At 36.5% G+C, this 72,089-nt stretch overlaps 2 protein-coding genes and 2 long non-coding RNA genes across 7 annotated transcripts; 3 read left to right on the forward strand and 1 right to left on the reverse strand.

The window, feature by feature from the left end:
* The first annotated feature begins 14,327 nt into the window (after positions 1–14,327).
* Positions 14,328–14,964, forward strand: LOC149631023 (uncharacterized). Its single transcript, XM_089851241.1, has 2 exons — positions 14,328–14,572; positions 14,766–14,964. The coding sequence occupies exons 1-2, from the start codon at positions 14,362–14,364 to the stop codon at positions 14,942–14,944; spliced, it is 390 nt and encodes a 129-aa protein (XP_089707367.1). The 5' UTR covers positions 14,328–14,361; the 3' UTR covers positions 14,945–14,964.
* Positions 14,965–26,065: 11,101 nt separating this feature from the next.
* On the forward strand, positions 26,066–27,529 carry LOC149631024 (uncharacterized). The gene has a single exon (XM_089851218.1). The coding sequence runs from the start codon at positions 26,066–26,068 to the stop codon at positions 27,527–27,529; it is 1,464 nt and encodes a 487-aa protein (XP_089707344.1).
* Positions 27,530–33,085: 5,556 nt separating this feature from the next.
* Positions 33,086–36,164, forward strand: LOC149631025 (uncharacterized). Of its 4 annotated transcripts, XR_016374038.1 has the most exons (6): positions 33,086–34,717; positions 34,948–35,009; positions 35,079–35,346; positions 35,408–35,671; positions 35,756–35,844; positions 35,902–36,164. It is a non-coding gene; the product is annotated as an uncharacterized LOC149631025 (long non-coding RNA). The 4 variants fall into 4 exon arrangements; XR_016374036.1 differs by having other exon boundaries at positions 35,075–35,671; XR_016374035.1 differs by having other exon boundaries at positions 35,079–35,671.
* A 13,581-nt stretch (positions 36,165–49,745) lies between these two features.
* On the reverse strand, positions 49,746–50,367 carry LOC149631026 (uncharacterized). Its single transcript, XR_016374001.1, has 3 exons — positions 50,320–50,367; positions 50,000–50,200; positions 49,746–49,775 (listed from the first exon to the last, which is right to left on the reverse strand). It is a non-coding gene; the product is annotated as an uncharacterized LOC149631026 (long non-coding RNA).
* Positions 50,368–72,089: the final 21,722 nt, after the last annotated feature.

A 72,089-nucleotide genomic window follows, 5' to 3' on the forward strand; every position in this document is an offset into this window, starting at 1 on the left:
AATATTTTGGAAAAGGTGGCAACGAATTATTGGAACCATTGTTTTGGAAAAGGTGGCAGCTAACTATTAGGAGAATATTTTGGAAAAGGTGGGAGCTAACTAATAGGAGAATATTTTGGAAAAGGTGGCAGCTAATTAGTAGGAGAATATTTTGGAAAAGGTGGCAACGAATTGTTGGAACCATTGTTTTGGAAAAGGTGGCAGCTAACTATTAGGAGAATATTCTGGAAAAGGTGGCAGCTAATTAGTAGGAGAATGTTTGGGAAAAGGTGGCAGCTAATTAGTAGGAGAATGTTTTGGAAAAGGTGGCAGCTAATTAATAGGAGAATATTTAGGAAATGGTGGCAACTAATTAATAGGAGAATATTTTGGAAAAGGTGGCAACTAATTAATAGGAGAAGATTTTGGTAAAGGTGGCAACGAATTATTGAAACCATTGTTTTGGAAAAGGTGGCAGCTAACTATTAGGAGAATATTTTGGAAAAGGTGGCAGCTAACTATTAGGAGAATATTTTGGAAAAGGTGGCAGCTAATTAGTAGGAGAATGTTTTGGAAAAGGTGGCAGTTAATTAGTAGGAGAATGTTTTGGAAAAGGTGGCAGCTAATTAATAGGAGAATATTTAGGAAATGGTGGCAACTAATTAATAGGAGAATATTATGGAAAAGGTGGCAACTAATTAATAGGAGAATATTTTGGAAAAGGTGGCAACGAATTATTGAAACCATTGTTTTGGAAAAGGTGGCAGCTAACTATTAGGAGAATATTTTGGAAAAGGTGGCAACGAATTATTGAAACAATTGATTTGGAAAAGGTGGCAGCTAAGTAATAGGAGAATATTTTGGATAAGGTGGCAGCTAATTATTCGGAGAATATTTTGGAAAAGGTGGCAGCTAACTATTGGGAGAATATTTTGGAAAAGGTGGCAGCTAACTATTAGGAGAATATTTTGGAAAAGGTGGCAGCTAACTATTAGGAGAATATTTTGGAAAAGGTGGCAGCTAACTATTAGGAGAATATTTTGGAAAAGGTGGCAACGAATTGTTGGAACCATTGTTTTGGAAAAGGTGGCAGGTAACTATTAGGAGAATATTTTGGAAAAGGTGGCAGCTAATTAGTAGGAGAATGTTTGGGAAAAGGTGGCAGCTAATTAGTAGGAGAATGTTTTGGAAAAGGTGGCAGCTAATTAATAGGAGAATATTTAGGAAATGGTGGCAACTAATTAATAGGAGAATATTTTGGAAAAGGTAGCAACTAATTAATAGGAGAAGATTTTTTAAAAGGTGGCAACGAATTATTGAAACCATTGTTTTGGAATAGGTGGCAGCTAACTATCAGGAGAATATATTGGAATAGGTGGCAGCTAACTATCAGGAGAATATATTGGAATAGGTGGCAGCTAACTATCAGGAGAATATATTGGAATAGGTGGCAGCTAATTATTAGGAGAATATTTTGGAAAAGGTGGCAGCAAACTATTAGGAGAATATTTTGGAAAAGGTGGCAGCTAATTAGTAGGAGAATGTTTTGGAAAAGGTGGCAGTTAATTAGTAGGAGAATGTTTTGGAAAAGGTGGCAGCTAATTAATAGGAGAATATTTAGGAAATGGTGGCAACTAATTAATAGGAGAATATTATGGAAAAGGTGGCAACTAATTAATAGGAGAATATTTTGGAAAAGGTGGCAACGAATTATTGAAACCATTGTTTTGGAAAAGGTGGCAGCTAACTATTAGGAGAATATTTTGGAAAAGGTGGCAACGAATTATTGAAACCATTGTTTTGGAAAAGGTGGCAGCTAAGTATTAGGAGAATATCTTGGATAAGGTGGCAGCTAATTATTCGGAGAATATTTTGGAAAAGGTGGCAGCTAACTATTGGGAGAATATTTTGGAAAAGGTGGCAGCTAATTAATAGGAGAATATTTAGGAAATGATGGCAACTAATTAATAGGAGAATATTTTGGAAAAGGTGGCAACTAATTAATAGGAGAAGATTTTGGAAACGGTGGCAACGAATTATTGAAACCATTGTTTTGGAAAAGGTGGCAGCTAACTATTAGGAGAATATTTTGGAAAAGGTGGCAGCTAACTATTAGGAGAATATTTTGGAAAAGGTGGCAGCTAACTATTAGGAGAATATTTTGGAAAAGGTGGCAGCTAACTATTAGGAGAATATTTTGGAAAAGGTGGCAACGAATTGTTGGAACCATTGTTTTGGAAAAGGTGGCAGGTAACTATTAGGAGAATATTTTGGAAAAGGTGGCAGCTAATTAGTAGGAGAATGTTTGGGAAAAGGTGGCAGCTAATTAGTAGGAGAATGTTTTGGAAAAGGTGGCAGCTAACTATTGGGAGAATATTTTGGAAAAGGTGGCAGCTAATTAATAGGAGAATATTTAGGAAATGATGGCAACTAATTAATAGGAGAATATTTTGGAAAAGGTGGCAACTAATTAATAGGAGAAGATTTTGGAAACGGTGGCAACGAATTATTGAAACCATTGTTTTGGAAAAGGTGGCAGCTAACTATTAGGAGAATATTTTGGAAAAGGTGGCAGCTAACTATTAGGAGAATATTTTGGAAAAGGTGGCAGCAAATTATTAGGAGAATATTTTGGAAAAGGTGGCAGCTAATTAGTAGGAGAATGTTTTGGAAAAGGTGGCAGCTAATTAATAGGAGAATATTATGGAAAAGGTGGCAACTAATTAATAGGAGAATATTTTGGAAAAGGTGGCAACGAATTATTGAAACCATTGTTTTGGAAAAGGTGGCAGCTAACTATTAGGAGAATATTTTGGAAAAGGTGGCAACGAATTATTGAAACCATTGTTTTGGAAAAGGTGGCAGCTAAGTATTAGGAGAATATTTTGGATAAGGTGGCAGCTAATTATTCGGAGAATATTTTGGAAAAGGTGGCAGCTAACTATTAGAAGAATATTTTGGAAAAGGTGGCCTCTAACTATTAGGAGAATATTTTGGAAAAGGTGGCAACGAATTGTTGGAACCATTGTTTTGGAAAAGGTGGCAGGTAACTATTAGGAGAATATTTTGGAAAAGGTGGCAGCTAAATAGTAGGAGAATGTTTGGGAAAAGGTTGCAGCTAATTAGTAGGAGAATGTTTTGAAAAGGTGGCAGCTAATTAATAGGAGAATATTTAGGAAATGGTGGCAACTAATTAATAGGAGAATATTTTGGAAAAGGTAGCAACTAATTAATAGGAGAAGATTTTGGAAAAGGTGGCAACGAATTATTGAAACCATTGTTTTGGAAAAGGTGGCAGCTAACTATCAGGAGAATATTTTGGAAAACGTGGCAGCTAACTATTAGTAGAATATTTTGGAAAAGGTGGCAGTAAACTATTAGGAGAATATTTTGAAAAAGGTGGCAGCTAATTAGTAGGAGAATGTTTTGGAAAAGTGGCAGTTAATTAGTAGGAGAATGTTTTGGAAAAGGTGGCAGCTAATTAATAGAATATTTAGGAAGTGGTGGCAACTAATTAATAGGAGAATATTATGGAAAAGGTGGCAACTAATTAATAGGACAATATTTTGGAAAAGGTGGCAACGAATTATTGAAACCATTGTTTTGAAAAAGGTGGCAGCTAACTATTAGGAGAATATTTTGGAAAAGGTGGCAACGAATTATTGAAACCATTGTTTTGGAAAAGGTGGCAGCTAACTATTGGGAGAATATTTTGGAAAAGGTGGCAGCTAACTATTGGGAGAATATTTTGGAAAAGGTGGCAGCTAACTATTGGGAGAATATTTTGGAAAAGGTGGCAGCTAACTATTAGGAGAATATTTTGGAAAAGGTGGCAGCTAATTAGTAGGAGAATGTTTAGGAAAAGGTGGCAGCTAATTAGTAGGAGAATGTTTTAGAAAAGGTGGGAGCTAATTAGTATGATAATAACCTAACCAAACTTACAATTTCCTTCTCTGGGTTTGAACCCGAGCCTCTGAATTAAAAGCCTCATATTCTACCATGCTGCTGCGGTGATTCGAAATCCTCTCAGACGTTTAATTTACTAATTCTTTAAAATAAATTCCCATTCAGCAGAAACCCGCCATTGGGCTGGAAATTTAAATATATTCTCCATAAAAAACAAAAAGCGGTTTCGGTCCAATGGGACTATACCAAACATTCGGAAAAGATACACGTTCAAAATTTCAAAATTTTGAACCTGGATATGTTTCAAATCATTTTAGACTACATTCGATTCTATTATCATCGTTATGGTTGAGATGCAGGCGGCGATCAAGGTACTCTAACAAATAAAGACTCGCGGCAACCCTCAAATTTTTGTTTAAATTGACGGACAATGGTATCGAAGCCAATCTGCTACCATGGAGCTGTATTTTGCACCACCGGCTTGGGTTTAAAATGACGGTTACCGGTGGCCATTCCTAAAATTACGTCACGATTCAAACGATGTACATTTAAATTTAAATATTAGTTGATATATTTTTCAGTAGATAATTGGTCGACATTGATATTTCGATTTCATTGAGTTAAAAAAAGTTGGTATTGATATCTGCTAATTAACGATATTGGCCAATCGGTTTTTAATAAAACGGTTCAAAACCTTTAGGAAAAGATTAGTTTTGAAATGAGTTAAATTCTAATTTTACATATATGACCTATTTCTAATTTCACATATATGATGCTAATTAATTTATTGTACATAATTAATTTTTTGCCTTAGCAAAATTTATACTGAATTTTATATACATTAAATCCATTTCGGTTTTAAAAACTATATTGCGTGCATCATTTTCCAATAAAAAAGCTAAAATTATCAAATTAATACAAAAGTTAAATTTGAAAATTTATTACAACTTAATTTGTAAAAATCCAATGCTTTAAAACATATTACATATATAAACCAATACCATAGTTATATGGAAGATCATTACGCTTTTTTCAGAATTTTACAGAAAAGCTAGGTGTAATACAAAGACATACTTATTACCCTTTCTGGCTTATAAGTGTTCAGAATATTAGTAGATAACTGAAATATAATAGCCAATGTTTTTGTTATAAGCAACACCTGGAGAAACTGAATAATTAAAGTGTTGTGAAGCGAGACTTAATTATGTTGTTTTTTAGGCCTCACGTTTCTTACTTTGTCGATTAACAGTGAAAAAAAATATATGACTAATCCGATGATCTTTCTTAATGATTTTTCATATGTGGATCGCTCGGGAGAAATGAGCAAAAATGGCAGGAAAGCAAGGGTATAACATAATTTTAATAACAGTATACGAAATGGGCTCGGTGTTCCTTACTATTGGAAACCAATTTGTCCACGCCCTACTCGTTGTGTGGTGGATGTCTTTGGGAAATGAAAACCATTTTTTTTTCAAGTCTTTTAGCAAACGCTTTTGATAAAATCGAGAATAAACTGTATGAAATTAATAGTAATTTTACATTAGTAAAACCATAGCTAGGGTAATATGGGGAGACTAGGAAGCAGCTTGAAGCAATGAAGCTTCTGAAAATAGAATTTAGTGCACTTGCGTTTGGTTTGTGTGAAACAATAGACAAGCTGTGACGTTTACGTTTATACGTTCAAGATGGCAGTTTTGCTAATATGAGTAATGGCATCTGAAACGAATTATGAGTATGATATTTAATGTAAGAAGGATTAAAAGTGATAATGAATTATACCCAAATTCGTCACAATTCGTGGAAGGTGACCCCTCGGCATCCGGGGAAGGGAAACCCCATTTCCGTACCTAGTTGGACTACACTGATAAAAATGAGCGGGCTTTCGGCATTCAAAAATGATGGCGAGTGTTCAATTTTGAACAAGCCTCTATTGACGAATTCAGATTTAACCAGAAACATTCAATTTTGAACAAGAAATGTTTCAGGCGTTCAAAACTATTCACGTACACTGTAAAAAAGTGATGTTCATCTTTGAATGCTTAGGTGTGCATAGCCCCGACACTGTGGTGGTACGCTTTAACGTTCTAATTTGAACAGAAAACTATTGTTCAAAATTAAACGCTCACGCATTCATATTTGAACGGTGCGTAAGAGGTTAGTATATCGTGTAAATTTAAGCACGAAACCGCTCAAATTTAATTGGAAAATTAAACGTTTAATATTGTATCTTTATGCATTCATTTTTGAGCAAAATCAGAGAGTTTGATCAAGCGTTCATATTCAATTGCTTACGTTCAAAATTGAGTAGTTCGCCATTTAATAATACATGGTGGAAGAGCGTTTGATGAAGCATTGAAATTTGACAGTTATAGCGTTGAATTTTGAATAGAGAAATTTGATTTCAAAATTCATCGCTGAATGCCTTATGGTAGGGCATACTATATTAAATATAAGCACTGATGAGGAAGAAATCTAATGTGTTTATCGCTTGTACGAATTTTGAATAGAGAAATTTGATTTCAAAATTCATCGCTGAATGCCTTATGGTAGGGCATACTATATTAAATATAAGCACTGATGAGGAAGAAATCTAATGTGTTTAACGCTTGTACATCATATGAAGGCGGGTGAATTTGAAACACATAAATTATAATCGTTAATTGTGTTAAATAATAATTCAGTTATATGAAGAAAGTCTGCACTAAAAGAAAGTGTTCATTATCAAGTTCTCTCCGATTATAGCGTTGTAGCAATAAATAACATTATCAAACTCTTTGAAGGCCTATGTAAATATAAGGGAAAGGTGAAATACGCAATAACCCGTAACATTTCCTTTGATATTATTGTATAATGATGTTTATACGGACAAAGATATATTTAATTCACGGTAAATAAGCAAGTTATAGTAAATGGTTAAGAAGTTATTGTATTTCTAATGAATGCTTTGTTTGTAGTACAAATTTACAGGAGCGGAATCAAGTAATTTTAGGGTAGAATTAATTTTGTTTTGCGATTGAACAATTTCGTTCACGTTTGAAAACCCATTAAACGCTTTTTTTCTTGTTTTAAAGTCAAAAACACTTTCATTTTAACGCCCATAGCGCTCTCGTGTGAACGCCCTTACCGCTCTCGTTTGAACGCCCTTACCGCTCTCGTTTGAACGCCCTTACCGCTCTCGTTTGAACGCCCTTACCGCTCTCGTTTGAACGCCCTTACCGCTCTCGTTTGAACGCCCTTACCGCTCTCGTTTGAACGCCCTTACCGCTCTCGTTTGAACGCCCTTACCGCTCTCGTTTGAACGCCCTTACCGCTCTCGTTTGAACGCCCTTACCGCTCTCGTTTGAACGCCCTTACCGCTCTCGTTTGAACGCCCTTACCGCTCTCGTTTGAACGCCCTTACCGCTCTCGTTTGAACGCCCTTACCGCTCTCGTTTGAACGCCCTTACCGCTCTCGTTTGAACGCCCTTACCGCTCTCGTTTGAACGCCCATATCGCACTCGTTTGAACGCCCATATCGTTCTCGTTTGAACTTTGAACGCCCATATCGCACCCGTTTGAACGCCCATAATCCCCACGTTTGAACGTCAAAAACACGTTTGAAAGTCCAAAAAGTTCTTATTTGAACGTCAAAAGCAATCTCGTTTGAAAGCTTCGAAGTTCTTATTTGAACTCCTAAAACGCTCTTGTTTTAATACTAATACTAATACAATCCTATTATAACGCCAAAACGACCATATCTGAACGCTTCATTAGCGCAAGGCGGTTATTCAAAATTGAATGGGATAAGGATTCATTTTTGAATGGTAATATATAAGCTTTTGAAAAAAGAATGCTAGAGTTAAGTTTTGATCGATATGACGGTAGTTTGTTCAAAAATGAATGTTCAATGTTGGTTCTGAACGCCTTACACACTCCTTGTTCAAAACTGAACGGTCACTATCAATTTTGAATGCCAAAAGCACGCTTATTTTTTACAGTGTATTCTATTGTAGATCCTGAAAAGATTGGCTTAGGCTAGGTTATTCTTGTTGTATAGGCGGAAGAATTTGACCCTGCACAGGATATTTAAATCACCTGCCCAGAGTGATATATGTACGACGCGTTTTTTATAGAGATATCGTCAGTAGCCCTAATTCTCTGTTGTCGTGAAAAAATTATATTTTTTAAACGATCATTCCATTTTCGGTTTTTAAGTTCTTGCAAAGAGAACTTAAATGTTCATTCCATTGTTCATGTCTGCGATCGGTAAACAAACCATACTTTTCTGCGAAACGTAAACGTTGACAGAGTTCTGTGAACGCGAAGACGGGTGTATTAAAATAGTCCTGATTGACAAAATAGTATTTGTGGCATTCTTGTCCCTTCATAATATAATGTTCGTGACAATACCAGAATGTGGTCATTTTTGGCAATAAAATTTAGCATAAATTTAAACGCCGCATTTTCTAGCGAATCGCGGAGTAATTTGGCGTATATACGATTGAATTTTTAGAAAATATTTACGATATAATCGATTAAACGATTATAAAAATAAAGGATTTGTAAAAAAACTGATGATTAATAATGTCCATTTTATGATTCGAAGAGAAATATTTATATAAACGCCGTATATTAAGAATAAGGTATATTTGAAGAAATCTGATGGCATTTTATATCTTCCTAATGTAAAACGATTCTTATCTAAACTATTTGATTAATTAAGTTTCATTCCGTATTTACTGATGCACTTAAATATTAAGAAAAACCACCAACAAAAAAATTCGAAATTAAAAATTGTCTTCGATTGACCTCTTCAGGGGACGTCTTTGGAGGGGAATTTACATCTCGAGTAGATAAACACAAAATTAAGTGGACAAACAACAATGGTCAGATCAATTCGTTCTGCAGGCCTAAAGACCACAAAACAAAAATCAAAAAGAGCCAACCGAACCAATTATTCATCTTTTTGACGTCCTACCAAACCTGAGCCTTTCCGCAGTTTGCGAGCCTATTTATCTCAGATTTCGCACCCACCTCCCCTCATCATCCTTGCTAGCGCGATAGTTGCTCTAGTATATAAGGCTTGGGGTTAGCCTCAAGAAAGCATCGCTTTGATCTCGACTTTAAATAGTACAAATAGTAGTTTCTTGAAAATCTGACGTATACAGTTCTAGCGAAATACTTTATTCAAAATGTAAGTATTATTTCTTTTGATATATTAATATTCGTATGTATTTTGTTACAAAATTTGCGCAAAATAACTTAGGGCCTGTATCGTGAGTTTTACGGCGAGCCTGAAGCAGCTCCATTGCCCTCACTGTGACGGTCCAAAAAAAAGGTACCTGCCCTTGGACAACTAAATTATTTATGTACTACGCGCAGCTGCGACACTATTAGGAGGTGCGTTTTAGTACACTCTAAAAACATTGTCGGATTATCCACCCATAGGGAACGTCGGTATTTGCTTGATGCGCGCAACTTTTGTACTCTTTCCAATGATTTTAACAGGGATGGCAAAAATTTCGTTTTTTTAAAAAAAACATAAGTTGTGTTTTTTACTGTTTACACGATTTGTTGTTTTAAACTGTTTTATAAACAAGTAGAAAAAACAGTAAAAAAACCACAAAAAACCTAGTTTTAAACGTGTTTAAAATCACTTTTCCAGATCTAGCACTCTATATATTATATATCGCGGCTCTCCATTTAAGCCACTACTCCCGCTAGCGCAAAGCGCTTATTTTCACTGCGTATTTATTAAAAAAGGTCTTGGTTTGGACCAAGACAGAAAAAACATATCATGAGATTGACGTTTATCAATTGATTGCAGTTCCGATATTGCAATTTTTCTTTATTTATATTTATTTTATTAACTGCTAATCGATTTATTCCCTCCAAATTAATTGAAGAAATGAGATATTTACGCTTTTTCAAGAACAAATTAGATTTTCCGAATTTATTTTATGATATTAAATATTTTGAAGGGAATACGTGTTGAGACATAATATTGAATAAGGGAAAGGGTATAGTCCCATTGGATCGAATCCCATTGGACCGAAACCGCTATTTCGTTTTTTATGGAGAATATATTTAAATTTCCAGTCCAATGGCAGGTTTCCGCTGAATGGGAATTTATTTGAAAGAATAAGTTAATAAAATGTCTGTGAGGATTTCGAATCACCGCAGCAGCATGGTAATATCAGGCTTTTAATTCAGAGGCTCGGGTTCAAACCCAGAGAAGGAAATTGTAGGTTTGGTTAGATTTGGTCAGGTTCGGTTAGGTTAGGTTATTATCCTATTAATTAGCTGCCACCTTTTCCTAAACATTCTGCTACTAATTAGCTGCTACCTTTTCCAAAATATTCTCCTAATAGTTAGCTGCCACCTTTTCGTAAAAATTCTCCTATTAATTACTTGCCACCTTTTCCAAAACATTCTCCTATTAATTAGCTGCCACCTTTTTCAAAACATTCTTATACTAATTAGCTGCTACCTTTTCCAAAATATTCTCATAATAGTTAGCTGCCACTTTTCCTAAATATTCTCCTATTAACTAGCTTGCACCTTTTTCAAAACATTCTTATACTAATTAGCTGTCACATTTTCCAAAATATTCTCCTAATTGTTAGCTGCCACTTTTTCCTAAAAATTCTCCTATTAATTACTTGCCACCTTTTCCAAAACATTCTCCTATTAATCAGTTGCCACCTTTTCCAAAATATTCTCCTATTAATTAGCTGCCACCTTTTCCAAAATATTCTCCTAATAATTCGTTGCCACCTTTTCCAAAAGAATGGTTCAAATAATTCGTTGCCAACTTTTCCAAAATAATCTCCTATTGATCTCCTATTGATTAGTTGCCACCTTTTCCTAAACATTCTTATACTAATTAGCTGCCACCTTTTCCTAAACCTTCTCCTACAAATTAGCTGCCACCTTTTCCAAAATATTCTCCTAATAGTTAGATGCCAACTTTTCAAAAGGATGTTTCCAATAATTCGATGCCACCTTTTCCAAAATATTCTCCTAATAGTTAGCTGCCACCTTTTCAAAAAGAATGGTTCGAATAATTAGATGCTACCTTTCCAAAATATTCTCCTAATAGTTAGCTGCCACTTTTCCAAAATATTCTCCTATTAATTTGTTGCCACTTTTTCCAAAATATTCTCCTAATAGTTAGCTGCAACCTTTTCCAAAACACTCTCCTACTAATTAGCCGCCACCTTTTCCAAAATATTCTCCTACTAATTAGCTGCTACGTTTTCCAAAACATTCTCCTTTTTATTAGCTGCTACGTTTTCCAAAACATTCTCCTACTAATTAGCTGCTACCTTTTCCATAATAGTCTCCTATTAGTTAGATGCCATCTTTTCCAAAACAATGGCTCCAATAATTCGTTGCCACCTTTTCCAAAATATTCTCCTATTAATTAGTTGCCACCTTTTCCAAAATATTCTCTTATAAATTAGCTGCCACCTTTTCCAAAATATTCTCCTAATAGTTAGCTGCCACATTTTCCAAAACAATGCAATTCTCTCCATTATCAATCACTCTTAAAATTAAATTTTGCATTTCAAACTTCAATATATATATACAACGAAAACTCTGGTGTAAAAAAAATTCCTTAAAAAAATTAAAACGTTTGCTTTTTAAATTTTAATATATATTTTCCCAAAACCGCACATTTGGGCTGTTTTCGGTTGAATGGGAAACGCGTTCGGTCGAATGGGATTCGGTCGAATGGGACACAAGGTGTGAAATATTCTACTGACTGTTTTAAAAGAGCAACAACTCCTTAAATTTTCAATTTCAAGGTATAAGAAATTGTCCGTGTGGAATTAGAACCAGGGAGCACTTGAGCCCAAAGCGAGTATCATACACCTTGACCAACGGACCACGAAAACCTTATGAGAAGAAAAATACTAAAATCAAAAACTCTCTGAGATTTGAACGCGGTACCACTCGAATCCAGTGCGAGTACCATACCCCTAGACCAACAGACCACTAACATGTACTACGAAAATCAAAAGCTCCTAAAGTTTAGAAGTTCAAGGTGTAAGAAACGGTTCTTGCCAGGGTTGGGAAAAATTTTGTGATTTTTATTGTTTAAAACACGATTTAAAATTAGATTTTCCGAAAACATTTTATCATGAAATTAATTATTAAGAAGGGAATACGTTTTGAGAGATAAATATTGAATATTTGAAATATTCTACTGACTGTTTAAAAAGATCAAGCGATCTTTTCAAAAGGAAAATGTAATTTTTTAATAGGGATAGAAAATGAGGGTGATGCGTGAATTTATACATTTAACCTCTAATGTCTAAATGCTTTCTTTTGTCGCCACTATTAAGGAATTTCCGCTTCCGTACTTTAGAGTTTCTTGGTCAGAATTCATCATACGTTTGAAACGTCACCACCCCTTACTATTTTGTAGGTGCTTCATGTTTTCCGTTTAAGCGTATTAATTTTAGCACTATCAAGGGCCTGGCTTTAAGGATTATGCGTAGTCACTTTAAAACAGTAAAATGTACCAACAGTGTAGAGAAACCACATTGGAGAAACGTTGTAGCTTTGTTTTAAGTAGACGACAAAAGCCTTAATCATATTTTTGGAATATCATTCTTCAATACAGATTAGTAACGGATAAATCAACTGGTAGGGTTTCCAAACAATTAAACACACATATGTAACAGTCGAATTGTTGGAAGGTTTTGACTGAAGCTTATTATTTCTGTTATTTATTCTCTTCGCTCATTTTCAAATAAAAAGAGTTAAAATATTCGAAATTTCTCTCCATAAAAAACACAAATTGGTGTTTTTAATGGCTGTTTAGAACAATTTGTTTAAAACTTGCCAACCCTGCTCATTGTATATTCTTTCTAACTTAAAGAAATATAGAAAATTGGTTAAAAAGCGTTATGAAAATTAATGAAAATTAACGACTCCTTATCTCTATAGAATATCTATCCGCACTTGTAGTAGCCAGTGTAGTAGTAGTTTTAGCGACGGCAATGTCAGTCGTTTAATAACCATTTTCGTCATTAAAGCGATAACGTACATGAAGGAGGAATTTTATGAAACTTAATGTTGAAAAAAATGAAGCGCTACGCATTATGACCGCGTAACTTTGAAAATTATCTTGTTGAAAGTGACAATTTGATTTTCGAAACTTAATATTCTAGTTGAAATATTAAATGGTCCACCACCATCTTTGTAATAACCTCGGAGAATATAGGATCGCTTATTATTTATGTTATTCATTCTCTTCGCTCATTTTCAAATGAAAAAGAGTTAAAATTTCTCTCCATAAAAAACAAGTTTTAAACTTTTTTCAAAGGTTTTAAACAAATTATTGTTTTTAATGGCTGTTTAAAACAAATTTTAAACCAAAGTTTGAAACAATTTGTTTAAAACTTGCTAACCTTGCTCATTATATATTCTTTCTAATTCAAAGAAGTATAGAAAATTGGTTAAAATACGTTATGAAAATGAATGAAAATAAAACGGAAATTAACAACTCCTTATCTCTATATAGATATCTGCACTTGTTTAGACATAGATATGAATAATGTAATCAATAAAATATTTTCTCAAGTAGTAATTAACATTTAATAATCAGAGACATGTGTTTTGACTACGAGAATTAAAGTATTTATTATTTGGAAATATTGTTATTATATAAATTGTAATAGTGAGATGCATTCTTTTATATATAATCAAAAACATGCTTTTATCAGATACATGCTTTTATATATAATCGGATACATGCTTTTATATATAATCGGATACATGCTTTTATATATAATCGGATACATGCTTTTATATATAATCGGATACATGCTTTTATATATAACCGGATACATGCTTTTATATATAACCGGATACATGCTTTTATATATAATCGGATACATGATTTTATATATAATCAGATACATGCTTTCATATGTAATCAGATACATGCTTTTATATATAATCAGATGCGTGCCTTTATATATAATCAGATACATGCTTTTATATATAATCAGATTCGTGCCTTTATATATAATCAGATACATGCGTTTATATAAAATTTAATAATAATTTTTAAGGCAAGGCAAGGCTATTTTTTGGCTTTCTATAAGTTAAGGCCCGTTTTCAATCAAGATTTTTTTGAACAAAAATTAAGCTTTTTCTTCAAAATTAGAAGCCGAAAGCCGAAGTAAAAAATCTTAGTGTTTTCAAACAAGCTTCAAATTAAGCTTTTCGTCTTTTCAGGCTTTAAACCTTCGAGAAGCAGATATCTAAATGAGTTTGATATTTGCTTCTCATTTTCTTTAAGCTTTTGCCGCTCAAACAGTTTTAAAGTGACGTCAATCTAGATTCACCAATTAGATTACTGTATACAGTATCCATGGTTACGGCTATCGTCTGCAATTTTTTTTACGTTAAAGGCAGCTAGTGTTTCGGCGCGTACGGTTCAGTTTTGCTACCGGTTTAGGACTTTTTTTCGAAAAGAAAATGACGTCTAAAAACGAACTGAAGGAAATACGAGAAAAATTAAAACTAGAACTGGAAATTAAGAAAAAAGAAGCAATGGAAGAAAGAGAAAAATTAATACAAGTTGTGTTTGAAAGACCAGCGTTGTGGGACAGAAGGTCCGAGGCTTACCGGAACAGGGATCATAAACAAGTTGCATGGAAAGAGGCAGCCAAAGAAATGAATCAGACCAGTAAGTACCAGCTCAGTCTTAAAATTAAATACACTTTATCCAATGCAAAAACTATGTACTAAGTCAAAAGCTCGAAATCTATCTATTTTTAGTGAATCGCTGTTTGTTTTTGCTAGTTAATTAACGTTGTACACCGTGTACTCACACTTATTCATGCACACTTTATTTTCTTATGACTGATGGTCGTTTCTAGAGCAACAGTGTGTGGCAAAATGGAAGACTATTTACGAACAATTTCGTAAACATAACAACATTATTATTAATTCAAAAAGTGGCCAAGAACTTGATGAAGTAAAGACGTTTGGCGCAGTGGAATGGCCATACTTTAAGTCCATTTTATTTTTAAAAGATGTTTTAGCTAGAAGAGAGTGAGTGTAGTGGAGATTTAATAATAGTCTGACATGGAGAGAGAATATGCGGCCACTCAAGGGGGAGGAGCCGGGTTTTCCCGATCTCCTCACTTTACCTGTCAATATTTGATTGATTGATTGTATAGGCTTATAAAAAAAGATGGTTTTGTAGGAATAAAGACCATAATATAAAGTAAAAAACTATTTATTTTCTTTAAAGTATAGGTTCTAACATTAAAGATATTTTTTCAATTTTCATTTTAAAATGCATTTGATTTATTCTAAAATAATTCCTTCTATCTTCGTAAGGAAGAGATAAATTTTAATATTATTTTTAAATCTTACGTAAGTCATTAAGTTTTTCTTTGATATACAACGCGTTAAGTTGTTTTCTAACGTAGAGTTCCAAAACTAATCTTTCGAGATCTTTAGTTTTGACTTTAAAGGTGTGATAAAGTTCTTCCGGGTTTTCTTGAGGTTTTTCCGGTGGATTTTCCTCAGTCTTGACTTTTATATTTTTGGTGTACGTCTCTGTTTCATCAATGGTAAAGGGTATGTTTTTACTAGGCCCACCTCTGATAAAATTACATTTAGGGAAATGTTTTAAATGTTCTTCGTAAGGATTATCGGTCAGTTTCCAGGCTAGCAAAATTCCGTTGCATTCGAAACATTGTACTAGATCATCGGTATGTAACGAATAAAAACCTGCTCTGCTTAAAGCTTTTTTATAGTTTTCATCTTGTGGCCAGGAGTAAAAAGAGTGATATCTTTGCAGCTCGGAGTTCATGATGCTGAATGAATATGATGATAGCATTATCTGAGTTATATCCCCCTAAATTTACTACCCCCCTTTTTTACCTTCCCCCGTTCCTTAATACACGAAGTAAAGCGAGGAACACACATGCGTAAAAATTTCACGGAATCGAACTAAAAACTCGTAACCGTAAACTATTTTCTATTCCGTTTACGTTTAAGTTTCTGGATCTGAATCGCACTTGAACACGTAAACGCAAACGAAAAACTTAACTTGCGGTGTTGAAATTCGAAAACAGTGACATCTATCATAAGTCTCTTTCGGTTAAAAAGGATTATATGCTCATAGAGTAGACCGAGGCTTAGGGTTGAGATCAGTGCTACGAACCTAATGAACTGTACCGTGCCGTAATGGTTTGTTCAAAAATCGTCATATTAAAATAAAAAAAAAAACTTGTCAAAAAGATATGGAAAGCTTCTAACCTTCCCTAAAATTGCCACAAATCAGCGCTCTTCTACGATCTGCTTTTTTTTCTCTGCCATTTTTGCCCAAAACCTCGTACGGATACGAGCATCTGATTGGCTGGAGCTTAGCGTAAAATGTTTTACGACGGAAAAAGTTGAGACAATTTCAACTCTCTTTTCTAGTACGTTTACGTCGAAGTTTTTTGTACGTTTACGTTTCAGTTTACGTTTATGTCGAACTTTTACGCATGTGTGTTCCTCGCTTTAAAGAAAACAGTATTAAAAAAGGGTGACACATTTATTTTTTAAAAATACAAAAGAGATTACAAAGAGTATTTTCTAACAAAAGGAGTAAGTTAATCTTTACGGGCGCGCTTCAACATGTTTGTAACAATGACGTTATTTTTCAAGCAATCTCGTCCAAACTGGTTCATGAATGATTTGTGGCTCTTTCTTTTTGTTCTTTGTATTATATACATAATACAATATAGTCCGCATGTCGAACTTGACAAGGTTTGAAGTCTTCTTTTGTTAAAGGACCATTTTCTTGAATTTCTTTTAACGAATTCTTTAATCGAGGGGAGAAAGTTCCCTAAAGCCAAGGACCCAGTGGGACCCGTCTTTATAGTGATTGTCTAAATTTATTATAATGGACGAAGGAAACTTGTCAATTTTTTTGGGTAATAAATCACTTTGGTAAACTCCAAGGAAATGTGGGGTGAATCGTAGAAATCGTGTTATCTGATCGGCGTTCATTATTTGTTTAACAAACGATTGACACGTTTCTATTTTTATCTATTTGTAACAAAGCCTGGAATTCGGCTAATACGATACAACTAAGAGTAGTGGGTGTGGGTTTTTCAAATCCCAATTCTAATCTTAATTGTCCTTGTTTCGTGGGACTCCAATGATCTGAATGACTCGCGTAACCGTCAGGTGTTAAGTCTAAACAGTAAATGGCGTAACCCGAGGCAAAGTCATCCATAGAGATATTGTTCCCCTTGTCATTGTAGTGGGAGTTTGACCGCGAAAATAAAGTGTAATAGCTTCGGACAAATTGCTTTTTACTGTAGTTGGGTCTTAAGGCTCTGGATGGGTATTGTTCGGAATTGATGAATGCTGCTAGATGATTGGCATTCCAATGTCCAAAGTCGAAAGGATTACTATCCAATGTTCCATTGTAAGCAGTATGCTTTACAATAGCTACTGTAATCCTTGAGGGCTGGGTACCCAGGTAGATGTTTCCGATTGATGTGTTTAAGATATTAGGCGAGATTGTAAATATTTTAGTTTCCGTTCTTGTGTAACTATATTGGGCTGGTTTAATACTTAAAGCTTGTTCATGAGCAATTAGAAGTTTAGGAGCTAATTGCAACTTTAAGACGTATAATACGGCTTCCACGATGACTGGTTTATAACCAGTGCCTGCCGCGGGAAGTTTACCCATAAGACAAAAATTAGGCTTGCTTCTGTGTAATTTTAATTTCATAGAAACGCCGTTTATCAGATATCGAGGGATATTAAACATGTCTACGTAAGGCTGGAATACATCTCAACTTCCTCTCTGATAATGCTGTGAGTTTCTGTCGTTTACCAAAACCCATATTTTCTGTAAGCGAATCCATACTTCCGCTTGTATCTTTGTAAAACAAAGAAGCCCCCAAATTAGATTCTTTAGCCGCCGGACCGTATGACGTCAGAGCCGAAAGCAAAGCCGTGTACGCTTAGTTACTAGCAGCGGGTGTTGTTGCGCAATCACCCAGCTCCAAATCGACACGCTCAAATTGACTGTGTTGGAAATTATTTACGGGTCCAACCTCGTCAGTGGCTGTTAAAGCGGTTCCATCTTCATTTACAATTTTAGTTCTGGTGTACAGCATTGTTAAGGCTGTATCCACGTATTCGCTGCCGCTAGATGTTACTTCAAATTCAATAGGTTGGTCCCCTTTCAAGGAAGTCGAAGGTTGATACGGAACCCATTTGGAATTTTCGATGGCCGTTTGAAGGGGAGGGGTGGCGAAAATATCGAAACCAGTACTGCAAGCTTCGGTCATTTTTTAGGGAGACAAAATATCGCGAACCGTTTTGAATGAAAGTTTACGTTTATCTGATTTAAATTTGTTTGTGTTGCTTTGTTTTATAGATTTCTTTCTCTTTGGTATTTTTTTCTTTTTAGCTAGTCTTTTGTTTTGTTTGGCACCCCCTCTACCGTATTGTTGTTGTACATCATCCAGCGTTTCGGCGAACCTTCTTTTAGCGGAAGTTTTCAGATCCTTTCCAGCGGCGACATCGTTTATAATCTCTGAAGATGTGCCCAGAAGCTGTTTACCAAGGAACTTTGCCCCTTTAATTAAGAAAGGTGATACGTATCTTCCGAAAGATTTCAAGAAGGACCCTATCCCGTGTCCATTTTGGCCGTGGCCGTGTTGTCCTTGTTTGCCGACGTAAAAACTCAGACCACCACCACCTGACATCGCTTGTTGGGTATAATAATCCGTGTAGACACATCTTTTGTTATCTAACGCGTTTGACTTGCGCATCTTAAATGAACTTTACAGTGCAATAGTCCAAACTGAAATAAAGCCGGTTCACCCATGGGATCCTTTATATAAATGCCAACCTCGCTAATATAATGTTTTGACAAAGGGACGTAATGGGGTGAGACAAATGTAAGGCACGCGGTATCCCCGTGTTTCTTGTCTTCGATGGGTATAATGCGTAAGAGGGGGGCGTGGATGTTACCGACAATTTCCCCTTCTACCAGGTCGCAATAAATATATAATTGAGATGGTACGTGGTAGTTTAGCCTGGCTGGTCTATCGCTCAAACCTTGTTTATTGAGATGGTCTTTGTACCCCAAGATGTCGGCTAATGATTTGTGGGTCTTGAAGATAATTTTTGTATCACCAGAAGCATCGGTTTTTAGTTTTACATGTCCCGTCGTTTCATTAATATGAAATAAAGAAGCTGTTTTTTCGCATACTTTGGAAGTATTGATAGTTTCCACAACGTGGTTTAGTGATTTGTAATGACCAGCCGGTATATTACGCAGCTGATAGATTTCGTATCTGGTCAGTTTTGCATCTTTTCGTTCAACCTGGTATGTTAAGTCGCATGACTTGGTGTTTTTAGGTTTTTTAAAGTTACCTTCATCCAATGAATCTTCAGGTGTTTTTCTCTTATTGGTTTTGTATATTACATTGTAGAAGCTGTTTGTATATATTATCTCTACTAACGAAATTTCCCATTGTCCTTGTAAATTAATAGGATCCGGTAGTTTAGTGATGTAACTACCCATAGTGTTATTAGGGTAGATGTCCATGGTAGCGTTAAATAGAATTCAGATTTTCTCGACATTTTTGGCTGTTACCCAAGAGTTCTGTGATGTAGGTAAACCGATAAACGATACAAAATATTCCAATTTCCCTTTACGTTTACGTTTCTTGAGTATGGAGTCTATCTTAAACAGTTTGGAATCCACTGTTCGAATGAGTTGATCAGAGTAAAACAACCCGCTTATATGCTTGTCGTCCAAATCTTTCAGACGATATAACACTGGTTTTCTGAAACTCAGAATAGATGAAATGACAAATACTTCCGTCGAGAAATTAGGTTCATAACCTTTAGAAAATTCTGGTTTAAGCTTACTTATTCTTACAAAATCACCAACACGAAATTTGACATCTTTTTTAGTAGGCTTATTACTCAATTCAGGCTTGTAAATGTTTTTGTAGACTTCCAGAACGTTAGATGGGGAAACATTATCGGGTGCCATTTTTATTACGGAGTGATAAGAGTCATTGTAGCCTTTAACTATGTCTGGCAAATGATCGATATATCTATGAGAATTGAAATGAGTCAACATTTTGAATATTCGATGTTTTAAAGTTTTAATTAATCTTTCTACAAAAGGACAGTGGAATTTTTCTGACGTCATAGAACCGTATTTGATTTTATTTTTCTTAAGAAGTTTTTGCGTACGTGAATTAATAAATTCTTTACCTAAATCGGACCAGATGGCTTTAGGTTTGCTTTGTTCGATGATTATTTCGAGAGCTTTCGTAGCCTCGGCAGCGTGTTTTCTTTTCATGGGTACTACAAAAGCTTTTCGGGAAAAGCAGTCAATTCCTACCATAAGGTATCTGTAGTCATCGTTGTATTTGGCGATTGACCCCAAATCAGCAAGATCTACTTCGACCCTATCCGAGATATTAAAGACGGGGATTTTACGTCTTTTGAATTTATTTATAGCAGTTTTATGTAATGTGTATACGTCCGTAGATTCTAGAAAAGATTTAACTTCGTTTCTCGAAATGTCAAGATCTCGGACTGCTTGGTACAAAGGGTTTAATCCAGTGAAGGAGGCTTGGTGTTTACTATTGAGATAAGTGTTCTTTAAGGTTTCCTCTTTTTGGAGCCGCGATAGACCTCCCATAACGTCTTATTATAAGGTTGTTTCTTCAAAATTAAAGGGCTCGTTTTATTGTCAAAGGTTAATCTTTTCTTCGCTTTTAAATAAGTTCGTGGTCGAAGTTTATTCTTCTGAGGTACAGAGCGGGGTGACGTCTTTATATACACAGGTGCTACTGGTGGCGACGGTTTAACTGGTGGCGGGACGATAAAGTTTTGGACAAAGGGTTGGAATTCCGTCCATCCCGTAGGGGGAATGGCAATGAGTGACGGGGGTACGCCTTTGTTATTGAACAATGTAGGATGTATAGTAAAATATACTAGTTGCACTATATCGGAATCTGGGATCTTAAAGTTATTTACAAAAAGAGCCCCGTGTCGTCCCAACGTATACTATGGGCGTTATCTGCCAAATGATCGAATATTTTTCTCGCAGCTCCCCTATATTTCAGTGGAAACATATTAATCCATTTGTCGTTTTTATTCGATGGGCGGGGTTTCAAGATGTTCTGGTACCTTTTCAAGGCTTCCTCGTAAAAACCCCATTTGGTTCTTTCATCTAAAGTGGGATTTGAGATAATTAGGTTCATCTCTTTATCCAACTCTGATAACACTGCATTGTTTTTTGAAATATCATTGTTTGTTGCTATTAATTGACGGGGTGGTGGGTTAGGACTTTGTTCGTGTTGTTGTTGCTGTTGTTCCAAAGGCACTAAGGTCATTTTATTAGCGTAAACTAACTGTTTATTCATTTTGCAAATAATCCGCGTAAAGGCTCGAAATTACTGGAAAAAGGACGCTAAAAAAACCACTTCCGGTTTGTTTAGATAAAATAGCTCTTTTGTCTTTCCAATGAGTATTTTTGCAAGCAATTTTACGAATATGTTTCTTATGCTTACACAGTTTATTATAAACGTCTGGTTTCAAATTGATGGCGCCTTGTAAAGCGTTATGACAACACTCGCTAATTGAATCAATAATTTCTCTATTAGAATTTTTAAGAATAGCTAATCTTTGCGGTTTTTTTAATTGCCCCAAAACGGCTATTAAATTGATATTTTTAGCGGCTAAACTTTTTTTCTTTTTATTCAACGATGTTTTCTTGACATTTCTCGGTGGTGACATCGTAAAGAATGATTGAATTTAGGAAATGTTATTTAATTATATAGTTTTCTTTTTGGGAGTATAGATGACGATTTGTTCTCCCGGTAAAATATTTGTTCTAAACCTTAAATCGGAATGACATTATTGGGTTAAATCACAAAGTAAATACCCGTGTGGTTTTTCTGTCGCGTCCAAATAACATTCTACTATAAATTTAGAGTTGTTGGGTGCCAATTGTTTAGAAAGGGCCACTAATTGCATAAGATCTCTTACGGTTTTCATAAGAATCATGTAATGAGCGTTTAAGGAAGCTGTTCTCAAGTTTTTTTCAATATATTTTGTAAAAGGGTAATTACGAATAATTTCCTATGATGTGATTGTTTAGTAAATATTTCGGATAAAATATTATTTTTATTTTCTAACATGAGATCATCTAATACGATTAATGTTGTTTGAGTACCATCGTATATAGTAACGTCGGGTAAACCTTGACGCATAATTACACCCATTTCTTTCAATTCATCGTAACCATTCTGATATATACTATAATGCCAAACAACTAAATCAACTTTAGGTTGAAACATTTTATCCTTATTTTCTATTATTCTTTTACATAAAACTGTTTTACCTGATCCCGAAGGACCAAAAATAATTAAGTTTCCAGGTGTTGTGAATGGTATCATATTCAATACTTGAATGAAACTAAATTATAATAGATATTCATATTTAAACGCTTATAATTAACACGCGGTCGCGCGCGCGGTTCGCTAAACGGGGGAACGCGTTGTTGCCATCCCCCACACCGGCTCGCGCGCCACCCCCCCTATCCTATAAAAAAATAAATATTTTTTTATAGGATTTCCCCAAATAGTAAAAGAAAAAAAGATATGCTTAGTATTAGTTAAAATGGAACAGTTTTTAGTTCGATTCAATTTATTGTAAACTCAAAATTTATAAAATTAAAGACAAATAAAATTAAAAATGACTTAACATATGCTTTCTATTTTTTAAATAAGTTATTTGACCCGAGATTACAGAAAATAAATTATAATTGTAAAATGAATTTTCAAGATTTTCTTCTTGAAGCACGTTGTTGAATTTCGTTACAACCTGGTAGGATGTCACAAAGTTGGTGAAGTACCCCACCACTGCGTCGAATTTCTCGGGTTGGTCATCTAAGCAAGATATACGATCGGGGTCCCCGTATAAATTATCATAAATATCATTATAAAACTCTATAATGATATCGGCCATGTGTGTAAACACAATTTCATGGTTACTTAGCTTAATAAGATGTTCCTTTACAGCGCCCGAAACGCGATTCAGGGCTGCTGTTTCCATACTGTTCAAAACAATAGAGTCCTCCTTTATTAAGTCTTTAATATGGCATGTGTTATGGTATGCCACAACTGTTGTCTTTTCATTGGGGGTGTCGTTTAACACTATTTCAAAATTGTTGGCTTCATGGGCAGCGGTCCAACCTGCTAAAACGGGTAAGCGCGGCATCAGCTTTTCCCAGGTTTCCGTAGAAATGGCGAAGCTTTTTACCGATTGTTTCCGGCATAGACGAACCTCAGGATCCAAGGTTCCGTTCACGAATCCAGTTGATAAGAACAACTTTAGATATATGGAATCTCCCGTTAATATTACGTTCGTTAGTTACACATTTCTTCCTTTTGGGAGCTTCTTGATTTTCCATCTTGCAGGTTTAAGATCTTCTCGAATAATGATACTCTACTCTATTGGGTCAGGGGGTTTTTATACCAAATTTCTTACGTAGCTATTGCGAAATATCTATTGTCCTTGACTGTTCCATTGTTAGACTGTAGGCGTATTTTTATGTCAAAGTTCTGAAACCACAGATTAAGGAATTCCAGTACCCCCAAAATCAATAAAATCAATAATACAATAAGTAGTTTTTGGGGATTAATCTCCAAGATCTGACGAATTCTCGACATCCTTTGTGTACTTGACTCCATAACAACTTACGAGTAAATAAGTTATAATATGGTAAACTTGACCTATTTATCCTTAAATAGACCTGTCAATATTTGATTGAAGAAATACTTTTCTTACATCTTCATGTAATGTCGTAAAAACCCAAGAAATGACGCATCATCTCTTTTGTTACAATCCTTTTGTTGAGTTAAAAAATGTATTGACGATTCATCCTTTTGTTACCATCTACCACCTGGATTTCAATCTTAGGTCACCTATTGTTGACTGACTAACAATATTAGACGTGTTTAAGCACGGGTTTATAAGGGTGTGTACTTGAGTTCGTAACAACTTACGAGTAAATAAATTATACAATAGTAAACTTGACCTATTTATCTAGTATTAGATACAACCCTAACCTGTCAATATTTGATTGATTGTAGAAATACTTTCTTAACAATACATCTTCACGTAATGCCGTAAAAACCCAGCTAATGGAATGACGCATCATCTCTTTTGTTACAATCCTTTTGTTGAATTACCAAATCTATTGATGGCTCATCTCTTTTGTTACCATCTGACACCTTTTAAAATCACTCGGCTGTCAATCTTATATCACCTATTGTTGCTCGACAAACAATATTAGACGTGTTTAAACACGTCCGGAAGGTCAACGTACCATTGGTCAATAGAAGCTTAGGTAACCCTCCACCCCTTTAACCCCCCTATTAATAAGCCTAGGGAAATTTAGTATAAAATAACGCGAGAAAAAAACAGAATATCGCATTCGAACTTTAGATCTCGTAACATCAAGATGGATCCCGAATCACTTCGCTGGAATTTGGATGAATTAGCTGTAAATAGGCCTTGGACCCTAACTTCATTATACAAGTTTTATTTTTCCTATGTGCCTATTTAAACATCGACCCTGCTAATGTACCCTCAAGTTTACCCACTTTTATTACGAACGGGGTTTAAATATAATTCAGACATTCCTTGATGTCATTGAGTACATGAGAACCGTCCCTACAACACCGGAAGACTGCGATATAATAGACGAATTGGACCACCTAAGTAACTTAATTCCTAGACCTCTAAATATTTCTTACGCCGAACGCATCGAAAGACGCCGGAATGAATTACTACCCACTAACCAGGAAGAAACCTTAATCGCCGATTTCAACAACCCTCAATACGATATAGAGATGGCGGAATTTTTGAATCAGGAATGTCAACAAAACGACCCTTTTGAGTACCTGTCTCTGAACTTCTCCGACTACCTACCCAGTGAACAGGAGTCTCTCGTGGACTCGGAAGAAGCCGAGGCCAATATCTACGATCAATGGGGTGGTGGGTGCCCACCTTCACCTATTCAGGACGTCCCACATTGCGAGATTTTAGAACAAAGCGAAAAATTCTATGACCAATTTAATATGTACGGTAGAGAATTAGTTCTAAACATCACTGACGACCCCGTAGATAGTATACGTACTATTACGGATCGCGTATTAAACGAATATCGACCCACTGATTATGTCCAAATAACATTGAGGAGTCTAGGTATAAATTGCAGGCCTGAATTAGAATTATCCTTTAAAAGACTAGACCAAGTAGATCCCTCTATTCTCTTTGACCAGCTAGCCGATCTACTTTATAACGATGAAATTGAGCATTTTTTTCAAGGTCCCGTAAAAATTATTTTCCATATAGTTAGAATCCCCGAAGGATACGGTCGATCTAATCGTCGTCAGCTTAAACCCTTCAATATTTTTTTCTCTAAAGATAGGCGTGGGATACGTCGGATTACAAGTACCGATAATCTGTGCCTAGCTCGAAGTCTCTGTGTAGCTATTTCTCATCGTGACTACATGAACAACAAAAACAACGAAGAGGTCAAAACCCATTACAAATCCATAACCAGAATAGGCCCCCACAACAAAATGCTAAAAACAGCCGCTTTAGAGCTATGTCGTAAGGCGGGAGTCGCCCTAGACGAATGTGGAACACCCAATTCGTTCCAGAAATTTAAACTATATTTATCGGCCTACTCCATCTTTGTCTATAAATTCGAAAATAGGGTACCCATTTTAATATTAGGCGAAAATGACCCTGCAGACACCAGACGGCGACTCTTTCTACTTTACGAAAATAATCACTACAATGTAATAACCAATTTAAAACCATTGTTTAGTCACGAGTACTTTTGCGAGAAGTGTCTTACCCCCTACTGGCGTATTCAATCTCATAAATGCAATGACTTTTGTTTCAAATGTATGCGTCCAACGGTTTGTCACGGTAGCGAAAAAACATGTGGGTCATGCTTGCGAAAATTCTGGGGCGACGACTGTTAAAACAGTCACTTGGTTCCAACTGGTAACACAAAAAACCTCTTTGTGAGAGGCTCTACCTTTGTAAAAACTGTTTTAAAACAATTGATTTCGGAAACCGCAAGACTAACCACACTTGTGGGGAGATGTACTGTCAAGTATGTGGAAAACATCAACCCAGCGATCATTTATGCTACATTCAAGTGATAAAGGATAAAAACCCCGTACTTATCCCATCGAAAAAACCTCGTCGTAATATACCAGAACTAATGTATGTTTTCTTTGATGTGGAATGCATACAGACGAAAATATGTCAGGAAAAGTTGGGGGCGTATGAACATCAAGCCATCTTATGCGTCAGCATCTCAGTTTGCGAAGATTGTATAGAAGAAAAATCCCTAGATTTTAATTGTATCAAATGCAACCAATTTGGACCTCGCAAACAACGTTTCTCAGGAGGCAAACCCATAGCTGCGTTCCTAGACTACTTAGTCAGTTTATTCGACGTGAAGAAAGTCATTGTATTATCGCATTTTGGCAGCAATTATGACAACCAGCTATTAGTTAGGGAAATAATTAACCGAGACGAGAAATTTGTCCCCGAAACTCTGAAAATTAACGGTACGCGCATTTTAGAGATGAAACTCTCTAATCTTTTATTCCTCGACTCGTACAATTTTATCCCTGTAGCTTTATCTAAGTTCCCCGCCACTTTTGGGTTACCTAATGCCGCCAAGGGGTACTTTCCCCATTTTCTTTTCAACGTAGTCGAACATGAGTTCGATATTGACAGACAGGAGGAGACAAACTATGTGTTAGAAAATACTTTACCCCCCACAGAGGCTTACGGGTGCCAGTATTTCACAAGGAAAAACTTGGACGCTTTTATGAAATGGCATGCCTCAGAAGTCAGTAAGGGTAAAGGCTTTAATTTTTTAAATGAGCTTTATTATTATTGCGAAAACGACACTCTACTTCTCTATCTAGGTTGTTTAACCTTTCGGTCGCTCCTACTTAAAGTTACCAGCGTAGACCCATTTAATTGCGGTTCTGTTACTCTCCCTGGCGTTTGTTCCTATGTGTATCGAAAAAATTATCTCAAATCGAACACCATTAGCATCATCCCAACAAACTATTACAGACTTGGTGAAAATCAATCTTTAGGCGCCATTGAATGGCTTGAATGGACTTCGCATGACAGAAATATCCCCATTCAATCCTCTTTTAGGGGTAAAGAGGTTAAAATCCAAACCCTAAAGGTAGATGGGTATTGTTCAAACAACAAAGAAGTGTTCGAATACATGGGATGCTATTATCATGGATGTAAAATACACTTCCCCACCAATAGAAACAAGATGTTACACGGTGACCCTACTGAAACGTTAAACACAAGATACACGAGAACCGAGAAGAAAATTAGCAAACTAGAAGCCCTTGGATATACAGTCAATGTCAAATGGGAATGTGAATGGCAACAAGACAAAACAAATAACACCGAAATTAATGACTTTTTAAAACGAAATGATATTCGCGTTAAAACATCCAAAAGATTAAACCCCCGATACGCTTTCTTCGGCGGACGCTGCTGTGCTAACAAGCTATACCATTAAACGACGGGGACAGAGAAAATGCACTACGTGGATTTCACTAGCTTGTACCCTTTCGTCAACAAAACGGTAAAAATTCCTATTGGTCATCCCAAAATTATTTTGGATAATTTCCCCGATATCTTCTCATTCGATGGGCTTCTCAAATGTGACGTACTTCCGGCTCAAAACCTGATCCATCCTGTTCTGCCTGCCCGTATAAACGGTAAGCTCACCTTTCCCCTCTGTTACACCTGTTGTAAAACTCAATTTCAAGGTGACTGCACACACACACCTGATCATAGAGAACTGAGGGGGACTTGGGTTACCGATGAGTTGAGGTACGCCGTAGAACGAGGGTACAAAATCACGCGGATGTATGAAGCCTGGTCATATCAAATAACCCAATACGATCCCAATGCTAAACAAGGCGGTCTTTTTAAGGACAATGTAAACGCCTTCCTCGAATATAAAACTCTGGCTAGCGGATTCCCTGCCGAATGTGTCACTCAGGAAGACAAAGAAAACTACGTCAAAAATTACAAAGTAGTCGAGGGGATCGATTTAGACATCGATAAAATTGAAAAGAATGAAGGCTTAAGATGCCTGAGTAAACTCATGTTGAACTCTTTTTGGGGGAAGTTTGGACAAAACACCCGACACGCCTCAACAAACATCATAAAAGACGCCAAAACCCTATATGAACTACTTCTTAACCCAGACAAAGAGGTCAAAACGCTATTGACCTTAAATGACAACACTATTCTAGTCAAATCAGAAGATATTGCAGAAAACGAGATAGCTCACAAGCATACGAATGTAGTTATAGCGTGCTATACAACCACTATGGCACGCCTTCACCTTTTAAAACATCTCGAAATGGTGGGAGACCTATGTTTTTATATGGATACGGACAGCCTGATCTACCTCTCGCCAGATGGCGCTCCTATACTCCCCACAGGAGATTATCTTGGTGAGCTAAAGAATGAGCTAGAGCCATACGGCAAAGACGCTTACATTTGTGAGTTTGGAAGCGCAGGAGCAAAAAATTATTCCATGAACATTTATGATCCCGCAACAGAAAAAATCACTAACATAATTAAAGTTAAAGGTTTCTATTTAAATTCATCAACAGAAAACCACGTAAACTTTGATATTATGAAGAAACTATTAGGTGTAAACAACAACGGCAAACCAGAAATGAACTCTGTGCAAGTACCCATTGGTCCCCAAATTCGACGATTACCTAATCATACTTTAATTACAATTGATCAAACTAAAACGTATCAAGTAGTCGTCGACAAAGTCAGAGTTTTCCCAGACTACACCACGACCCCTTACGGGTATCTTAAGTAAATTTAAATTTGTAAAGTTGTATATAATTGTATAATTTTTGTATTTTTAATTAATTGGGGGTTTTGTCTGCAGACATTTTTTTTCCAAATATATGTTTTTTTGTTTAATTTTTAATGTTTCTTATATATGTTAATTACAATTAGTTTTAATACGATTAGAATAAATTTGTCAATAATAATTTTCGCTTTATGTTTTGGTCTTTATTCCTACAAAACCTCCTTTTGTTATAAGCCTATACAATCAATCAATCAAATATTGACAGGTAAAGTGAGGAGATCGGGAAAACCCGGCTCCTCCCCCTTGAGTGGCCGCCATCTTGAATTACCGTATACTGGCTGCATATTCTCTCTATGGAGTACAATTTAAAAAATTATTTTAGAACATCATCGAATGTCACTTATGAATTAGCTGAAACGCAAAACCAAGAACAACCATCTGAGAAGAAAAGAGAGGCTGGCACATTCACTTGCTCATTTATGGGAAAACAATATGAACTACAAGAAGAAATAGTGAGCCCTAGTGGGGAAGAAATATCAGACGATGAAAACGATTTCATAGAATCGAAGGCCGGGCCTTCAGGAAAACAAGAAACCAATATTGCGGAGAAAAAAATACCTAATAAAGCGTCAGTTGTCGCACCTCAAAAAAGGAAGTTCCTGTATGAAAGTGGACCTAAACTTAAATCTTCAAAAGGCTCGCAAAAAGAAAACCCTATCGCTCCATCCACAATTTTAGAAGCCCTGGCGCAGTGTAACGAGTAAGTAAAATACATTATTTTGATACAACAAAACTAAATGAATACATTTTTCTAATAATATAGAGAACTAAAGAAACCTGATGATGCTTCAGCGGCATTTGGAGACTATGTTGCTGCTCTTACTCGACAAATGAAAAAACCAATGAGGCTGAAATGTGAACAAGAAGTTATTCGCTTTGATTATGTCACACATGAACGGAGAAAATGAGATTTAAAAAACCGTTTACAAAACAAGAAAGCCTTTCACAATTTGATGAACTACAAATATAAAATGTGATATTATCATAGTGGAGCGCTCGCAATAACATTTGTGATATTTTATATTCCCTATTCTATGTAAAAATGTTTTACACTTAAAATGACAAATATTCTGAAAACATTATATTCTCCCAGAATTTATCCTTAAAATATTTAAATCATTGCCCCCAGGGTAGTTTTGTCTTAACGTATTATTGTTTGTAAATATAAGAACTAAGTTGAAATATAAAACACTGTTGTTCGAAAAGTTGAAATAATAATTTATTTAGTTAACTAACTAAACCTTTTATAAAATGCGGATTTTGAACACCTTTTAGGTTCCATTGCCAGGGTACACTTCCTTCTTCACTTATAAAATAGTTCGCAAAGGTTTCGCGTACATCAAAAGCTTTTAAACCATAGTTCCGGGAATTTGTTGGTTTTAACTTTTCAAGTGCTAAAGCTGGGTTCTCTCTTAAGAATGTCTTCCATTTCTCTTCAATAATATTTCCATTTTCATCTAAATTATCTGCAAAATCTGTTAGGCAGTACAATTTCTGTTCCGCAGCCTCCTTTTCTCCTTCCAACAATAAAAAATTGTGCAATGCCACCGTGGCCTTTATAACTTTATCTACATTCTCTGGTTTTAGCATCAGAGCTTTTTAAAATACTCTCCACCTAGCTGCGAGAATTCCAAAAGCGTTCTCGCTTGTTCTTCTTGCCCTGCTCAGTCGGTAGTTGAAAATAGCTTCTTTGTTTTCTAAATTATCTCTGGCATAAGGTTTCATGAAACATGGTAAAAGTTGAAACGCATCATCGCCCAGGAGTACATAAGGCGCGTATTTGTCGCTGTTGGGCAACAGTTTGGCTGGTGGAAATCCAACTTTCCCTTTTTCAACAGCTATTCCGAAATTCGAGGCCTTAAAAATGCCTCCATCTGAGTGAGATCCATATCCACCTACATCCACTATCAGAAACTCGTACTTGGGTCCAACCAAAGCCATAATAACAGTCGAGTTGTAGCCCTGTCAGTAAATGGTCATTGCTTTTTGCGCATACATTTTTTATCCACAAAATTGTGCAGATATTTTACTTTGTAATTGAAGAACATTGTTCCACTATTGATAGGCTGCTGAATTCTGACATGCTTGCCATCGACGGCCCCGCAGCATAAAGGATAATTCCATCTCTTTTCAAACTCATCCGCAATCTTTTCTCACATCTTTTCATCTGGTTGCTATTTATAACAATTAAACTATTTTAAAATATCTGAAAAAATTGTTTGGCCATTTTATATAACTTACTGGCAAATAGATAGGATGTAATATCTCCCAAATGGCTTCACACGTCTCTTTAATTATATTGTGTGCAGTTGTTTTGCCCAATCGAAATGCGTATGCCATAGAATCATATCCATCTCCTGTAGCCAAAAATCTGTATACATGAAAATTAGCTATTAAATTGCTTTACTAAAGATAAACTTGGTGTGCATGTTACCGCAACGTTAACGCAAGTCTTTCACCCGGAGGTATGGGTTTTCTCCCTGGTGGGTTTTTTCTCAATTTATGAGCAATCAGCAAGAGCAATTTGTCAAAAAGCTTGGGAGACATCCTTGTGAAATTTGAAAATTTCCTATGATCTGTTCTTCTCATCGTTTTAAGCTAGAAAATATGTAATGAATCCAACAATGAGTGACGACTAGCCAAGGGTTAGATTTTGTATACTTACTAATGTCCTGTAATGACCTTCTCTTCTTCGATTGTGCCAGATAGGATGAACCCACCACCTTTTTTTCCTATATTTTCGTTTTTGTCCCGAAAGAACATGATAATACAATTGTATGAGTAATAATTTCTTTTTCAGCAGCAACAAAACTCTCCTTCGCCTAAAAACCGACATTTTGAATGAGGTAGAACACTGTGCAGACGACGCATGAAAATGCATTTTATAAGTCACGTCCACTTGTAACTTTTATTCATTTGAAGCTTGTTTGAAAACGATCCGAGTTTCAGCTTCTCCGTTTTAATTTTTTTGAAGATTTTTCATCTTCTAACAGTAACAAATATCCCGCTTGGTTCTCTCGCGAACTTAGGAAAGCCCTCTCTCGGAAACGATACTTTCATCGCAAATTCAAGAAACGCGGAAGTAAAAATAAAGCCGACTTGGACAATTTTAAAAATCTACGTAAACAATGCCAGAAGCTGCTTGAGCGCGATCGAAGAGTCTACGGGGAAACAATAATTTCAGACCTCGGTCAAAATCCGGTGAAATTATGGGAGTACACGAAATCTCGTCTCAAACCCAGAGAATCACAAATTATCATTGACAACAATAATACGCTAATTACGGATACATTAGAGATAGCCAAACTGTTCAAAGATAAATTTACTGCACCCTTAGTTGCTAATGGCATTGACTATGGCCTAGAAGACTTCCCGTGGGATAGCACCGATAGTATGTCTCAGTTAGAAGATTCGGAAGCGATGGTGATGAAAGCCATAAAACTAATTAAACCAAAGAAATAGGCCGGTATTGACTTTGTTCCGCCGTATGTTATTAAGGGCTGTAGCGGCATCTTTGCGCCTGTCTTGTGTAGAATTTACAACTTAGCTCTTAGAAATGGGGTTTTCCCATCATCATGGAAAACCTCCATTGTTTTACCGGTTTATAAGAAAGGATACAGGGGAGATATCAGCAACTACAGGCCAATCTCATTAATAAATACATACTCAAAGATCTTTGAAACAATTTTGAATGAGGTCTTATATAGCTGGTTCAGGCCATTTCTGGTCGATAGTCAACATGGGTTCTGTAAAGGCAGATCAACCGTTACGGCTTTGGCTTCCTTTATGGATTATACAGCCCCAGTTGTCGCCACTCAGGGGCAGGTAGACGCAATTATGCTGGATTACTCGAAGGCGTTCGATCGTATGGATCATGGATTACTATTGGCCAAGCTAAAACGTTATGGTCTAGGTGGCTCAATGCTTCAACTATTGGCAAGCTATTTATGCAACAGATTAAATGTGGTCAAGGTTAACAGAAAAATCACATAGGTTTGTTATAGAACAAACGTAGGTGTCCCCCAAGGCTCGGCGCTAGGGCCATTATTATTCACTATTTCTATCAATGACTTACCGAGATGTTTGATAAGAAATTCGGAGATATGTACATATGCCGACGATAATAAACTCTATCCACTAATTAGGAACACCGCTGACTGTGCATTACTACACTGAGAGAAATTTCTGTAGTTTGAACAGAAGTATTTTACAATATTGAAATGTAAAAAATATTAACGGAGTTTTTCTGCAGAAATAGAAACACAGTAAAATCGTTTTTACTATTTTACGGAAAACATCTGTATATTTCACTGATTGAACTGGTATTTCTAATTCTAACTGTAAAAATTACACATTCGTTTCTGTAATTTTGGATCCTCAGTTTTGATCGGTGAATTCCACAGAAATGTTTTACAGGGTGACTGCTCGATAGGCATTGCAGGCATTTACTGTATATTTTACAAAAAATATTTTATAGAAGTATCTGTTAATTTTAGCACGAAACTGTGAAAAATACAGCTTTACTTATTTGATTGGTAAAACAGATGCATTCTGTAAATTTTGCAAAAAAATTACACAGAATGACTGTTTTGTAGGTATTGCAGATATTTTCTGTACCTTCATGGTATTATCTGTTAGTTTAAGTCCGAAATTGTGAATATGACAGATTTGCGTATTTGATTGGTAAAACAGATGCCGTTTGTAAATTTTACAGATATTGTGCTACCATGACTTTGTTAACGTTACTAGCAAACTGTGAAAACTACAGTTTATTGGCGATTAAACAAGCAAAGTATGTTCTATGTATAATTTTCAGATACGTGTGTTACCGGAAACCTTTAATAATGCTTCAAAACTGCAAAAACTAAAAGATTTGATTCTTTAATGTTTCATTCACTTTTTCCCCCAACTTTTACGGTACCTATTTTGGGAAAATTACAGGTAAACCCATATAATTTCTACATTAATTTTGACAGACTATTTTCTGTAATTTTTAATTGCTCGCACTTCTTTAACCAATGGTAAACTCAAAAATAATCGACCTCTGTTTGACAGTAAAAATACTAGACCTAATTTTAAAAAGCTCCTATCATTTATGGTTTAACTAATATATAATTTTCGAGTTGCAAATCTTCAAATTCCACCTTGTCGGTTTATGTGTAATAAATATAGCTTTGTGAACGGGTATAGCTTTTAAATATATAGTCTAAACCCAAAGTTTCGACGAGATGCAAATCAATGCATATAATTGAAGTAACAGGTGAAAAATGCATCATTTTTTAGTCAATTTAATTTTTTAACTCATCGTGTAGGGGACTAGACTATACATTTTTGGTTCATGAGATGTTTATATTTAGAGTGCATTTTCTATAAGATTTAGTAAATATTCTACAAATTAGTTAATATTTATATTAGCCCATTTGGTGCCGCGAGATAAAATGTAAGAACTTAATAATGCTAAAAAACGAGTGCACGTGGATTCGAGAGAGTTCACCGGCCCCCACCTTTAGAATGGAAAATAACCGCAACCCCAGGAGGGGGAAATTCTTTGGAAAAAACTAGGAGGCTCCGCTGGGTCAAGAGAGAGACTTGAACCCTTTTTTGTCACTTCCCTCTGGGCTAGAAAGTTTCCATTGTGCGCGGTCGAGTTCGGGTTTTTTTGGACAGGTTCGATATCTACGGTCTCCACGCGGGTAATGCAGGTGTGGTTTTTAGAGCTAGAAATGAAACGCGACTTACTGAGTATTATATAACCTCGTTTACCAGCGCCCATTAAGTGAGATTCCACAATTTGAACAAGTAAGTTAAATACATTTCAGCATTCTGTATGATAAATGATCTAGTTATAAAAGGTGAATTTTGCTGTTTATTTTTAATAGAAGACAATTGAAAATCCATAAATCGGTTACTTATATTTGGAGTTAATTAAACAGTTTTTCTTTAAAAATAAGGAGATAAAGCCTAGATCATTTATATATTGAATTTATTATAGAACCAAAACGCAAATTTATGTTTATGTTTGTTTACAGACTATAATTAATATAGAAATACCACCTTGATTATTGCGTCATAACGAGTGCCAACTAAACAAGTAAGTTATACATATTTGCATTGTTTATATTAAAATAGACCCTAATATTGCAACCCCTTGGCCAGATAGGTTTTTCTTTACTTTTTACGGAAATTCAAATGCCGCTTAAAAAATATCAGCCATTATTGCTTTACATTGGCCCTTAAAGGGAGAATGAAATAGTCAGAACAGGTCAAGTGAAAGTCTAGGAAGCTGAAACCAAAATTTTTTGTCCGTCTTCAAAATGTCGTGAATGATTACACCTAACAACGAGAATTTTACCGTTCTTTGGATTGTATTTCGTTTTAAATATCGAGTATCCAGAAAAAGCGAGCACAGATAAGGAATTAATCCAAAGGTATAAAATCGTCTTTCTCATATTTTCCCCTTATTGTGTATTGAAATCCATGTTAATATAGTTTTTAAAAAGGTAGAAAACCAAAAATCTCACATTGAAAACCTGTTTTTCTGCAAGATTTCTCTTTTTTGGCACTCAGAGTTTGTAGTTAAAAGCTGTTGTTAATTTAATATTAATCATTTAATTATTTTTCCTTTAGATGCACCGCGAAGATTAACCCAGAAAATCGCAAAGGGTGTAAGTCCAAAAATTATGTTTTTGATTAAAAAATATTTTCGAGTTTGGCTGGCTTTGAAGGATTTTAAAGTCATTGTAATTTTTAAAGGTTTGGCCTTTACTTTTATTAAAATTTTGCATATATTAAAAAAAATTTTTTTTTAATTTTTAAAATAATGAATCGTTATCAAAGGGAACTCGTTTTCAAAAATGACTTTTACCGAAATTCACGGAATCAATGAATAAGTTCCCACATCACAGGATATAATCAGGCTACAATCGGTATGTCTTTAATTCTTTGGGTGTAATGTTCTTAGATAAAATTTTTGAATTTTATAGCCCTACAAGTAATAAAAACAATGTTTCTGCAAATATTGGAGACATTAATTTTGCATAGAATGATGCAAATTGAGTTAACGTGCAAAACAGTGATTTTGATCTGACATTTCTGTGAAATTTACAGGTTCAACACTGAATAATTCTGTTAAATATATCATATCATCTGTTTAAAGTACTGATATTGAACGCACCCCAAAAAAGTAATATACAAATGTTTCTGTTTAATCATCAGATTTTTAACACCAATAAAACGATGGACTTTACACGGGTTTCTGTAATTATTACACATTTTAAAAGCTGACATATACTGTTATTTCTGAAAAAACCACAGGCATTAGTTTTAGATCAGAACAGTTATTTCTGAGAATTTTACAGATTTTGAAAGCAGATCTATACAGTTATTTCTGTAAAAACCACAGTACTTAATTCCACATAAAAACAGTTATATCTGTAAATAATGCAGATTTTCAAAACCGATTTACACAGTTATTTCTGTAAAAACCACAGACCATTATATCAGATCAAAACAGTTTTTCTGTAAGAATTACAGATTTTCAATACAGATCAAAACTGTTGTATTCATAGTTATTTCTGTAAAAACTACAGAATATGGTTACAGTTTTAACTTGTAAAATTGACATAAAAACTTCTGTTTTGGAGAAAAACGAATAACCTATAATTTTTACAGAACCGTTCTGAAAATCGAGAAAACCGTAGTTGCTGTTATTTTTACTGATATTTTCTGGCATCACGTGCTGCCAGAAGTTTTCTGTTTTTTTCACTGAACATATTTTTCTCAGTGTACTGGATGATCTACATTGATGGTCGATACTTTACTTAGGCTACTTCGAGCCGACAGAGAACTTGAAAACACAGCACCAGATTTGTACGAACATTTTCAATGTGGTGGATTTTCTGTTTAGCTTCGAGACGAGAATCCTTTTGGTAGAATTGCTGTTGACCAAACGACTTAGGAAACCGGCAACAAAGATACTCAGACGGCGGGTGGAACACGTGGTTTCAGTCTTAAAGCCGGCACAGTGTCCAAGTACTATCTAACCTCGGAACACAGAGCATGGTCTTTAAGACAGTTAAGAGAGCAAATTTCAGGTCAAAGAGCTAATTTCTCTCATCGTGATTTGCATAAAACAATGATTAAGAGGGATGAAGAAGACGCTCGATCAATTTGCGAACTATTAGAGAACAGCTGTACCTACCCTTTTCACCAAGACCCTTCCGATATCGTAAGTTTATCCACCGGAGCACTCGCGTCTCCAGCTGTAAGCCAAGACCTTCTGAATGCTCATGATAAAGGTGAAGAGTCGTACAAAAACTTTCAAGAAAATCGAATCCAACATGGCAGGGATTTTCATGACCCAATCAAAAAGCTTCAACTTAAAACATTCTCAAATATGAAGACTCATTCAATGAAAGGCAAGAACAAGGAAGTAATTTTGAAAGCTGATCAAAGGCTCTTTGCCAACATGATATTAGTAGCAGAAAACCGTAAGCTAGACATGCATGAGGTATTTTGTCAGCCACTTGGTCCTATACCTTGGACGCTTGCTAACGCTGATGGGTCGCTTAAAAAAACTAACAAAGCGGCTTTTGCAAAATTTCTGGAGAACAAAGTGGCCCCAACGGAAATTATTCGTGGCTCAAGTGCCACTTTGATCGATGCGATTGCGATGGCAATAATTCAGAGATTGCACGGCGAAAACAACATTTTGAAGAACTTTCTACGCAAATTTTTGGACAGATGCTCAAAGTTGCCACAGACAGTGATCGTATTGATGTGGTGTTTGATGTTTTCAAAGAAACTTCAATAAAATCTGCAGAGCGTGCAAATCGAGGCTCTGGTGATGGAGTTATTTTTCATGAAATAAGACCTGGTCACAAAATTAAAAACTGGAGAAGATTTTTAACGTGCGGTGAAAGCAAGACTAATCTAATATCCTTCCTTGAAAAATATTGGAAAACACAAGAAGTGAGAGATAAACTTGGAGCCAAAACTATGATGGTGTCATGCAACGTTATATGTACGAAACTTAAGAAAGATAGTTGTGAAGAACTTCGCGAATTGGAGTCAAACCAAGAAGAAGCAGACACAAGATTAATTTTTCACGCAAAACACGCAGAGAAGAACTACCCGACCATTATAATAGCATCAGACGACAATGACGTCCTCATTTTATGCCTAGCGTTTAGTTCCAAAATTTCACGTAACATTTATGTTAGGAGAGGCATGAAGGATAAAGTAAGAATCATTGTCGTAGGAAAACTTGCTGCAGCTTTAGGATCAGATACGTGGGACGCACTTATAGGGTTTCATAGCCGGACTGGTTGCGACACAGTGAGCGCCCTCTCAGGTCAAGGAAACCTCAAAGCGTTCAAGTGCATATCTCAAGATGCAAGTATCAGGCAAGAAGTATCGGATCTAGGTTTAAAGTGGGAGCTTACTGAAACACCCATGGCCTCAATTGAAGCGTTAACTTGCCAAATTTACTGCTCCAAAACCAAGTTCGTTCATGCTAACGCTTTACGACATCAAATGTTCCGCGCCAAGAAATTAAACATTGAATCGGGACAAATACCTCTTTGCAAAGACACCCTTCACCAGCTCACGTTACGCGCTAATTATCAAGCTGCAATTTGGCAGCGAAGTTTAATTGGCTCTCCTGATATACCAGACCCGGCTGCAGGCCATGGATGGAAACTTAGCGACAAGGGACAACTAGAAATAAATTGGATGGTTGGCCTCCCAGCTCCGGAAGCTGTATCAAATTTAATGTCGTCCCCTAGACTGCGCTTGCATTTTAAACAAGCTGAAATGCACAGCCGCATGCAAACTTCAAGAATGCTCTAATATGGAGATAGAAGAACCTTTGTGTACTCTACCTAATGAAGACTCTGATGAAAGCGATGACGATTAATTTTTATTATGCACATATGTATAGAGAATAAAGTGACTTAAAAGTTTTTAATACTTGAACTAATTTATATGCACGTATAAGGACCTATATTTCCATTCAGTACGAAATAGAATTCCATTTCAATGCAACAACTGATTACTAATTTAAGTATGTTTGAGACCTCCCATGTTGAATTATAGGTTATTTTGCTGATTTCTGAAGAATTTGTGGAAAAAACAATTTGCCCCTGTATTAAATTGCTGATAAATTATTACGTATCTTTAATAAACGTTCAAAATTTAGATCATGTGAAAGCTAGAAGACCATTGAAACACACCGTACTCCAGAAAAAAATTAATAGTGAATATTAAGCACGTCGCGTTGCAGAAATCGACTCAAATAATGATGCAAAATGTCTATTTTTCAATTTGATGGCAAACCGCTGGTTTTACATAAATTACTCTCAAACCAAGATATTTAGCCATATATATAATCTATCGAATAAAATTAGTTTCATTGTAATCGGATCCATAGGTCAAACGTAATAGCCGTTTAAAGAAAGGCGCGCGACGCCATCTTGGATCGGCCGCCATCTTGTATAGCTGGGCGACCGAGATTGCTATCACGCGTTTTCACCATCCCCACGTGACCCCCTAACTAAAAATCATAAACATTTCTGGTCCCCCGATTGATACTCGAATTTCCTCTGTCTCTCTTGGAACAGGCCCAAGGGTGTATAGATTCGGGACTAGTCGATGTCGATCAACTACTCAGGCAAGTGGCGTTTAATTTAAGAGGTTCCGCGATTGATTGGTGGAGCCTTTGTAAGACTCACGTCCACACCTGGGACGAATTTAAAAGCCGGTTCATTGGCATGTTCGGCGAAACGCGAAACAAGGAAGAACTTAAAGCACCGAGAACAGAAGGAAGTAGAATCGGTTAGGGGCTTCGCCTTGATCATCGCCGGAATGTGCCGAATGATTGACCCCAAAGTTGCGGAATGGAAGGTTGCTGAGAGAGTTCGCAAAGCTCTAAATCCTTATATACGGGAAAAGATGAAATTACCGGAGGATTCGCGAGATATAACGGTCGAACTATTAGTCTCGGAAGTTTCGCGGGTGGAAGCAATTATAGCGGAACAAAAACTATACTCCAAAAGAATGGGAAAAGGACATACTCCACCTTCTTATGTTAATTTCCCGCCTATACCGGCAGCACCCACGATTAACCAGTCGACTTCGTTATCGCGTGCCGTGCCTTCAAACGGAGCATCTTCGCAACCCGAAAGTAACAATAACACTCAGAATCCTTCACAAAAGCCATTCCGCCAAAGGCCCAAGTGTGCGTACTGCCGCTTTTTCGGGCATACCGAAGACCAATGCCAGAAGAAAATGCGCCGCGAGGAACAGGGGGGTAACAACCACCAACCGTCGAGAGACGTGCATCAGCGAAACCACCAGGCAAACGAGAGACCATTTTCGGGAAACGGCATGAGAAGCCGACCATAAAGGGGAGGCCGCCTTCCAGAATACGACTCCCTACTTAACCACAACATTGCTTGTTGCGACTGTAAGTCAACCTTCTTTCTGTAATTTGCCTGGCACGGATACGTATGTAAAAATTAAACTCGGTAGCGCGTGGAGTGGTATAGCGCTGGTCGACAGTGGCGCCCTCCGAATTTCGTTAATGGTAACGTCCGTGTGGGACAAATTATCGCAGGAAGGTTATTACTCTGAACCATATGTCGGAACTTTAAAATTAGGGGACTTTTCCATTACCAATCACGGAGCAATTATTCGTGTTAAGGTACCTGTATATATTGAAAATAATATTTTTGTGCATGAATTTCTTGTTGTACCATATTTGTGTGTTGCGGTTATTCTCGGGTCCGATTTTATAAGAATGCATAGAATAGCTCTTTCTGCCCACATGGGAGAATGCGGAATATCTAAACCCGATGAAAGAATACGTTCTGTGTGGTTACCCTTCTCCCCAGGCCTGGCCGCTTATTTTAAAGATTTACTTACCGATAACGAGATACCGGCCGATAGTTCGAAATACGCGATACCCCCCACCGGTCAGACAACCCTTTCGAGTGACGGTTCCCCGCGCTCGCCTCTGACTCGAGCTTTCCTTACCGCGTTTCACCCGTGCGTGCGAAAGTCATACAAACAAAAGTACGCGAAATGTTAGAGGCGAAGGTCATTGAACCCTCTAACTCGGATTGGCGCTCATCAAGCGTTCTTATCCCCAAGAAAGAAGTTTAAAAGCCTGATCTAACGGACCAAGCCTGCCTAAAATTGACCCCGACTTCAGCTTTTGCGTCGACTTTAGGGGAGTAAATGCCAAAACCAAAAAAGACGCCTATCCAATGCCGACGGTAAATCTGGTGCTAGAGAAATTGCAGGGCGCTAGCGTTTTCACCACTTTGGATATGAAGAGCGGCTTTTGGCAAATTCCGTTGGCTGAAAAGGATTAGGAAAAAACGGCTTTTGCCTGTTCCGAAGGATTTTACCACTTCAACGTAGTGCCCTTCGGTTTAACCAATGCACCTGCCACGTTTTAACGATGCATGAAGTTAGTTCTCGGTCAAACGATAGGTCAAAATCTCACAAAAACGGCGGGGAACTTTTTCGATGACCTCGTGGTTTTTTCAAAAGACCCAGAGAGCCACATCAGCGACCTTAGCAACGTTCTTGAGAGATTCCGTGCCGCTGGACTCACGGTCAATCCGGAGAAAAGCAAATTTGCTCGCCGCGAAATTAAATTCCTGGGTCACGTGGTTTCGGCAAAGGGTGTGTCTATGGACCCTGAGAAAATTCGTACGGTGACCGATTACCCCGTTCCAAAAAACGACAAGGATCTGGCTAGATTCCTTGGTATCTCGAGCTGGTACAGGCGATTTATCCAGTCTTTCTCTAAGATCGCTGAGCCGCTAAATCGCTTGCGTCGTCAAGACATTCCGTGGGAGTGGACCGCAGATTGCCTAAATGCTTTCCAAACATTAAAAGACAACCTTACTTCGGCGCCCATTCTGGGCTTCCCCGACTTCAATCTCCCCTTCACCGTACGCACAGACGCTAGTCAGGAAGGTTTAGGTGCCGTTTTGGCGCAAGAGATTAACGGACAGGAGGTAGTCATAGCCTTTGCCAGCAAAACATTAGAGAATAGAGAACAGAATTACAGCGTGACAGAACTTGAACTATATCCTGTCAAATGGGCTCTAGAAAAATGGCGACAGTATTTAGAAGGACAGAACTTTCAAGTAATAACCGATCACTCCGCCCTGGTTTGGCTCTTTCCAAAATCCTTAATCAAATTTTGAACCTGGATGTGTTTCAAATTATTTTAGACTACATTCGATTCTACTATGGTTAAGATGTAGGCGACGATCAGGATACTCTTAAAAATAAACTATCGCGACAACCCTCAAATCTTATTTTGAATTGACGGATAATTGTATCGAAGCCAATCTGCCACCATGGAGCAATATTTTGCACCACCGACTTGGGTTTAAAATGACGGTTACCGGTGGCCATTCCTAAAATTCCGTCACGATTCAAACGATGTACATTTAAATTAAAATATTAGTTGATATATTTTTCAGTAGATAGTTGGTCGATATTGATATTGGCCAATCGGTTTTTAATAAAACGGTTCAAAACCTTTAGGAAAAGATTAGTTTTGAAATGAGTTAAATTCTAATTTTACATATATGGCCTAATTCTAATTTCACATATATGATGCTAATTAATTTATTGTACATAATTAATTTTTTGCCTTAGCAAAATTTATACTGAATTTTATATACATTAAATCCATTTCGGTTTTAAAAACTATATTGCGTGCATCATTTTCCAATAAAAAAGCTAAAACTATCAAATTAAAACTAAAGTTAAATTTGAAAATTTATTACAACTTAATTTTAAAAATCCAATGCTTTAAAACATATTACATATATAAACCAATACCATAGTTATATGGAAGATCATTACGCTTTTTTTTTTAGAATTTTACAGAAAAGCCAAGTCACGATATTTTTGATACGAACAAAGATGTTTAATAATGATAGAGTCAAAGAATATTGGTTATTAATTAGGAAAAGGACTTAATTTATAACATAATTGTTCAATTGGCGATTGAATTAGAACAAAAAGGCAGGCTTGGCTCTACATGGGATCTCAGAACCTTTTATGGCGGAAAGGGCACGAGGCGAGGCTTGGCCCATTTTTGTATATGTTAATGTTTTTCATAGGATCTCACTTCTTTTTGTAGACCCTCTCGTTATATTAAAGCAAGACCCTCTCGTTGTACTTCGTATGCCAATATAATTGCTAACGCTTGTCCATATTTACTCTGAATAACCTCTTTCGACCCCTAGAGAATATACAAAAAAGATAGTACGCTATATCCTAAAATAAGAAAGTAGCATCAGTTACGACCTTTACGTCCTTTCAACAAGAACACACACTATTTCGGGTCGCTAAAATAAAGTATAACGGGAATAAGGTATAATAACGAACTGGAGTAAAATATCACTGGAATAGTGTATAACGTCGTATTTGAAAACTGGAATAAGGTATAACTGTCCAATACTGGAATAAAGTATAACTGGACTAGCCTATAACCACGAAATTCTATACCGGAATAAGGTATAACCGGATTAATGTATAATGGACGTACGTATAACGCCAAGTTTGACCACTGGAATAGCGTAAACCGGAATAATATATACTGGACGTAAGTATAACGCCAAGTCTCACAACTGGAATAGCGTAAACCGGACTAATATATACTGGACGTAAGTATAACGCCAAGTCTCACAACTGGAATAACGTATAACTATCGTAGACTCTGTATAAAATTTTAATTGAAAACCCCATAATACCAAATTAAAAACAATGGTAAAAAATAAAAACAACTGCAGTTACGGGTTGAAAGTCCTGTAAGCTGCTGAGGCGAGGGTCCTGCAATATGGGCACTTCCTATTTTGCACATCATTATTCATGATCCTGTCTTTACATCTTTCGCAGGCGCAAGTATGGCCACATGGAACAAACACAGTACTTCTTCTATTTACCATGCATACCGTGCACAAATTGCCTATTTCTGGGACCTGGATTCGACCGACGGCTGAGGCCGGATCTGGGTCAACTCCGGGTACCTGGTATAGAACTGGAACGATGGCCGGGGCTGGATCGACATCAAGTACCGGCGCTAGACCGGGGGGTGGGGCAAGAACTGGACGAATAGGGTTGGCCGCAGCTGGATGGACTAGACCGATGTTTGGTAGGATTTTACTTTACCTACCTAACCCAACCAACACTTGATTCTGACTAATTAGGCCACGGGGAGTTCGGAAAAAATAGTGAAAAAATTCTTAACCCGCCGCAAGTTGGTTAAAAAATTTTTTGAAAATTTGAAAATTGCATGTACTTACCGCCATTAAGACCGCTACGCGCCTAAACGCATTCTGCCCTCGATCTTGAAAAACTACCCGGGGGGGGGTAAATATAATAATAAGGACTCGCGACGGAATTCAAGGAGCACATACTGCGGAAATATAGCTATGAAATTTTAAACACCCACTGAAACAATTAGAATTCTCATACCAGGATAGAAAAATATTTGAAGCGAGCTCCAATTTTAAAAATAAACAACGATATTTTGCTAAATTGCGTAGATTATTTCGGAAGTAAATAAAGATAAACAATAATATTTTGGAAAAGGCATAATATTATTTGGGAAGTAAATGAAGATAAACAATAATAATTTGGAAAAGGCGTAACATTATTTGGGAAGTAAATGAAGATAAACCACAATATTTTGGAAAAGGCGTAACATTATTTGGGAAGTAAATGAAGATACACAATAATATTTTGGAAAAGGCATAATATTATTTGGGAAATAAATGAAGATAAACCACAATATTTTGGAAAAGGCGTAACATTAATTGGGAAATAAATGAAGATAAACAATAATATTTTGGAAAAGGCATAATATTATTTGGGAAATAAATGAAGATAAACCACAATATTTTGGAAAAGGCGTAACATTATTTGGGAAGTAAATGAAGATAAACCACAATATTTTGGGAAAGGCGTAACATTATTTGGGAAGTAAATGAAGATAAACCACAATATTTTGGAAAAGGCGTAACATTATTTGGGAAATAAATGAAGATAAACAATAATATTTTGGAAAAGGCATAATATTATTTGGGAAATAAATGAAGATAAACCACAATATTTTGGAAAAGGCGTAACATTATTTGGGAAGTAAATGAAGATAAACCACAATATTTTGGGAAAGGCGTAACATTATTTGGGAAGTAAATGAAGATAAACCACAATATTTTGGAAAAGGCGTAACATTATTTGGGATGATAAACAACATATTTTGGAAAGGCGGTCACTTATTTGGAAAATTATATACAATTTGCTTAAAATGTGGCACTTAGCGTTACCCGAGAAACACCACATGGAGGTGGCCACACGTCGTTTCTCATGGGGAGTTTTGTTTAGGCAGGTCCCCTTGCCTACTGCCGTATATATTTACTGAAATTCCACCAAATCTCGTAAAAATAGGTAAATAATAAATTAATTAAGATGACTCAATTCGAGAACCAAAATATCTAGTAGCCCCATCCAAATATTTTATAAGTCCTGAATGAATATCATATGAATAAAATCTACCCTGATTTTCCGGTTTTTTCATGTAAATGAAAAGATCTGCAACCTTACGTTCGTCCTGCCTTGAACAATTTTTCCAACGAATGATTCGCCAAAAATTGTATTCCGATATTCCATTCAATATGCAGAATGCTACAACTTGCATTCTTTTTACATATGTGCATTCGTCAAAAAATGCACACACAATATGTTCAGGAACGCTGCTAAAATCAGATACATCCTTTCCATTTAGCAACCTTCGCATCGCTGCAACGCGATTACTTTTGAAAGCCATAATTATCAACTTTAACTTGATAATTTTTATTTTTACAAACCGTTAATCCTTTTCAATAAATGGTTTGAAAAAAAAAAAAGATCTAGATCTACCTTTTATTGTGGGCAGAAGCAGGTTCGGTTAGGTTTTTGGTTTGGATAGCTTAGGATTTCACTTCACGTGGAGAAAATGAATTTTTGTTCTAGAATTAAAACATCCAAACCCACCGCCGGCACAATGGTTGTCATGGTAACGTGGCAACCTTCTTCTTTGCCATGGCAACCGTTCGCGCATGCGCGAACCGTTTTTTAGTAACAGGTGACTTTTTAAGACAATTCTTTATTACTCATCAGACGCGTTTGAGCGAGCTAAGCGAGAGGTTTAATAAAACTCAATTTTGTGGCATTATTTTGTTGGGAAGAGATATTTTTGTTGGGAAGAGATATTTTTGGTGGGAAGAGACATTTCTGGTGGGAAGAAACATATTTTTGGTGGGAAGCATTTGGTTTTGTGGCTGGCCTATTTTCAAAAATGGAAAATCCAACTTTTGAAAACCCTAATTTTGAAACTGCGGAACAGTTTTTCCACAGTATTTCGTTAAAAAATTGGGGTGGATTTTTTCCATGTATGAACGAAGAGTTAAGGGCCAAATCTGAAAGGGACGCTAAAACTCTGGTGATTTCATTGGACTTGGTTCCAAGCGTTACTTCTTTCAATGAAAGAAAGATCGCTTGTACTTGCGGAAATAAATCCGACGATGGAATTATCGATGGATTTCTTGTGGGGGTGTTTAACAACCAAAGTCGGTTTGGATACGTAATCCGATGTTCCACTGGGCAATCTCGAGCCAACAAGCGAAAGGCTTTAAGGGCATTGAAGAAAAAGGTTCCCGATCATTTGGTTTCCGAGTGTGTGAAGGCTTTCGTCCCCTCCAAAAACACATGGTTCTATAATCAAAATTTGTCGGTTACCGACAATCTTTTCCTCGTTTTCCTTTGGGTTTGTAAAATGAGCGTCACTGACGCTACAACCCATAGTGAATGTTCCTCACGAACAGTTGTGGATTATTTTTCCATGTGTCGTGAGGTAACGGAGATTGTCATTTCTAATAGGGCCGACAAAGTTCAGATTGGAGGACCAGGACTGTTTGTGGAGGTGGACGAAACCTACCTTCATACTCGCAAATACAACCGAGGGGCGGAGTTAGCCGGGGAAACCATTTGTATCTTTGGAATTTATTGCCGGGATACAAAAGATGGTCTATTTTTGAAAGTGAAAAATAAGTCCCGTGCTGTTCTGTGGAGGCAAATGGCAAAATATATAGCCCCTGGGTCCATCATCGTGTCTGACGGAGCCCCTATGTACATGAATTGTACGTTAATGGGCTTTCGGGAGCACCTTACCGTGCTTCATAAGTACGAGTTTGTCAACTCGGAAGATTCTCGCGCCCATACCAACAACATCGAGAAACGAAATAGACACGTGAAGGATGCCATTAAGTCCCACAGAACAGACAGGTCATTAAGTAGCTATATGGCTTCTTATTGGTACCGATGCCTATTTTTCAAGGACCAGGATGGAAACTGGCTTCCTCCTGGAACCAATTTTGCTCGGTTCTTGGAAGACGTAAAGTCTTGCTACCCTGGACCGGGCAAAAAAGGCCTTGAATTAATTGAAATCGGGGTCTCGGAGGAAGAGCTGGCTACTCTCGATCCCGAGACAGAACCAGCATTTTTAATTGCTGGCCAAAACGAAGAAAACACTGCCGAATTCACTGACGAATAAGGCAACGTTTTCTTAGTTTTTGGCAGTAGGCAAGGGGCCTGCCTTATCAAAACTCCCCGGTTGGATTATAGCGGCAGTAGGCAAGGGGCCTGCCTTATCAAAACTCCCGGTTGGATTATAGCGGCAGTAGGCAAGGGGCCTGCCTTATCAAAACTCCCGGTTGGATTATAGCGGCAGTAGGCAAGGGGCCTGCCTTATCAAAACTCCCGGTTGGATTGTAGCGGCAGTAGGCAAGGGGGCCTGCCTTATCAAAACTCCTCATGAGAAACGACGTGTGGCCACCTCCAAGTGGTGTTTCTCGGGTAACGCTAAGTGCCACACTTTACTGCATAGCCATCGGTATAAACAGTTTTGCAGTTAATAGTGTATAATTTTTAATATACACTTCCTTCCAACATATTGAAGCCTTTTTAAAATATTGTTGTTCACCATCATTTGCTTCCCAATAATTGGCCGCCTTTTCAAAAATATTGCTAATTATCTTCATTTACTTAACAAACAATATTATGCCTTTTCCAAAATATTGTGCTTTACCTTCATTTACTTAACAAACAATATTATGCCTTTTCCAAAATATTGTGCTTTACCTTCATTTACTTCCCAAATAATGTTACGCCTTTTCCAAAATATTATTGTTTATCTTCATTTACTTCCCAAATAATATTATGCCTTTTCCAAAATATTATTGTTTATCTTCATTTACTTCCCAAATAATATTATGCCTTTTCCAAAATACTATTGTTTATCTTCATTTACTTCCCAAATAATGTTACGCCTTTTCCAAAATATTGTGGTTTATCTTCATTTACTTCCCAAATAATGTTACGCCTTTTCCAAAATATTGTGGTTTATCTTGATTTATTTCCCAAATAATGTTACGCCTTTTCCAAAATATTGTGGTTTATCTTCATTTACTTCCCAAATAATATTATGCCTTTTCCAAAATATTATTTAATTTAGCAAAATATCGTTGTTTATTTTTAAAATTGGAGCTCGCTTCAAATATTTTTCTATCCTGGTACGAGAATTCTAATTGTTTCAGTGGGTGTTTAAAATTTCATAGCTATATTTCCGCAGTATGTGCTCCTTGAATTCCGTCGCGAGTCCTTATTATTATATTTACCCCCCCCCGGGTAGTTTTTCAAGATCGAGGGCAGAATGCGTTTAGGCGCGTAGCGGTCTTAATGGCGGTAAGTACATGCAATTTTCAAATTTTCAAAAAATTTTTTAACCAACTTGCGGCGGGTTAAGAATTTTTTCACTATTTTTTCCGAACTCCCCGTGGCCTAATTAGTCAGAATCAAGTGTTGGTTGGGTTAGGTAGGTAAAGTAAAATCCTACCCGATGTTTTCCGGGGCTGGACCGACTGTTGCCGCCGCTGGTTGCGTATGTATAACACCTGGAATCGGCACAGTGGGACGGTCCAATTGTGCAACTAGGTGACTTGCCACGCGTAGAAATTCCCTGACGGTGTACCGATTTTGCTCCAATTTTTCGTTACAGCTAACAATTCTTTTGTCATTAGACAAATGTTTTTATTTTCGTGGCTTCGCAATCTGGGCTCCGTTGTCCAATCTTGCGTACTCCTTTTTGTAAATATTTTCACCATCTTTAAGTCGATCTAAAGTGACCAATAAAAAAGTAGAGGAAAGTTCGTTTGAGCCATGGAATTAGGTTGATTTCTAAATCCCAATTTAACAGCTTCCTTAATGGGCAAGGAAAATGGGTGATACCATGTAAAACTTCCATAGAAGCTGTCCAAGAGGTGACAAGATATCAGAATTTAGAACAAAAATTTTTTATTTCCCAGCTGAATCAATTTTCTGACCTACCACCCCTTTGCAATTTAGAAATAGTTTTAAAATTATTTGATGGAATGGAGTAGCAGAATTTTGACTCGCCCAAAAAGAAGAAAACATTTGGGTGAATAGCGCCCACTCTCCTGTTTAATTGGTTATGAAAACTCTCAACGTTATTATTCGTTCTTCGATGTTGACCATGAACAGATATGACGTTGGGTCCATAACCAATAAGCCATGTCGTCGTGAAGTATGCCATTAACGGGTTCAAACGAACTTTTTCCCTGTCTTCATGTTCTGCCTGGTGTATCTCGTATCTTAGAGTGCGTTCGCCTTCCCAAATTCGGTTTGATGGCAGCAAAGCCACCGCCATCCTCATTCGTACAATTTTTTTCTCTCGCAACCCCAGACTAACAACGTTTTTCCAAATAGCCTAAATAACAATATCACACTCTTAAAATTCAATATGCAAAATTTTATCACCAAGGGATGACCAGCTTTTATTAGAGCTGGGTTTTTTCTAAGGCGCTGGCTGAGGGTAAAAAGCGTGCGGGTGCCAAAAAATTAAATATCGCCTAAAAAAGATACTCCACACGCCAAGCGGCCCTTTGAAAACCCGCTTGTACACATTTGATATATATTGTGAAATTGATATACCTGGGTAAAATGAAAAAAACAACCAGAAATTTCCATAGCCGGTGGGAATACGTTTCTGAATGCCGTCATCGTGTCTCGCTCAAAGTCGGATAAAACGAGTGTTGGTAAAAAATCGGGAAATTTCTGCCTTAACCTCCTTAAGATGGTTTCATACGCTGTAATCGTTCGTCTAGTCATCAAAGCATACGCCATAGGAAAGGTCTGAAATAATTTTAATTTTTTATACATTTAGAACACATTATAAAGCTCGGCCTATAAGCATTCTAAGTATTTACAAAAGAACGGTTCTCTGTAAGGATGTAAATGATTAAATGACTTACGGAATCAAACGCAACAACATGGATAGTGAACAACTGGTCGAACATTCTTGGGACGACTTTAAAAGTTTCATCAGCGTGTATTACAGTTATTCTACTCAGTATATCGTTCGTAAATACCGGAGATAGAAACAAAAGAGTTCCTCCCGCATCACCACCGTTCTCCACTCTTTGACATGGAATAAAATGGAGAATTTTCCACCGCCTCGGCCAACTGATTGGGTGTTCTTATACCTTATTCCCGTTATACTATAATCCATTTATACTTTATTCCGCCCCCCCCCCTCAATATTTGTTGAAAAGATGACAGCGCCATCTAGTTTTAAAATAAAGAACTAAAGAACAATTTTATAAAAATTTCGGGATGTTTTAATTTTTCTGTGCTTTATAAAAAAATGAAAACTAAATCCTGAATTTTAAGTTTCTATCTACCCTAGAAGTACCTTAGAATTTTGATGATCGGTGAGTGAGTGACCAAATAAGGTCGATTTCACCTTCGATATTTCGAAAAGTATAAAAGGTAGGAACTTGAAATTTGGAAACTAACGCTAGGATTGACAGTCCTCGCGGCAAGCAAAATTTCAGACTTTTACCTATAACCATCACGAAGTTACAGTGGTCTTAAAAGTGCCGTGAGTGGCTTCGAGAAAAGAATGTCAGTGTTCGACTTGGCGGGGAGCACTGCCGTGCTCCCTGATTTACGCTTTTTCAAGAACAAATTAGATTTTCCGGATTTATTTTAGGATATTAATTATTTTGAAGGGAATACGTGTTGAGACATATTGAATACGTGAAATATTCTACTGACTGTTTAAAAAGAGAAAGAATTTCAAGGTATAAGAAATTGTCCGTGTGGAATTAGAACCAGGGACCACTTGAGCCCAAAGCGAGTATCATACACCTAGACCAACGGACCACGAAAACGTAATGAGAAGAAAAATACGAAAATCAAAAACTCCCTGAGATTTGAACGCGGTACCACTCGAACCCAGCGCAAGTACCATACCCCTAGACCAAAAGACCATTAACATGTACTACGAAGTCAAACACGAAAATCAAAAGCTCCTAAAATTTAGAAGTTCAAGGTGTAAGAAACGGTTCTTGCCAAGGTTGGCAAAAATTTTGTTTATAAGAAAAGTTATGATTTTTATTGTTTAAAACACGATTTAAAATTAGATTTTCCGAAAACATTTTATCATGAAATTCTAAGGGAGCGGTAGCTCCCTTAGATAAGGCCTGATGACGGCTCAAATGTATAAGGAAGGTTTTTGGATTGGTTGTAACTTTTTTCGTATTAAGTTTATTGTTTTGAAATTTTTTTACTGAACTAAAATCCGGGCCCTTAATATGTGGTAAAAATTTCAAGATGATCCATCCAATAGTTTATTTTATAAAGCATAAAGTTGCTAAGGGTGGTTTTCATTTCCATAAATTTAATCACAGATTTCGGCGAAAAACTAGATAATCTCCATAGAAATAACATGGGAAATTTTCCAAACTTACCCATTTTGTAACTACCCTTACAAAAATAACTATACGTTTGATAGATTTCAAAACGGTCTTAAATGAAAGCCCCATTTTTATAGTGGGCGCCAATTTTTGTTTCATTAAGAAAAACAAAGTTTAAGTATTGTTTTTAATAGTTTTAAGTACCTGCTCCGAATTACGTGGTTTACCTTTAAACTGTGGAACTTAAGACTTTTTTGCTTGGGTTAAGTAATAAAGAAAGTCATTCTAGGAATTACGTCGTTTTACTTCGGATAATCAAATTGGTAGGGCAATTAGCTAGCTTAATTGTCATTATAACTTTTGCGCGTCCAAATAATTTAGTTGCGAAGTACAGATTAAACTGAGTTAAACAAAATTGCAATTAAATATAATTAAACAAAATAAGCAATTAAAGATAATTACCAATTATAGATAATTAAATCTTTTTCACGAGTCTAAACTATAACATCTGTTTGTGTACAAGTCTACGGAATCTGTTTAAGCGCAGACCTACAGAATATTTTTGTGCAAAGGGGTATAAAATCTCTTTGTGCAGACGCCTATGCAATCTTTTTGTGCACAAGTCAGTGGCATATTTTTGTTTCCAGGTCTATGGAATCTTATCGTGCACAGGCCTATGAAATATTGTTTTACACAGGCCTATGGAATATAGTTTTACACAGGCCTATGGTATATTGTTTTACACAGGTCTAAGGAATGTTTTTGTGCAAATCTGCATGGAATCCTTTTGAGTATAGGAGTATGGAATTTTCTGTGCACAGGTCTATGGAATTTTCTGTGCACAGGTCTATGGAATCTTCTGTGCACAGGTCTATGGAATTTTTTGTTCATGGGTCTATGGTATATTTATGTGCACATGTTTGAAGAATCTTTATGTGCACAAGTTTGAAGAATCTTTATGTGCACAAGTTTGAAGAATCTTTATGTGCACAAGTTTGAAGAATCTTTATGTGCACAAGTTTGAAGAATCTTTATGTGCAAAAGTTGAAGAATCTTTATGTGCACACAAGTCTGAAGAATCTTTACGCGCACACAAGTCTGAAGAATCTTTACGCGCACACAAGTGTGAAGAATCTTTACGTGCACACAAGTCTGAAGAATCTTTACGTGCACACAAGTCTGAAGAATCTTTACGTGCACACAAGTCTGAAGAATCTTTACGTGCACACAAGTGTGAAGAATCTTTACGTGCACACAAGTCTGAAGAATCTTTACGTGCACACAAGTCTGAAGAATCTTTACGTGCACACAAGTCTGAAAAATCTTTACGCGCACACAAGTCTGAAGAATCTTTACGTACACACAAGTCTGAAGAATCTTTACGTGCACACAAGTCTGAAGAATCTTTATGTGCCCAAGTGAAAAATCGTTATTTGTACAGGTCTACGACTTCTGTTTGTGCACAGGTCTATGGAATCTGATTTGCTCATTTCTATGACATCTCTTTTTGCGCAAGTCAATAACATTTGTTTGTACAGTACACAAGACTAAAACATCTGTTTGTGCACAAGACTAAAATATCTGATTGTGCACAAGCCTAAATCATCTGTTTGTACACAAGTCTAAATCATCTGTTTGTGCACAAGTCTAAATCATCTGTTTGTGAACAAGTCTATAACACCTGTTTGTGAGCAATTCTATAACACCTGTTTGTGAGCAATTCTATAACACCTGTTTGTGAGCAATTCTATAACACCTGTTTGTGAGCAATTCTAAAACACCTGTTTGTGAGCAATTCTATAACACCTGTGAGTGAACAAGTCTATAACACCTGTGAGTGAACAAGTCTATAACACCTGTGTGTGAACAAGTCTATAACATCTCTTTGTGCACAAGTCTATAACATCTGTTTATTCACAAGTCTATGACATCTGTTTATTCACAAGTCTATGACATCTGTTTGTGCACACGCGAGTGACTTCTGTCTGAGCAAGGGTCTACGGAATATTTTTGAGCACGGGTCTTCGGATTATTTTTGTGCAAATGGGTTTGCAATCTGTTTGAGCATAGGGGTATTGAAAATGTTTGTGCATAACTCTATGGAATCTGATGTGCACATGTCTATAACATCTCTTTTTGCGCGAGTCTACGTGCACAAGCCTGTGATTTCTATTTGTGCACAAGTGTACGAAATATTTTTATGCAAAGGTGTACGGAATATTTTTGTGCACAGGTTTTCGGAATATTTTTGTGCACAGGTGTACGAACTGTTTTTGTTCACAAGTGTACGGAATATTCTTGTGCATAGGTGTACGAAATATTATGGTGAAAATCGATTTGGAATATTTTTGTGCATAGGTGTACGAAATATTATGGTGAAAATCGATTTGGAATATTTTTGTGCACAGGTGTACGGAATATTTTTGTGAAAATGGATACCGAATATTTTTGTGCACAGGTGTACGTGATATTTTTGTGCTTAGGTGTACGTGATATTTTTGTGCTTAGGTGAACGTGATATTTTTCTGCAAATGGGTAAGGAAAAATGCATAGGGATATGGAATGTTTTTGTACAGAGGTCCATGGAATATTTTTGTGTACAGGTATATGGAATGTTTTTGTGCAGAAGTCCGTGGAATATTTTTGTGTACAGGTATATGACTCATGTTTGTGCACAAATCTATAGAATGTTTTGTACACTGGTCTATACACAAGTCTGAAGAATTTTTACGTGCACACAAGTCTGAACAATCTTTACGTGCACAAAAGTCTGAACAATCTTTACGTGCACACAAGTCTGAAGAATCTTTACGCGCACACAAGTCTGAACAATCTTTACGTGCACACAAGTCTGAACAATCTTTACGTGCACACAAGTCTGAAGAATCTTTACGCGCACACAAGTCTGAAGAATCTTTACGTGCACACAAGTGTGAAGAATGTTTACGTGCACACAAGTGTGAAGAATCTTTACGTGCACACAAGTCTGAAGAATCTTTACGTGCACACAAGTCTGAAGAATCTTTACGTGCACACAAGTCTGAAGAATCTTTACGTGCACACAAGTCTGAAGAATCTTTATGTGCCCAAGTGAAAAATCGTTATTTGTACAGGTCTACGACTTCTGTTTGTGCACAGGTCTACGACTTCTGTTTGTGCACAGGTCTACGACTTCTGTTTGTGCACAGGTCTACGACTTCTGTTTGTGCACAGGTCTACGACTTCTGTTTGTGCACAGGTCTACGACTTCTGTTTGTGCACAGGTCTATGGAATCTGATTTGCTCATTTCTATGACACCTGTTTTTGCGCAAGTCAATAACATTTGTTTGTACAGTACACAAGACTAAAACATCTGATTGTGCACAAGTCTAAATCATCTGTTTGTGCACAAGTCTAAATCATCTGTTTGTGAACAAGTCTATAACACCTGTTTGTGAGCAATTCTATAACACCTGTTTGTGAGCAATTCTATAACACCTGTTTGTGAGCAATTCTACAACACCTGTTTGTGAGCAATTCTATAACACCTGTTTGTGAGCAATTCTATAACACCTGTTTGTGAGCAATTCTATAACACCTGTTTGTGAGCAATTCTATAACACCTGTTTGTGAGCAATTCTATAACACCTGTGAGTGAACAACTCTATAACACCTGTGAGTGAACAAGTCTATAACACCTGTTCGTGAACAAGTCTATAACATCTCTTTGTGCACAAGTCTATAACATCTGTTTATTCACAAGTCTATGACGTCTGTTTATTCACAAGTCTATGACATCTGTTTGTGCACACGCGAGTGACATCTGTTTGTGCACACGCGAGTGACTTCTGTCTGAGCAAGGGTCTACGGAATATTTTTGAGCACGGGTCTTCGGATTATTTTTGTGCAAATGGGTTTGCAATCTTTTTGAGCATTAGGGTTTGAAATCTGTTTGAGCATAGGGGTATTGAAAATGTTTGTGCATAACTCTATGGAATCTGATGTGCACATGTCTATAACATCTCTTTTTGCGCGAGTCTACGACATTTCTTTGTGCACAAGCCTGTGATTTCTATTTGTGCACAAGCCTGTGATTTCTATTTGTGCACAAGTGTACGAAATATTTTTATGCAAAGGTATACGGAATATTTTTGTGCACAGGTTTTCGGAATATTTTTGTGCATAGGTGTACGAACTGTTTTTGTTCACAAGTGTACGGAATATTTTTGTGCATGGGTGTACGAAATATTATGGTGAAAATGGATTTGGAATATTTTTGTGAAAATAGATACCGAATATTTTTGTGCACAGGTGTACGTGATATTTTTGTGCTTAGGTGAACGTGATATTTTTGTGCAAATGGGTAAGGAAAATTGCATAGGGATATGGAATGTTTTTGTGCAGAGGTCCATGGAATATTTTTGTGTACAGGTATATGGAATGTTTTTGTGCAGAAGTCCGTGGAATATTTTTGTGTACAGGTATATGACTCATGTTTGTGCACAAATCTATAGAATGTTTTGTACACCGGTCTATACACAAGTCTGAAGAATCTTTACGCGCACACAAGTCTGAAGAATCTTTACGCGCACACAAGTCTGAAGAATCTTTACGCGCACACAAGTCTGAACAATCTTTACGTGCACACAAGTCTGAACAATCTTTACGTGCACACAAGTCTGAACAATCTTTACGTGCACACAAGTCTGAACAATCTTTACGGGCACACAAGTCTGAACAATCTTTACGTGCACACAAGTCTGAACAATCTTTACGCGCACACAAGTCTGAACAATCTTTACGCGCACACAAGTCTGAAGAATCTTTACGCGCACACAAGTCTGAAGAACCTTTACGTGCACACAAGTGTGAAGAATCTTTACGTGCACACAAGTGTGAAGAATCTTTACGTGCACACAAGTGTGAAGAATCTTTACGTGCACACAAGTGTGAAGAATCTTTACGTGCACACAAGTGTGAAGAATCTTTACGTGCACACAAGTGTGAAGAATCTTTACGTGCACACAAGTGTGAAGAATCTTTACGTGCACACAAGTCTGAAGAATCTTTACGTGCACACAAGTCTGAACAATCTTTACGTGCACACAAGTCTGAAGAATCTTTACGCGCACACAAGTCTGAACAATCTTTACGTGCACACAAGTCTGAACAATCTTTACGTGCACACAAGTCTGAAGAATCTTTACGCGCACACAAGTCTGAAGAATCTTTACGTGCACACAAGTGTGAAGAATGTTTACGTGCACACAAGTGTGAAGAATCTTTACGTGCACTCAAGTCTGAAGAATCTTTACTTGCACACAAGTCTGAAGAATCTTTACGTGCACACAAGTCTGAAGAATCTTTACGTGCACACAAGTCTGAAGAATCTTTATGTGCCCAAGTGAAAAATCGTTATTTGTACAGGTCTACGACTTCTGTTTGTGCACAGGTCTACGACTTCTGTTTGTGCACAGGTCTACGACTTCTGTTTGTGCACAGGTCTACGACTTCTGTTTGTGCACAGGTCTATGGAATCTGATTTGCTCATTTCTATGACATCTGTTTTTGCGCAAGTCAATAACATTTGTTTGTACAGTACACAAGACTAAAACATCTGATTGTGCACAAGTCTAAATCATCTGTTTGTGCACAAGTCTAAATCATCTGTTTGTGAACAAGTCTATAACACCTGTTTGTGAGCAATTCTATAACACCTGTTTGTGAGCAATTCTATAACACCTGTTTGTGAGCAATTCTATAACACCTGTTTGTGAGCAATTCTATAACACCTGTTTGTGAGCAATTCTATAACACCTGTGAGTGAACAAGTCTATAACACCTGTTCGTGAACAAGTCTATAACATCTCTTTGTGCACAAGTCTATAACATCTGTTTATTCACAAGTCTATGACGTCTGTTTATTCACAAGTCTATGACATCTGTTTGTGCACACGCGAGTGACTTCTGTCTGAGCAAGGGTCTACGGAATATTTTTGAGCACGGGTCTTCGGATTATTTTTGTGCAAATGGGTTTGCAATCTTTTTGAGCATTAGGGTTTGAAATCTGTTTGAGCATAGGGGTATTGAAAATGTTTGTGCATAACTCTATGGAATCTGATGTGCACATGTCTATAACATCTCTTTTTGCGCGAGTCTACGACATTTCTTTGTGCACAAGCCTGTGATTTCTATTTGTGCACAAGCCTGTGATTTCTATTTGTGCACAAGTGTACGAAATATTTTTATGCAAAGGTATACGGAATATTTTTGTGCACAGGTTTTCGGAATATTTTTGTGCATAGGTGTACGAACTGTTTTTGTTCACAAGTGTACGGAATATTTTTGTGCATGGGTGTACGAAATATTATGGTGAAAATGGATTTGGAATATTTTTGTGAAAATAGATACCGAATATTTTTGTGCACAGGTGTACGTGATATTTTTGTGCTTAGGTGAACGTGATATTTTTGTGCAAATGGGTAAGGAAAATTGCATAGGGATATGGAATGTTTTTGTGCAGAGGTCCATGGAATATTTTTGTGTACAGGTATATGGAATGTTTTTGTGCAGAAGTCCGTGGAATATTTTTGTGTACAGGTATATGACTCATGTTTGTGCACAAATCTATAGAATGTTTTGTACACCGGTCTATACACAAGTCTGAAGAATCTTTACGCGCACACAAGTCTGAAGAATCTTTACGCGCACACAAGTCTGAAGAATCTTTACGCGCACACAAGTCTGAACAATCTTTACGTGCACACAAGTCTGAACAATCTTTACGTGCACACAAGTCTGAACAATCTTTACGTGCACACAAGTCTGAACAATCTTTACGGGCACACAAGTCTGAACAATCTTTACGTGCACACAAGTCTGAACAATCTTTACGCGCACACAAGTCTGAACAATCTTTACGCGCACACAAGTCTGAAGAATCTTTACGCGCACACAAGTCTGAAGAACCTTTACGTGCACACAAGTGTGAAGAATCTTTACGTGCACACAAGTGTGAAGAATCTTTACGTGCACACAAGTGTGAAGAATCTTTACGTGCACACAAGTGTGAAGAATCTTTACGTGCACACAAGTGTGAAGAATCTTTACGTGCACACAAGTGTGAAGAATCTTTACGTGCACACAAGTGTGAAGAATCTTTACGTGCACACAAGTCTGAAGAATCTTTACGTGCACACAAGTCTGAACAATCTTTACGTGCACACAAGTCTGAAGAATCTTTACGCGCACACAAGTCTGAACAATCTTTACGTGCACACAAGTCTGAACAATCTTTACGTGCACACAAGTCTGAAGAATCTTTACGCGCACACAAGTCTGAAGAATCTTTACGTGCACACAAGTGTGAAGAATGTTTACGTGCACACAAGTGTGAAGAATCTTTACGTGCACTCAAGTCTGAAGAATCTTTACTTGCACACAAGTCTGAAGAATCTTTACGTGCACACAAGTCTGAAGAATCTTTACGTGCACACAAGTCTGAAGAATCTTTATGTGCCCAAGTGAAAAATCGTTATTTGTACAGGTCTACGACTTCTGTTTGTGCACAGGTCTACGACTTCTGTTTGTGCACAGGTCTACGACTTCTGTTTGTGCACAGGTCTACGACTTCTGTTTGTGCACAGGTCTATGGAATCTGATTTGCTCATTTCTATGACATCTGTTTTTGCGCAAGTCAATAACATTTGTTTGTACAGTACACAAGACTAAAACATCTGATTGTGCACAAGTCTAAATCATCTGTTTGTGCACAAGTCTAAATCATCTGTTTGTGAACAAGTCTATAACACCTGTTTGTGAGCAATTCTATAACACCTGTTTGTGAGCAATTCTATAACACCTGTTTGTGAGCAATTCTATAACACCTGTTTGTGAGCAATTCTATAACACCTGTTTGTGAGCAATTCTATAACACCTGTGAGTGAACAAGTCTATAACACCTGTTCGTGAACAAGTCTATAACATCTCTTTGTGCACAAGTCTATAACATCTGTTTATTCACAAGTCTATGACGTCTGTTTATTCACAAGTCTATGACATCTGTTTGTGCACACGCGAGTGACTTCTGTCTGAGCAAGGGTCTACGGAATATTTTTGAGCACGGGTCTTCGGATTATTTTTGTGCAAATGGGTTTGCAATCTTTTTGAGCATTAGGGTTTGAAATCTGTTTGAGCATAGGGGTATTGAAAATGTTTGTGCATAACTCTATGGAATCTGATGTGCACATGTCTATAACATCTCTTTTTGCGCGAGTCTACGACATTTCTTTGTGCACAAGCCTGTGATTTCTATTTGTGCACAAGCCTGTGATTTCTATTTGTGCACAAGTGTACGAAATATTTTTATGCAAAGGTATACGGAATATTTTTGTGCACAGGTTTTCGGAATATTTTTGTGCACAGGTTTTCGGAATATTTTTGTGCATAGGTGTACGAACTGTTTTTGTTCACAAGTGTACGGAATATTTTTGTGCATAGGTGTACGAAATATTATGGTGAAAATGGATTTGGAATATTTTTGTGAAAATAGATACCGAATATTTTTGTGCACAGGTGTACGTGATATTTTTGTGCTTAGGTGAACGTGATATTTTTGTGCAAATGGGTAAGGAAAATTGCATAGGGATATGGAATGTTTTTGTGCAGAGGTCCATGGAATATTTTTGTGTACAGGTATATGGAATGTTTTTGTGCAGAAGTCCGTGGAATATTTTTGTGTACAGGTATATGACTCATGTTTGTGCACAAATCTATAGAATGTTTTGTACACCGGTCTATACACAAGTCTGAAGAATCTTTACGCGCACACAAATCTGAAGAATCTTTACGCGCACACAAGTCTGAACAATCTTTACGTGCACACAAGTCTGAACAATCTTTACGTGCACACAAGTCTGAACAATCTTTACGTGCACACAAGTCTGAACAATCTTTACGTGCACACAAGTCTGAAGAATCTTTACGCGCACACAAGTGTGAAGAATCTTTACGTGCACACAAGTGTGAAGAATCTTTACGTGCACACAAGTGTGAAGAATCTTTACGTGCACACAAGTGTGAAGAATCTTTACGTGCACACAAGTGTGAAGAATCTTTACGTGCACACAAGTGTGAAGAATCTTTACGTGCACACAAGTGTGAAGAATCTTTACGTGCACACAAGTCTGAAGAATCTTTACGTGCACACAAGTCTGAAGAATCTTTACGCGCACACAAGTCTGAAGAATCTTTACGCGCACACAAGTCTGAAAAATCTTTACGCGCACACAAGTCTGAAAAATCTTTACGCGCACACAAGTCTGAAGAATCTTTACGTGCACACAAGTCTGAAGAATCTTTATGTGCCCAAGTGAAAAATCGTTATTTGTACAGGTCTACGACTTCTGTTTGTGCACAGGTCTATGGAATCTGATTTGCTCATTTCTATGACATCTCTTTTGCGCAAGTCAATAACATTTGTTTGTACAGTACACAAGACTAAACATCTGTTTGTGCACAAGTCTAAATCATCTGTTTGTGCACAAGTCTAAATCATCTGTTTGTGCACAAGTCTAAATCATCTGTTTGTGAACAAGTCTATAACACCTGTTTGTGAGCAACTCTATAAAACCTGTTTGTGAGCAATTCTATAACACCTGTTTGTGAGCAATTCTATAACACCTGTTTGAGAGCAATTCTATAACACCTGTTTGTGAGCAATTCTATAACACCTGTTTGTGAGCAATTCTATAACACCTGTTTGTGAGCAATTCTATAACACCTGTTTGTGAGCAATTCTATAACACCTGTGAGTGAACAAGTCTATAACACCTCTTTGTGCACAAGTATATAACATCTGTTTATTCACAAGTCTATGACATCTGTTTATTCACAAGTCTATGACATCTGTTTATTCACAAGTCTATGACATCTGTTTATTCACAAGTCTATGGCATCTGTTTATTCACAAGTCTATGACATCTGTTTATTCACAAGTCTATGACATCTGTTTGTGCACACGCGAGTGACTTCTGTCTGAGCAAGGGTCTACGGAATATTTTTGAGCACGGGTCTTCGGATTATTTTTGTGCAAATGGGTTTGCAATCTTTTTGAGCATTAGGGTTTGAAATCTGTTTGAGCATAGGGGTATTGAAAATGTTTGTGCATAACTCTATGGAATCTGATGTGCACATGTCTATAACATCTCTTTTTGCGCGAGTCTACGACATTTCTTTGTGCACAAGCCTGTGATTTCTATTTGTGCACAAGTGTACGAAATATTTTTATGCAAAGGTATACGGAATATTTTTGTGCACAGGTTTTCGGAATAATTTTGTGCACAGGTGTACGAACTGTTTTTGTTCACAAGTGTACGGAATATTTTTGTGCATAGGTGTACGAAATATTATGGTGAAAATGGATTTGGAATATTTTTGTGCACAGGTGTACGGAATATTTTTGTGAAAATGGATACCGAATATTTTTGTGCACAGGTGTACGTGATATTTTTGTGCTTAGGTGAACGTGATATTTTTGTGCAAATGGGTAAGGAAAATTGCATAGGGATATGGAATGTTTTTGTGCAGAGGTCCATGGAATATTTTTGTGTACAGGTATATGGAATGTTTTTGTGCAGAGGTCCATGGAATATTTTTGTGTACAGGTATATGGAATGTGTTTGTGCAGAAGTCCGTGGAATATTTTTGTGTATAGGTATATGACTCATGTTTGTGCACAAATCTATAGAATGTTTTGTACACCGGTCTATACACAAGTCTATAGCATCAGTCTGTGCAAAAGTCTAAGGGATGTGTTTTTGCACAAATATTCGACATTTTTCACAAGTCTATGGTATCAGTGTGTGTACAGGTCTACAAAATATATTTGTGCACAAATCTACGGAATCTCTTGTGCACAAATCTACGGAATCTCTTGTGCAAATGTCAATGACATCTCCTTTTGAGCAAGTCTATGAAATCGGTTTTAACACAAGCATGTGGAATCTATTTGTGCACGAGTCTACGTAATATATTTGTGCGCAAATCTATGGAATCTGTTTATGCGCTAGTCTACGGCATCTGTTTGTGCACGGGTCTACGGAAAATGTTTGTGCAAATGGGTGTGGAATATTTCTGAACAGGTCCAAGGAATGTTTTTGTGCACAGGTCCATGGAATATTTTTGTACACAGGTCTATGTCACATGTTTATACAAAAGCCAATAGAATATTTTGTGCATAGGTCAGTGGAATCTTTTTGTGCACAGTTTTAGAAATATTTTTGCGCGCAAGGGACCGTCCATAAACTACGTCACGCAAAAAATGGCATTTTCTGAACCCCGTCCCCTCCCCCCAGATCACGCTTCGTCACGTTTTCTAACACCCCTCCCCTGAAAACCACGTCATATTTCTTTAACCTCCCTCAACGAACTATGATTTGTCTTAATTTACCAATTCAATTCGATTAATTTAAAGAGATTCTTCTTGAGGCATGATATGGGTTCCACTCAGAAATGTTTTGACAGTCAAAGTTCATTTTTGTTTAAGCTTTAACAAATATCGTTTGCCCATGATTGAGCTTTAGAACTTTAATGTATGGATGTGCTTTTTCATAACCTTCCAAAATATTTCCATAAAGCGTAGTTAAAGGGGCACACTTCATAGTTTTCGACATTGTCACTTGAAAGCCTTAAGGCTAATCGAGCTTGGGATTCAGATTTTAAAAATGTGCGAAAAAAACGAAGCATTTAAATCGAATGGAGGATCCGATTGATCCTCGCTAATGCGAAAAAGCAGTGACATTAGAGAGTTTAAGCTGACACTACATTTAGCAGTCCTTATACGTACGTGTAAGCTAGCTCTCCAGTGAAAGTGTCAATCAACCTCTAACTGACTTCGCAATGAAATTAATTTTAAATGTGACGTCACGCATCGAAGGACCCCTCCTCCCCCTTCGTCACGGACCGTCACAAACTTACAAACCCCCTCCCCCCTAAGAGTGTGACGTAGTTTATGGACGGTCCCCCGGAGGTCTAGGGAATATTTCTGTGCGCTATGGGTATGAAATCTTCATGTACCAAGGTCTATGGAATCTTTAGCACGCAGGTCTAAGGGATCTGTTTGTGCACAAGTCTACGGGATCTGTTTGTACACAATTATATGACATGTGTTTTCACAAGTCTACGGGATCTGTTTGTACACAATTATATGACATGTGTTTTCACAAGTCTATGGTATCTGTATGTATACAGCTCTACGAAATATGTTTGTGCACAGACAGGGTGACCACAACAAAGCCTTGTAATAGTTATAGGAAAATAGGAAATTTACAATTGATTTACAGGAAATTATAGGAGACTAGCTGTTACCCGCGGCATCGCTTGAGTGTAGTAAGAACTTCCATCAAGTATGGGTACATTTAACTGATTCGACTAATATTTTTGTAGCATCCTAGGAGCGAAGACACTCGGCGTCGGCCATCAGCTCGTCGGGACATTTTTTATTGCTTTACACGCAGACATTCTATAAAGAAGGGCTTTTAAATATCTGGTCGCCATTTAAAATGGTGACAACAAATCGATTCCGAAAGACCATTCTGCCCGTCTATAGGTTAATGGAATCCAGTGAACTAAATATTTGTGAAATCGGTCGAAACGCGCGGACTTTCTAACAAAGACAAAATTTGTTAGATTTCTGGGCGCCATTTATTAAGGTGGCGGCGGATTGGAAAAAGTTTTCTTAGTACGCGCCTACTATTTACGAGTAACGTTCCTCCAAATTTTCACCCTTGTGGGGCCAGCGGTTTGGGCTGGGCGGTGATTATCAGTCAGTCTGTAAGTCAGTCAGGACTTTGATTTATATAGATATAGATGTATAATTTAAAAAAAAACAGGAAAAGACAAGAGAACTACTCTTGAAAAAAATAACAAAATATAGGTTGCAAATGCTTTGAAAGTAATAAGACAAGATTTACAAAAGAACTTTGGTTTAATTATAACCATAAGTTCGTAAGATATGTTACATAAATTTTTCACTGGTTACTGAGAGCTTGTCTCGAAGTGACATAAATGAAACGTCGTAGATTCTCGTAAAGTGACGCCTGATGAGGCCCTGCCAAAGGCTTAGTACAGACTAAATAGGAAAATGGAGCAGAAAATCGCGTGTAGTCAATTCTCGCGTCGTTCTCGAACTAGCTCTCATTAAGTCTCTAGCATTTCGAAATATAGGAAGTGTCATACTTATGGAACGTAATCTTAGAAACATATGCTATAACTTTAAAGCATCACGGACTTCCGTGACAAATATTTTTAGAGGCTTCCATAGCTTTAGCTACATACATCATCGAATACTAAACTTAAACTTAAAACACGATCGGAATATCTGAATCACAGAAGCGTTAGCCTGTATTGTAAATCCACGGTGGCTGATTGCTAGTAGCTAGTGGAAATCGGCATTACTTTCTGTCAAATTTCTGTTTTGAGTGATATATAACAAAACCAAAAGTGAGACTGCACAAAATATCTACAATTTCAAAAATAGGAAAATATAAGAAAATTATCGATATTATAGGAACTAATAGGAAGACATCCGAAAATAGGAAAAATTATAAAATTTAGGAAATATGGTCACCCAGCACAGGTCTATGGAATATGTTTGTGCACAGGTGTATAGATTGTTTTTGTACACAGGTCTACGTAATAATTTTTTAGCCTAAAGGTGCATTTTCATGCTCGCTAGTAGCGGGCAAAACACACAAAAAATCCGCTGTCGCTACACGCTTGAGTCGTTTTCATGCTCGCGAAAGCAGAAATATTCCGCTGAAAGTTTAAAGCTTAATCGAATTTTCTCTCTCCGCGCCGATCAAATCGAAACAGATATTTCCCGCTTTAGCTTTTCAAATCCGCTAAAGCTGAACACCACGTGACTTATTTCAGCCATTCAGAGCGATTCTAAAATATAGTTTTTGGCCTCCCCGCACAGACATGGCGTCATCTGGTAACAAATGAGCAAGCATGAAAATAAAAACCGCGTATAGCGGAAGCGGAAATCCAAATAATCTAGCTGTCAAAAATGCCCGCGAAATTCGAAAGCTTACGCCGGATTTGCCCGCTACTAGCGAGCAGGAAAATGCACCTTAAGTCTTCGGAATCTATATGTATTATTGCATCCACTGTGCTTTGCACATGAAAACGACGGGAAGGCAATTTGAGTTGGACTGGTCGTTGAAGCAATCAAGATTAATACTTCTATAATAGATGGTTAGGGCCTTGTTAGTTAAAACGCGGTAACTAATAAACGCGCAACACCACAAGACTTAAATGGAGCGCCTGCTTTTCAGAATAAGTTTTAAAAATACTAGTTTCTAAACAGTTTTAATTCATATTAAGACTGAAGTGACAGATATTAATAAAAACTGTCTTTGTACACAAAGCCTCTAAAAAGGAAGAGATAAGTGTAGAAAATTAACTGTTTGAAGTAACAGATATTCAAATTTTCATTTTTGAAGACGTGATTATAAAACATCAATTATTTGAAAAAATTTCTTATCTTAGTTTTTTTCACAAAAATTTCAGAGAAACTACCTTAATACTACTTTTTATTTTCTAGAAACATTTGCTTCGAGGAAGTTCAAATACTCGGATATCTGAAAAATAGAGCTAGAAGAATTTATTTTTATATTTTAAAATTGAAAATATTGCGAACCGAAAATTACATTCGCCCTTTGATTGTGATGTAGTTATTAGAGTCAAAAGGATCTGTAGCTTGAACGTGATCTTTTGAGAGATATACATCACGTCAATTATTGAAACTTCGAAAACTTTAAAATTAACGAACACGTTTTGTTAAGTTTTCATGCTTGATTTATTTTGTCTGCTATCAACGATTTTCTGTCCATTTTATTCTCCTTATAGGCCCGAATACTCAAACTAACTCTAAATTTTAAAAAGAAAATAAAATGCATACGTGTTCTATTTTTCAAATGATGCACATGTTTGAGGATAAAATATTTTACTTAAGGAATTTTGGTGAAAAAAACTAAGATAAGAAATTTTTTCAAATAATTGATGTTTTATAATCACGTCTTCAAAAATGAAAATTTGAATATCTGTTACTTCAAACAGTTAATTTTCTACACTTATCTCTTCCTTTTTAGAGGCTTTGTGTACAAAGACAGTTTTTATTAATTAATTAAGAAGGGAGTACGTTTTGAGAGAAAAATATTCTACTGACTGTTTAAAAAGATCAAGCGATCTTTTCAAAAGGAAAATGTAATTTTTTAATAGGGATAGAAAATGAGGGTGATGCGTGAATTTAAACATTTAACCTCTAATGTCTAAATGCTTTCTTTTGTCGCCACTATAAAGGAATTTCCGCTTCCGTACTTCAGAGTTTCTTGGTCAGAATTCATCATACGTTTGAAACGTCACCACCCCTTACTATTTTGTAGGTGCTTCATGTTTTCCGTTTAAGCGTATTAATTTTAGCACTATCAAGGGCCTGGCTTTAAAGATTATCCGTAGTCACTTTAAAACAGTAAAATGTACCAACAGTGTAGAGAAACCACATTGGAGAAACGCTGTTGCTTTGTTTTAAGTAGACGACAAAAGCCTTAATCATATTTTTGGAATATCATTCTTCAATACAGATTGGTATCGGATAAATCAACTGGTAGGGTTTCCAAACAATTAATCACACATGAAACAGTGCAATTGTTGGAAGGTTTTGACTGAAGCTTATTATTTCTGTTATTTATTCTCTTCGCTCAATTTCAAATAAAAAGAGTTAAAACATTCGAAATTTCTCTCCATAAAAACACGTTCTAAACTTTTTTTAAAACGATTTAAACAAATTGGTGTTTTTAATGGCTGTTTAGAACAATTTGTTTAAAACTTGCCAACGCTACTCATTGTATATTCTTTCTGATTCAAAGAAGTATAGAAAATTGGTTAAAAACGTTTTGAAAATTAATTAATATAAAACGGAAATCAACGACTCCTTATCTCTATAGAATATCTATCCGCACTTGTAGTTGTCAGTGTAGTAGTAGTTTTAGCTACGGCAATGTCAGTCGTTTAATAACCGTATTTTCGTCATTAACGCGATAACGTACATGAAGGGGGAATTTTATGAAACTTAATGTTGAAAAAGATGAAGCGCTACGCATTATGACCGCGTAACTTTAAAAATTATCTTGTTGAAAGTGACATTTTGATTTTCGAAACTTAATATTCTAGTTGAAATGCTAAATGGTACACCACCATCTTTGTAATCACCTCTGAGAATAAAGGACCGCTTCTTATTTCTGTTATTTATTCTCTTCGCTCATTTTCAAATCAAAAGAGATAAAATTTCTCTCCATAAAAAAACAAGTTTTAAACTTTTTTTAAAACGTTTTCAGCCAATTTGTTTAAAACTTACCAACCCTGCTCATTTTATATTCTTTCTAATTCAAAGAAGTATAGAAAATTGGTTGAAAAACGTTATGAAAATTAATGAAAATAAAACGGAAATTAACGACTCCTTATCTCTAATAAAATATTTTCTTAAGTTGTAATTAATATTTAATAATCAGAGACATGTGTTTTGAATACGAGAATTTATTCTTTGGAAATATTGTTATTATATAAATTGTAATAGTCAGATACATGCTTACAATGCATATAATCAGAAACATGTTTTTATATATAATCAGAAACATGTTTTTATATATAATCAGAAACATGCTTTTATATAAAATGTTATAAAAAATTTAAAGGCAAGGCAAGTCAATTTTTTGCCTTTCTATAAGTTAACCACGCGATATTAGCTTCAGGAGTTTGAAACTCTTTCAAACTAGCACTCTCTCTCTCTTATTTTGGCTTGTGTAGGGTAGGGTTTTAATTTCGTAGATGGATTTTTCTCGAGTCTTTTTTTTCGGCCAAGTCGCATCCTTAGGATTAAGTTTCCGGAACTTTGAACCAGAAGACCCTTACGTTGAAAAGATCCGTTGAATTCGAGACGCCACGGGCTTATTCGGAACCAAGCATGTTAAAATTGGCATACTGGTCGTTCAATAGAGAGAGAGAGAGAGAGAGAGAGAGAGAGAGAGAGAGAGAGAGACGATGGCGAGAGAAACGACATCGCCGGTGTTAGAACCATTGTTGTACTTTTCAGTATGGGCTGTGGGGTAGCGAAATTAGAAGATAGGGTCGCAAAGATATATTCTGGGAAGGGGTAGAGATATTAATAGATATAATCAGGGTAGAGGTAGGCCACGGTGGAGGAATCCAAGGAGATGAAGAAGGACTTAGAAGTCGTATTTTACTCGACACTGCGGGTGCTGGAAACGGCGAGTTCGTTGTAGGTGGCAAGACTGAAACACTTTTTCGCTTTGCTAAACTCTTTAAAGATAAAAACTTTTGAAGAGTTAAAAGGTACTCCAATTTATCCTCGGCAGAACCAGTTTTTCTCAGTACCTCTTTAATGGCATTGCCTACACTGTTAACTTCCTTTTGATTGTCCATAAATAAAGCTGCTGGTACTAAAACGCACATTTTCATTAGTTAATAAAAGCCGAAGCTATTGTTGGTATTAGCATTAAAAGCAACGCTGGCCAGAATCCTCCTACCTGTTTAATTAACACCTGTCGGCTCTTTTTATCACTTAAACCTCTCTTGGATAAATACCTTATAACGTTGAAGTCATTTCTTAAAAGTCAGTTCAATGAAATACCGCCGTTCATCAAATTATGTTGATGGCTTAAATATCCATAACAAATAAGACCAAAAACTAAGTAAGGAAGATACCTGCCATTGGAAGATTACATTTTAGAATACTTGCATCAATTTTTGGAGAACCCGCATTAATTTTTGGAGAACCCTCTAGTATAAGATTACGCTTAGACTGCACCACCTTTTCAACACTAGCTAGTAACCGATCAGAAAATAATTCATTTATAGATAAGAATCTTAAATCGATAGGGTTCTCCATAGCGTCAGAGGCTAGTGCGAATCTTATTAAATTATATTCTTCAGTATTTCGCGTAACCTGACTTATGAGAGAATTCAAAATTTAGGAAAGTTGATCCTGAATATTTATTAATTCAAGTTCTTCTAAGTTACGGAATTTAACGTTATATTCGGATATAACGTATATATATTTTCTTGATATACGGTTTGATGTTTTATCTATCGTTTAGCATAGCTTTAGTCGAAATTCAGTAGATGTATCGATTGATTTGACATCATCGTCTGACGATGAGGTGTCCGACATTTTTTAGCGGAAAAGTTCCTCAAATCAATTTATTTTGTCTCTTTGAAAGCAAATGAATACCAATTTTCCCATAAATTTAATGATCCAATGAAAAATATTTAGTACTCCCTCATCTTAAGTATCTACTTGATAGTATTATTTTTTCGACATGAATGAATTCTATCTGTTAATGCTGCGCTTTTATATATTTTATCCGTTAGATCTCGTCTTCTATTGAAAGTCTTGGAACGATGTTACGATTAATATCTTGCACGCTAAATCCATGTTCGATGAGCCGAACCTTTCCTGGTTACGGACATGAAGGAGGAATTTTATGATACTTAATGTTGAAAAAGATGAAATGCTCCGCATTATCACTGCGTAACTTTAAAAATCTTCTTGTTGAAAGTGAAATTTTGATTTTAGAAACTTAATATTCTAGTTGAAATCCAAACTGGTCCTTAATCTTTGTAATCACCTCCGAGATTATAGGACCGCTGGGTTCCTTGAAATCATTTACTAACCAATAACAAAGCCCACGCTTTTTTTCTCTCCAGTTGAACCAAAACTTCGGTTAGGAGGCTCGAAACGCAAAAATGAATCCATTATTTAAGTATTTGACTAGCACAAAGTTCAAGCCGTACTCCACAGCGGCTCCTAAGGTCTTGGAACACTGTTACGATAATTGTCTTCGCCGACAAAACCGCGTTCGCACGGTTGATTATAGGACCCCTGGGTTCCTCGAAATCATTTGCTAACCAATAATAAAGCCCACGATATTTTCTTTCTCCACAATTGAACCGAATTATTCCTGGTTAGGAGGCTCCAACCACAAAAACAAATACGTTATTTAGATATTTTACAAGCACCAAGTTCGAGCCGTAATTCCCAGCGGAATCTCCAATTGTAGGTCTTGGAACACTGTTATGATCAATGTCTTCCCCGATAAAACGATATTCGAAGGAATGATTATTTGACGGACTATGCCATTCAGTAGCTTGTTCGCAATCATCACTTTCGTCAGCATCTTTTATCAGAATAATTGTTATAAAATGCAGTTTGAACACCAGCATTTATTATAGTTCTAGATATAACAGCGTCTTTACTATTAATCATGATAGTGATCAGTTAATTTTTCGTATTTTCTGATTAAACAAATAGTATTATTAAAACAACGAACCTAAGTATTTACGACCTTATAATTCCATCTTTACTATAGAAGGTAGCCACAACAACTTTTACACGCGATTTGCTAACAATCCTAAGCCTTGGCGCCGCCATTTTTCAATTTTTCTCCCCTACGGATTTTCCAAAACTGTTAAGTACGATTCAGATCTGTTTTCTTTTGGAAAGAAAAAATTCTCTGGCTAGTCCTTAAGATTTTAGTATATTAAAGCATTTTAAACCTTCCTAATATCACACGTTTTTCATCTTAACTATTTGATTAAATAAGTTTCATTCCGTATTTACTGATGCACTTAAATATTAAGAAAAACTTTCAACTAAAAAACTCGAAATTCAAAGTTGCCTTCGATTGAACTTGACCTCTTCAAAATCTAATTGGTCGGGAATTTACATCTCAAGTAGATTAATTGGAGGGGAAATTTACATCTCGAGTAGATAAACACAAAATTAAATAGAAAAACAACAATGGTCAGACCAATTCGTTTCGCGGGCCTAAAGACAACAAAAACCAAAACAAAAAACCCAACCGAACCAATTATTAATTTTTTTGACGTAATAATTTCCGAATCTTTTCCGCATTTTAATTTACGCGTACGGGACCAAAATCATTAAACATGTAACGAATCTACTCATCTTCTAAGGTCTTTTATCTTGTCCTTTAGTGAGTAAAACATTAGTTATGGATGTAAAAAGATGGAGTAAATTTCCGTGTTTCGGGGTGTTCCATTTTAGGCAAATGAAGACGTTTTTTCTATTCGAGTTTTCTCAATAATTTTTAGGCCTAACCTGGCGTTTAATAGGTTTAATTTGAAACGAAACATCCGAAGTTTTCAATGTAATTGATTTCTTATTGGTCGTGAAAGCTTATGTTCCTAGACCCATGGGAGAACTTTCCCTTCATTTTGGAAAAAAATTATTATGCAAAATATG

This window comes from Phalangium opilio, unplaced genomic scaffold (genome assembly GCF_054372755.1).
Source record: "Phalangium opilio isolate 3A_F unplaced genomic scaffold, DU_Popi_V2 ptg000101l_1, whole genome shotgun sequence".
Classification (NCBI taxonomy): Eukaryota; Metazoa; Arthropoda; class Arachnida; order Opiliones; family Phalangiidae; genus Phalangium; species Phalangium opilio.

Bases quoted from the DNA above. Each gene is read 5' to 3' on its own strand.
- LOC149631023 (XM_089851241.1), top strand. From the start codon at position 14,362: ATGACGTCTAAAAACGAACTGAAGGAAATACGAGAAAAATTAAAACTA. The intron at 14,573-14,765 runs GTAAGTACCAGC...GGTCGTTTCTAG, and splicing joins CAAAGAAATGAATCAGACCA to AGCAACAGTGTGTGGCAAAA.
- LOC149631024 (XM_089851218.1), top strand. From the start codon at position 26,066: ATGTACTGTCAAGTATGTGGAAAACATCAACCCAGCGATCATTTATGC.